This window comes from Periplaneta americana, chromosome 5, assembly GCF_040183065.1.
Source record: "Periplaneta americana isolate PAMFEO1 chromosome 5, P.americana_PAMFEO1_priV1, whole genome shotgun sequence".
Taxonomy (NCBI): Eukaryota; Metazoa; Arthropoda; class Insecta; order Blattodea; family Blattidae; genus Periplaneta; species Periplaneta americana.
In genome coordinates, this window is record NC_091121.1 from 45,643,900 (window position 1) to 45,699,760 (window position 55,861).

General features: G+C 35.4%; 1 protein-coding gene and 1 long non-coding RNA gene across 2 annotated transcripts; one reads left to right on the forward strand and one right to left on the reverse strand.

The window, feature by feature from the left end:
- Window positions 1–946: 946 nt before the first annotated feature.
- Window positions 947–8,625, reverse strand: LOC138699571 (uncharacterized). Its single transcript, XR_011332030.1, has 3 exons — window positions 8,219–8,625; window positions 5,677–5,761; window positions 947–1,765 (listed from the first exon to the last, which is right to left on the reverse strand). It is a non-coding gene; the product is annotated as an uncharacterized lncRNA (long non-coding RNA).
- A 26,839-nt stretch (window positions 8,626–35,464) lies between these two features.
- Window positions 35,465–54,505, forward strand: LOC138699572 (uncharacterized). The gene is made up of 6 exons (XM_069825570.1): window positions 35,465–35,624; window positions 35,691–35,823; window positions 35,904–36,023; window positions 51,455–51,632; window positions 51,710–51,783; window positions 53,865–54,505. Exons 2-6 carry the CDS (start codon window positions 35,698–35,700, stop codon window positions 54,297–54,299), a joined length of 933 nt encoding a protein of 310 aa, XP_069681671.1. The 5' UTR covers window positions 35,465–35,624; window positions 35,691–35,697; the 3' UTR covers window positions 54,300–54,505.
- The last annotated feature ends 1,356 nt before the right edge of the window (window positions 54,506–55,861 follow it).

Sequence of the window (55,861 nt, forward strand, 5' to 3'; positions counted from 1 at the left end):
AATTATTTATATTCAAGTGTTAAAAGTAGTGTACGAAAGATTCAACATGGATTAACAAGGCAATATAAAATTTAAAATGTGAAAGACAAATAATACGTTTTCCGAATTAATTTTGTTTGATTTTCCAAAAGTCCTATAAAACGTTATCTTGAATATATTTAGCGGACATAATTTCTACATGAATTGCTATTCTAAGCCATAACCTTCTTTTTCACTACATATCTTATTCTTTCAATAAATAACCTCTTATTAAGGTATGTTTAACTTAATTATAATTCACATGCATTATATTCCTCACGAATTTTCTTTCGCCTTCATAGACCATGTTTTGGAAGATCATTACGAAATGTTTTCTGTAACAGTACTACTCAGATTTTCCAGAATTCTTTACATTGCTTCAGTTATTGGACTACATTTTTCCCTAAGATCCGTTTTGTAAATGTGTTGTGTCAGAATAATTTAAATCGCCAAATAACCGTGTTTTCGGTAGGGACTGAATATTTTCATTTGACCTGACGTCATAATTTATCCAGTTTTCTTTAATTTCATTGTAATTCCAAGTCGTTGAAGCCAATTTATTTATTGCGAATTAATTCTATAAATGGGTATTACTGAGATGAAGTGTATCTTCAGTGAAATATAATTTCAATTTGGAAAAAAGAAGTCTGATTTTGTTTAGTTCACAACGACATGGGAATCGCGCATGAGCAACATTTAAATTTGCTTTTGTCAGCTACAAAGCACGCGGACTGAAGAGTGTAACACTGATGCTATCTGATATCGTTCCCGTGCAGGGTGAAGGAAGATACTAGCTGTTTGTAATGTTTGATTGTTGATTTTTAATTTACAGTAATTATGTCTATCTGTTGACGTGAAATTGGAACACGAACATTCAACCAATGTTACACTGTTATTCACTTTTCTTTTGTTTGCAGTCTCATGTTTTGTTTTGTTTTGTTTTTGCAACGTAATTGAAACTGGAGTTATTTAACCGACATTGTAATATTATTCAAGTTACCGATTATATCAAATCTTTCAGCTCTCAGAACATAAAATAGGGAGTGTTCATCTAATAAACAATTATCTTCAAATTAAGATCATAAAATGCTTTTTTTCAATCGGTTTTACTATAAATAGAAAAACGTTAATGCTATAATTTCAAATCTCATAATTGGTATAACACCTCTTCAGACAGAAGATACAGATTCAAACCGAGCGTGTCTAAGTGAAATGTATGGTGAATAATGGTTAAGTTTGAAACCATTTTCGGTTTATTGTGCCATTATTTCTTCCTGAACCTAACACAATAACAAAGTGTTAAAAACATTCAAAGTACTTACACATTTCTCATGCGATCTTCAGATGAATGGAATATACACACAAACTCCAACGTGTCTGCTATATTCACAACTAGGTATTCATATTTATAACTATTTCAAACCTCTCCAATCATTCAGTTTATAATTTATGAATTCAGTTTTTCGTTTCAATTTTTCACAGAGGTATCGAGCGATCCACCACCAATTGCATCCTCTTGTGATATCTTCCACGAGCCATGTTTTTTTTTAGTTATTTTACGACGCTTTATCAACTGCTACGGTTATTCAACATGCGAGATGAAGGTTGATAGTGCTGGCAACATGAGTCCAGGGTCCAGCGCCGAAAGTTACCCAGCATTTGCTCAAATGGGTCGAGGGAAAACCCCAGAAAAAACCTCAACCAGGTAACTTGTTCCAAGAAGAATTTGAAACGATCCATGGTTTATCTGTAACCAAAATTAAATTATAAATGAGAAAACGGAACCAGTAGTATAGTTCTATTAAATCTCTAAGAATAGTTTCTTGCAGAAATAAAACATCACTGAAGCGTTCAGATACCGAGAACAATTAACAGAAGTTGCTGGACAAGCAGTGGTACAAAATTTTAAGTACGTAGGAATTACTTCGAAACAAATGTACAGTACATAGAAATACAACAGAAATGATTCAGTTCCATTCCGATCATGGCAATAAAAGGGCTCATTGGTCTAACAGTTCTGGTATTAGGGAAAACAAATTAATAGGCCTATATGTAAGATATGGGTAAGATTTATAGTACGATGTATCACGAAAAAAATATTCAAACAGAAATGAATGTGGTATTTCACTGAGAAAATTTCATCACTCTTCGTCAGCGAGTAAAATCCTATGATAAAAGTGAAACTTTTATTAGGAATAATTTTACATTAAGCTGTGCACTCTCCTGAAAAAATAACATATTGAGTTAATTATATACTCAAAGTAACACAAAAATAAGTACGTATATACAAAATAATCCAGACGTACACAATCTAGTACCTGCAATAAATTAATCGTACATGCAGAAATTCAATTAATAATGTTAATAAAAATCAGTATTAATGTACACAAATACAATATTAAGCCTGAAATAAATACACAGCCACTGAGAAAATTGTTTAAAACATTTTAAGTGTTATATTAACGGCATATCCTTAAATTTTTAGGACAAGAAAGAATTTGCCAGAAATAACATTTAATAGAGAATACTACAACTGAATCCAAGTAGAATAACAACAACTGTATTTAAAGTATTCGAAGAATCGCAATGAAACGCCAGGAAACTTCCAGCTCAAACTTTTCTCTTCTGCATGCAATAAATAATCTGTAAAAAAAAATTAGTAGGGAAAATATTTGACACTCCATTTTGTCTATAATTTTAAATTTAAACGTTTGTTATATGCTAGTGTTTTAATTAGGAACATAATTCTCAATACTTTCTACAAAACTGTTTTGTCCGAGATGTCAATAGAGGTCCAGCATTTAAATTTTATTTATGTGGAGAAATCTGGCTGTTTCATAAATAACCTCCATGACTATTTTAATTCAAATTTTGTTTGTGTAAAGGAACTTTAAGCTTAGTTGAGTTCCATATTGTGAATGTGTCTTCCCAAACAACTGTCCACACAAATTTTCGCGATTGCTTCTATTTGAAAAGAATCCTTGTACCCCTCTTCACACGTCATATTATGTTTCTTCATTAGCTTGATTTTATTTTCTTCAATCTTCTTCTATTTTGTTTTCTACTCTTCATGTATTATTTCTATTCTTCAGTTTTCTGTATTTCTTTCTTCAGTTTTCTTTATCCCTTCCATTTTCTTCATTCTTCCCTTTATTTCGTTTCGCATATTCTCACCGATTCACATCACTGCACACTTCACATTTCACTTCGCATTTCTACGATTTTTAAGAAGGGTACAAGTTTCACAGAATAGTTACGTAAGATTATCTTCACACTCAAAATTGGTATCGAGCAATTGTTGGGAAATCACAATCTAATTTGGAGTCAAAATTTGGTACAAGACTACTACAAAAATTTTGACATGTAAGTTATTTTCGATTTCAAATATTAATTCAATTCCTTTTTAATTTCAGAGGCAAATTAATAATTCTTTTCTTAACAATTTAAAATAATATTAATATTAAGAAATGATATTTCACTTGTATCCATATGTTATCAGTTCACATACACAGTTTAGCAATCATTTCGTGAGAGAACAGTGGACAAGACAAGACAAGTGCTATCTGGCAATTAGTTGTACTCTTATGAGCTATGTGATGAATTTTGTCGATGGCAGATTTACGGCAATGTTTAATTGTGTAGAACTACTTCTCAAAATACATTTACATGCACTAAATTATGTCTACTTTTCCGCGAACATGAGATTTATGTTCCCAAACCTAACGAAGACTAATAGAAGCATTCAACATTGAAATGAAATTTCAAAAATCAGTCATTCATAAGGGGCACCTGTTAAAGTAGATCGTTAATCACAAAATCGTATGAGAATCTGTACCTTTTACGAACTGAATCAATTTAAAATAATATAAAATCTCTCTTACATCAATATATTAAAAGATAGAATCTACAACTAGAAAAAAATACATATAAACATAATATATTGAAATTTATGTAATAAAATTAATATCAGCATATTATCAAGTTACACTTTATATATTATATGGGAATTTTATAACACTGCCAGAGAAAAAACAAAATGAGCAAGAAAAATATGAAATTCATTAATTCTCAAAATATAATTATGTATGTATAAGTCTCAGAGCATGGAATTATCACTAATTAGTTTAACAGCATAGACAATAATGGCTATTCGCATGGAATTTTTTTTTTTAAGATTGAGTACTACTGAAATTACAAAATGAAAAATAAGCGGTACCAAATAAGGACGTTACAAAAGATTTAATACACTTATAGCACGTTCCCCATTTCACACAAAATTGTTACGAACAGCAATAAATCTAGAATCTCTCTAAAACACATAAATTCCATATTAAACGTTTTACTTTATATAACTGTTAGAAGATATTTGTGTGTCGTACAGTGGCGAAATTTGGCACAAATTAATGAATTTTAGTTCAAATAAAGAATAATTAAATCTTAATTTAAAGATAAATTCAGAAAAATTAAAAAATACTAAAGCAAATAATGCAGTCCAACTTAATACATTATTACACATTATCGTTCATTTGTACATGTTGAGATGTAAATTTACAGATTTCAGTGAAACCTTTAAGACTACCATTGCTATTACATTATTCCGCAACACGAAGATTCCGGTTGGTTTGTTATGTGATTGCCTAGAAATAAAACTAAATAGTAATTGCTGAATTATTACTGATGTCGATAACACAAACTGTGGAGTTTCTGGTCTTCAGACGAACTTCCGAATCTTACGCTGTTAGGGAGAAGGCACTGTTACATACGAGTAAAATGACAATGACGAATTAGACGTGATGAAACTCTCTCATTTCGTTTATTACGTTGTTAATAAGAGAATCACTCAAGTGTGAGTTATTTATTACAATTAAATAAAGGTTAAAAATGTAACTATAATTTGGAAAATTTAGTACAACTATTCAACATGAAAAATATTTTCCGCTCCAACATCAGAAAATGTATAGTTCACATTTTATTACAGTAGGAATCAAAACCCGCGAAATGATACATAACTCTGAAAATTAAATAACGGGGCCTAACAATTACGATTACCTAATATGCAAGTATGTACAATAATTATTGAAGTACTTTATATTAAGTTGAATTAAGGCCAGAATATTTAGCGTACTATAAATTAATTTAGGCCTAACTAAACGAAATTTAGAATAATGTTGACACGCCTAACCCAAAATTAACTTAATGAGCCAAGTTTCATTGCCTTATTACATTAATGAAATATCTAATACTTATGCAGCCTGAAATGCTCAACGAAAGTCAACAAAATTATTACCGAGATTTCATACAAATATTAATTTGTACTCAGGAAACTTCTAAATGATTTTGCTCATTTCCAATAATTCTAATTTAAGAATTAATCTTATTGTTACAAAAATTTGCTTTCAAACAATGATAGAATTAATATTATATTCTAAAATCTCCCAAAATTTGCAGAGTTACCTGCCCTGTTTGATCAAATTATTTCGACTAACTAGACATACCGGACAGAACCAAATTGGAGACCATTTCTAAAGCAGTGTGACTTTTATAATGGAACTTGATGGTCCGAAACTTGCAACGTATTATATCTCAACGTGATGGAAAGTGAAAATTCGTCTATACAACCGCAATGAAAAGTGTAACATCTCTCATCTCATACTTAACTTCATTTCGGTGCAGCTCCAGATACAACTTTCAGGAAGTTCCTCTTGTTAAAGCACCACATTGTCTGCTCAAGCATGCACCTCACCTAGATCTGAGTTAACAAGGAATGTATTTTAGAATTCATTACATGAACAAAACATAAAACTAACTGAAGGAACTATTGAAGGTAATGCTATACGATTTATACACGATATCTGCAGGTGTCCATCCATGCTGTGTGTATTATTTAAGTATAAGGTTCAAACATGTAACAAAATTCTGTTTTTCAGACATCTGAACTAACGCCAAAGAAGTTAAGTTTATGTTTACAGTGGCTGAGTCTTAGAAGTTTTGTAGTGAAAGTAAACGTAAGTCAGAATTAATTCATAGTAAACGAATTTATTGTCTCAATACGATCTCTGTTGATTCGAAACCTTACACGCCTGCTGTTCGTTGCTATTCACACTGTTCTCATGTTGTTTAACAGTTTTGTAGACTAACATATCACGCTATCAGTTAAGCTGGGAACTTACTGTAGTTCAAAGTATTCTAATGCATTTAAGACGTATCATTTCTTTTGCGGTGTAATTTTTAATTTAACCTTTTTTTATAATTCTAATTTTAGAATATCTTAATGACTGCCGCCAAAGGACACTTAAAAGAATACAAGTCCCATGTCTTATACAATATTGCAAGTGTATGTGAAAGTGAAAGCGTGGGGGGGAAATAAAAGAGGAATAGAAGAAGAAATAAATAGAAAGAAAGACAAAGACAGAAAAAAGGCAGAGACAAACAGTAAAGAAAGGTCAAAACCTGCGACAGTTGAGAATATAGCAGAGATATTTGATGTGTGTAAAGAAAGTCGTCAGCAGTACGAGATCAAGATACCCGGTCCCGGAACAATTTTTCCTTCGAAATTATTAAAATCAACTTTACAGGGAGTTATATCTCAAAGCTCGATTTGCAAGATAAATGCAAGCAAGATTGAGACTATGGTTATTGGGAAAAAAAAATAAAATAAAAAATATGAATGTGAGAATTCTAAATGATGCAGTAGATCAAATTTACAGCTTCAAATACTTGGGATGTACTATAAGTAGTAACATGAAGTGCTCTAAAGAAGTCATGAGGAGAATAGTAAAATTAAAGGATGCCTTTAATAAAATTCGTTCATATAATTGCATGCAACTTAAAACTATTCCAAAAAATTGAAAATATCACAACTCTTCCTTTCAATAAGTAAAGATTTGTGCACATTGAAATAATGGTGCAGGCCTGCCTTATATGTGAGGATTAACTTTAAATTTAGGTTATCAAAAGAATGAATATCATTATTTAAATTCAAGTTAAAAACATGCAACATAAATGGATATCCTCTGAGAAACATCTAGCCTTCCTGATGCCTATTTTAATCCGTTGACCTAACTCCATTACTGATTTCAAACTCGAGAATTTCTCAGAGTAATTCGGAACATGAAGTGCTCCCACAAATAATGCTGTGATATCTGGAGATAACACAATTGAAAATGATTTATTTGAATTCTTATATCTTTAATCCTTTTTTCTTATAGGTTTTATCTCAATTTATATAAGAATGTTACTGGAGAATCTTTCAAGTGTATTGTAAATATTCATATTCTAAATATGTATGTAATTATTGTATTGATTGTTGAGTGGAAGAAAAGGGCTTATGGCCTTAACTCTGCCAGCGAAAATAAAACATTCTATCTTAAATTAATTGATCTAGTGCGAATTTGAAGCAGTAAATTCATTTTTATCTCTCGTCTCGACACTTTTTAAAAGTAGTTACATACAGTATTAAAAGTTAATTATAGCAGTAATTTGAAACTTACTATTATCAATGTAACCATTTGTTCATAAAAGTAACTCGATTTTCCATACGAAACAAATTAAGTTCTTAGCATTAGAAAGAATAGATTTATTTATTTTTATTTATTTATTTATTTAACTAGCTAACTAGTGAGTACAAATTAAATTTATAAAACAAAATAATAATAATGTAGTTTGAAATTTGAAATTTTTCTGATTTCTAGCCCAAATGTGAAGGGGCCATAAATCTCAGTTTCAGAGAATTAGAAAAATATTACTCTTTCTATTAATTACAATCTGCAACACTCAAAACAAATACTTTTTTCTAACATCACTCAAATCTGATTTCACGCATCTAAAGCGGTCGTAGAAATTTGAAATTCGATATATTTACAAGAATACTTTAAATGCTCACAAGCTAAGATCACCAATACAAACATCAACAGTACACTTCCTTCTCTTCCGTAATAATTTTTGTATGAACTATAGCATAAATATAGGAGAAGAAAATCTTGAAAAATTACATATCTCAGTTACATAAATTATTTGAATTATGATATGTTATTTGAAATTGTAGTTATTGTGTTCCCAATACACAGCAAATGTATGCACAGGTAAGTTAGGCCATTGTTTTAAAACTATGTATACTCGTATTTACATTATTTAGGTAGTTTTTTCCTATAAAATGTTGGTAATCGAATAAGAAATTATGTGACTCATCAGCTGAACTTACCAGATTGCCAGTCCAAAAAGGAACAGATTCTCTTCATCTGGTTGGAAATCTTCCAGGAACAACCCTCAGCAAAAAAACAATGCATCAAATACATGACAGCAACATACTAACATTTAATTGAGACTATATAAACATATGTATATTGTATATGTAGCAAATATAAACACAAACATATACATAAAATTTTCGTCAAATTATATTTTCGCTAGTCCTTGCATTTGAAATTCTTATTTTTGTTGCCTTCCATAGCATATTTGTTAAATATTTTCGAAAGAAACCAAGTTTATTAAAATTTAGCAACAGAACTTAGTACACAGAAGCAAATGATCTCCTTTGCAAGCTAAATATATCTACGATGTAAGAGTAATGGAACGGAGAAAAATTCTCTCCGGCGCCGGGATTTGAACCCGGGTTTTCAGCTCTACGTGCTGATGCTTTATCCACTAAGCACACCGGATACCACCCCGGCGTCGGACAGAATCGTCTCAGATTAAGCTCCAACTCTTGGGTTCCCTCTAGTGGCCGCCCTCTGCACTACGTCATAGATATGTATGAACGTAGGACCGAGGTCCACACATGTGCTGAGGTGCACTTGTTATGAGTGACTAGTTGGCCGGGATCCGACGGAATAAGCGCCGTCTTAAATCACGAAGTGATTTACGCATATCATATATATTCTGTCCGACGCCGGGGTGGTATCCGGTATGGCTTAGTGGATAAAGCATCAGCACGTAGAGCTGAAAACCCGGGTTCAAATACCGGCGCCGGAGAGAATTTTTCTCCGTTCCATTACTCTTACATCGTATGATGACGCAGAATATATGCATGGAAATATATGTACTTCGATACATTAAAATAATATATATAAATATATCTAGTTCCGAATTGAAAAATTCTCATCACATTCATAAATTCCCTATACAAATCTGCAACTCCTTCCAATTTAACCTTTGAGCAGTAGCAGTGTTTACTGCTAATGAAGTAACAGCTGTAACAATTAACTTGGAGATCAACAAATTTGGAACATTTACCGAAACATACCAAAACTTTGTAATTAAAATTTTCATCCATCTCGTTCACAAAACTATAAATTAATACGCTTCTTTTGCGTTCATATTTCTTTTTTGCATTTTTAAGTAACGTAATACTATTAAAGGAAAGTTTCAATCGGAATGGGAAATCTAGTTAGTTCATTTTAGTTTAAAAAATCTTAGCTCGCATTTCCTTAACATTTCAGAAAATACTCGACATCGTAATTTATTTTGAATCCTTTTCTGTAGAATTCAAGTGTAATCACAAGTGTCCTTAAACTAGAAATTAATAGATGCATGTATATATTTAACATACTGAGGTCACATTTCATAATGGTGAAAGTGCAGTATGTTATCTATCTTTCACCATCAATACCACCACCAACTCTAGCAATTCTACTAAGCATTTAATTACTACCAATTTATGACACACATCACATCCTGAAACCTTAATTACTACAGTTATATCACACAGACATTAAGACTAATATTCTGATCTTTTCACCAAATTAGTCTACATGCCACAAAACTTTTCTGGCCAGTCTACTGCACTTTTACCATTGACAAATGTGAAATGGTAACACATTTAACATATAGTATCCCCCCAAAAAAAAGTAAAAGATTGGTGATCAAATTTCTTCAACACTCACGTTAATACAGGTAAACGTTTTCTACTTTCATTGCATCACACATACAAGTATGAAAATCGAATTTCAAGCATTTGTTTAAAAATACGAATAATTAATGATTAATTAAGATTTAAAGTTATATTTAGTTTTCTTTGAATGATATTGCTTCATGGATGATGTATTAAAATTATAGCCACAAATGACAGCTATTCAAAATAGAATTTATTATGAAAAATATTCCACAGCAATACAACAGAAGTCTCTACAAAATAATGTAATTTAGATAGCCTCCAGCAACACTGATCTTTCTAATTATATTCATCGTCCATATCAATCCTTTTCACAGATGTACATATTTTTTCCTAGACTTTAGTGTGAGCATAGATAGCTACTATTAAATGGTTTCATAAATTTCGTTGCAAATTTACATTTTGCATTTTATGTTACATCATTTCATTCGTATGATTTCGTAAACGTCAAAAGTTATGTTCGAAAATTCGCCATGAGTGTAAGGCCAGTCCACCACACCTTAACACTCATGTACATTGCACTAATGAAAGAGAAACATTAATCGAATGGTAACTTCAGCTACATCATTATGAATTACTACCGACTTTTCATCATCGAGGTGATAAGCATCCCGTTAGACTCTTTCCTAACAGGCATAAAAGTAGCAGCAATATAAAAAAGACGAACGGGAAATCAAAGACCATTACATAATAGGGAATAGAAATATTTAAGCATAATCAATCATAGTAATACGCCAAGATATGTGACAAGGCTAGAGGGAGTTTGATGACAACCGGTCAGGGCAGCTCCGACTTCAGGGGCGGTCAGCGGCGCACGACTTCTATGTACGATGAGACGAATCTATCAGAGGTCAGATATACTTGTACAAGAGGTCAGAGTAGTATGGACCAGAGGTCAGAGGCGCACGACATCTATATACGATGAGACGAATTTTTCAGAGGTCTTTGTAGAAGAGGTCAGAGTAGTGTGGACCAGAGGTCAGAGGCGCACGACATCTATATATGATGAGACTAATCTATCAGAGGTCAGGCTTACTTGTACAAGAGGTCAGAGTAGTGTGGACCAGGGGACAGAGGCGCACGACATATATATATGATGAGACTAATCTATCAGAGGTCAGGCTTACTTGTACAAGAGGTCAGAGTAGTGTGGACCAGGGGACAGAGGCGCACGACATCTATATATGATGAGACTAATCTATCAGAAGTCAGCCTTACTTGTACAAGAGGTCAGAGTAGTGTGGACCAGGGGTCAGAGGCGCACGACATCTATATATGATGATACTAATCTATCAGAGGTCAGCCTTACTTGTACAAGAGGTCAGAGTAGTGTGGACCAGGGGTCAGAGGCGCACGACATCTATATATGATGAAACTAATCTATCAGAGGTCAGGCATACTTGTACAAGAGGTCAGAGTAGTGTGGACCAGAGGTCAGAGGCGCACGACATCTATATATGAGACTAATCTATCAGAGGTCAGGCTTACTTGTACAAGAGGTCAGAGTAGTGTGGTCCAGGGGTCAGAGGCGCATGCCCTAGAACTCCAGAGGCACATGCACCAGGGGAAAGAGGTGCATGAACCAGGGGTAGAGGTGTATGACCCAGAGCCAGTGGGGCTTGTCCCTGATGATAGAGGCGCTTGTTCGGACACCATTAAACGCATGTCCCGAAGACCAGAGGCGCTACGTAGCTCCGTGTAAACATGCGCCATGGCCCGTAAATCCAGAGGCACATAACAACAAGGTCAGAGGCTCGTAGCTTCCAAGACATAAGCACGTATCCCCGTCGTCAGAGACACGTAACCCCGTCGGCAGCGGTGCTTGGACCCGTTGTCAGTGGCGCGTGGCCCCTTCGTCAGAGGCACGTGGCCCCTTCGTAGCCGTCGTCAGAGGCGCGTAGGCCCGTCGTCAGAGGCGCGTAGCCCTGGTCAGTGGAACGTAATCCCAAGTCAGAAAAACGTAAATCTAAGACAGCGAAACGTAGACCCAAGTCAGTGGAACGCAGCCCAATGTCAACCCGTGTAGCATCATATCTGCCGCACGTAGTCCTAGGTTCAACGGCGAGCGACTTCTACGTATGCGGAAGTGTAGCGAACGTACCAAAGGTCAGAAGCATGTCCCTAAGTGCAGTGACGCGTAACTTCTATACAAGTTGAACTGTTTTGCAATAGACCCACGTATTCACGTACTGACCGTTTTAACGCCGAATATTGACTACATAATAATGGCGTAGAAACCGATCTATAATTCGATGTTGTCCTGTATAAGAAAGGACGCAGCTTGTGAATAGGAGCTGGGACTGTAGCTCGCGCATCCTGTTTCTAGTAATCCTTTGATTTTCCCAGTAGAATATCCCATTGATTTTAACTTTGCTCCGAAGTAGTGTAGGCTAGCTTATCATTCACCGAACAACCGTTAGATCCTAACTTTTAAATCTAATTTCTTATATCTTTACGTCTATATAAATTATAACTTCACATTTTATTCTGAGAACAGCAATCTTCTTCAAAGATATATAATTTTGAAGTTTTGAAGAAATTTCAGGTCACTTACCTTAGGCTACTGAATGTAGGACCATTAGGCTCTGTTCCACTGGGATGTTGGATTAATACATTTCAGCAACGTGCGCTAATGGCAAGCCGCATAGTTCAGCCAGCGCCTTGTAGACAGAAATTACGTGGTACGTCCATGCCTACATGCTATGAACAAAAAAAAGTTACTTTATGTAGTACACAGTAATAATTATTTCAAGTTAGTAAATTCTTTATCAAAAATTGAATAGCTGCCCAGAATAAGGTAGTAACCTTCATTTCTCGTAAGTTGACTTTTTCGTGAATAATGGCTGTTAGTGATGCACTATGTGAAATAATTTTACACGTATTAAAATCATGAGATTTTCAACATTGCTCTAAAAAGTGAACAGTATGTACAGTGCACGGTGGTTTTGCCCCCCCCTTTTTTTTTAAGAATTTCGTATTTGCTGGTTACAACCTCGTTCTGGGCGGCTATTCGTGTTAATGCATCTCATTCCTCTGTTAGCCTGTAGTTTTTAATTCCATTGGAAATATTCCTAAAATGTGAAAGCGGAATTTGACCTTAAACAACCCAAGTTTCATTATATGATTAACCGCCTAGTGAGAACCTATTTTCCAATTCACAACTGGATATCTACTTTTGGCCATTCTGTTCATGATCACAGAAGTACGGGATTGCGGATAGATTCAAACCCTTCACGTGAACGCTTTCAGGGACGCAGAAATGTTTATCTCTAACAAGCAGTAGAATTAAGGATCTCAAAGTTAAATTTAATAAAATAGCGTATGCAATATTACCAGACTATAATGCAGACCCAACCCCACTTGCATTAAAAAAACACCCTACTGAACGATATTACTTAGAAATAAGCATACGAGGTCTACAAACCATCCATTTTGGAAAAAAGAATGGTGCAGACCAATTCTAAACTTCTAGAATGTTCTCGGCCTCATGAGACGAAGGAAGTCTAAGAACAATATTCTAAGAAGAGTTCAATGTAAGAGAAATTGAAATCGCTCCCTTGTGAACCCTTCTGTCCAAGAAGCGCCAACGATACTATAGAAGGTGAGATGAAGTTGATGGTTCATACTGTGTTTTAATGCAAGAGTAGCCAATGCATGCTGGAAGATACTACTGTACGTCAGGAATCTAACAAATATTTAATGAATTCTTAATTCAAGTTTATGTCTCTTACGTTTCGTTATTCTACAACACATTGACGCGTCATATCAGACTTGTATTCCAATGACTGTCATAACGTTCTAATCCATTTTAATCGTAATATGTGAGTCTATGATTTACGATATATGAAGAGAAAGCATCTTCATGAAATACTAAGGACTTCGCTGCAGCTACCTATCGAGGACGAGAGGAATTTTGAGAAGTCAAATACTGCATCCAGGAAATATACCGAAAGTAGTCAAATGCGTCCTTGCAACAAATTTTGCGGCGATTGACATTTTCTGCAGCATATCAACGTAGCAAGTCTTAGGACTAATAAACTTCAATATTTCTTCATTTTTTGTACTTCAAATGTGACTGTGCCTTTCAACCTAATTCTGGTAACGACAAAGTGAAACATTCCTATTTTAAGTTTTATTTCAAATGCACAGGTTCGAGTGCATATATTTAAAAAATATCCTTAAACTCTCGAAAAGGATATTAATTCGTTACCATTTAATTTTATGTGCACTATTACAAAATAAACTTAGACCTATCTATAACTCAAAAGATGTAAGCGAAATTTTCGTAATGGCAGAAGTTCAGTACGCTATAATCTCTCCGTCACCAGTTCTCTTGCAACTTACCAAACCTTCAAATATTAGGCCTATACTTAATTTTATCTAACACACGAACACAAAATAGCCAACATTCAGAATACTATCACCAAATTAGTTTCTACATGCTACATACATTTTTCGGACTATTTTACTGTACTTCTGCCATTGATACAAAATGGTGGCCATTTTAACCATTTGAGAACCAAGATAAAAATTTTCAACTGCGTTGAAACACTTAAGACCGTTCTGATGAATCACGTTAATTTAACTGCTTCCTCTTTCCTTGTGTCATATTAACGAACGAAAGTGACTAAAATATTTACCGAAATCCCAGCCGAACAGTACCGGTATGAAATACAGACCAATCACGTACGGACAATCTTTTTTACTTTAAAGTGTATTTAACTTGTGTCGGTTTGCTATCAGCTCAAATGCAGGAAAACGTACATAGCTGCAGAAAAGTCGCTTAACCAAAATTGAGTCTACGATTAGAATATTAGATTAGACACAACACGATTTTTCAGAATAGTCCGAGTCCAATGGTTTTCTAAAATAAAAGAACATAAATTCTGTAGTGAGAAATTTTAGTGAAGGCAGACATTTTACTTCAAATAGATAGCTTATTCACATCGCATACATCTCTAATATCTTAATTCTGCTGAACTATGTTCAATACTTCATTAGTAAGACTTTAAAGAATTCAATGAACGTACGTACTGCAATAGAAAATCGCTTATCAGATTCGAAGTTACATCGAAATACTATTTCCTATTTCATTGTAAATTAGCTTCTACTTCGAAATGAAATTTGGAAGCTCAACAGTTACCTTACCGAACCCAGGACCTACCACTCTGCTCTACGGTGTACGTCGGACTAAAGGGAGTCCAGCGTTCGGCGTCACGTACTAACGGCAATCTTTTCGGTACAGCCAATAGCATTGCAGACGGAAGTGACGTAGATATCGCTGTTGAGGAAACTAGCATACCTTTCATACAATGTGGATTGATGACCTACTTTAAATGTGTGTATATGCTGTTAAAATGATTCCAAATGCAACTATTTAACATTTATATGTCTGCCGTCTAAATCTGAAACACGTACAAATAAATAATCATAATAAAATATTTAGTCGGAAGTCGAGCCTATTCAAATATCCACGCTTCTCAACGCGTTAGAAGAGAGATTAATCTCTTTCTAACTCGTTGACTCTTCTACAATCGACCCCGTCAAAATACAGAAATTAACCAGCCTCATCGCCTGAACGTACTCAGGAGTGTACAAACTTATTCATCTTGAAAGTTTTGTTTTTAGAAATAAATAGGATTACTATTACTTGGATTACTAGATTACTATTAAGTTAATATGAAATTGAGTATTGTACGGACTACCTCCGAGATAATGGTGTCAGCGCAACATGAACTTTGTTTTATTAAGCCTCGTTCTGTCTTTAAGCCACAGGTGAGATATGTCTGTGGGTAACAAGTGGAGCTCATAGCTCATGCTTCAAAACTGACCTCTGGCGTGGGGTTAAATCGCGGTTGGGCTAATTGTATTGTTGGAATTTTAAGAGAGTTCCGCCAACTGTCACACGAATGTCGACTAATCCCTTGGAGAACGCTTGGGCTTATCTGGCCAGAATACCATCTTCATATTATTACCTTCGTTGACCTAGTGGCGTCCATACTCTGTTGGATCAGGAATGAATTTTAAAGGCTGGTAAACTTTTTTTTATTACATGATAGCTGCACTTCGCACAGTAAATATAGAGGGCAGGAGTTTGATCCCCGGCATGTAAATGGAATTTCTCTCTACCTCAAGAATTGAACAAGGATTTAGCTGTGTTAACCACATGAGCAATGAATTCCAATACCAGTTAACAGATACTGTTGGCTCATAATCCACATGAAACAAGGAATGAATGATCGGAATGACTCACCCTGTCTTTGAAAGTTAGTTATGAGGAGAAAGGAGAGGAAAGAAAACAGTAGGCCTTAGGGTAAGTACACGTTGGAGCGACGATAAACGATAAAAGAAGCAGCGATGCTATATCAGAGAGAATTGAAGCATGCATTGTCATTGAGGTGTGCATATTGGAGTAACGATAAAAGCGAAGATACACGATAAAAGCGACGAAAAAGAAAAGCACCATTTTCTTCGCTCTTGTCGTTTATATGATCTCTGATTAAGATAATATTAACCTGTATAAATACCGGTGGTTATCAATATATGCCAATATTAATCGATTTATTATTATTTCGGCTTATTAAATTAATTATTGTAGATATTTACAAATTGATCAGTTGTGTATTTATTCGTCATATGTTATGTGATCACCAGAACCAATCACAACACAACGAATTTATACTATCTTTGGGATGAGAAACGGGTTTAATTTTGTACGTATTTAAGTTATATTAACCTTGAACTTAACAGCTGATATTTCCTATATATCTTCTTTCATTAAGTGGATGCATAGAATATCTTCTACTGATAAATCAAAATGTTCGCTTCCCGCGACCTCGTTGCTCCGATATGAACACTTGATTCTTTGATAATACCAAAGCGTCGCTAGATCATTTCTCTTATCGTTTATCGTTGCTCCAACGTGTACGTACCCTAATAAGAATAGCAAAAGAACGAGAAAGAAGAATGGAAAAAAATATGGTAAAGAAATAAGAAAAAGAGGACAGAATAGAGAGAGAAATGAAAAATAAATGGAGTAAATGAGAAGAGGAAGAGGGAAGAGAAAGAGGAGAGAGGAAATTAGAGTGGAAGAAAGACGAAAAGAGAAAAAAGGGAGGAACATAATTGAGTTTTTTAAAAAAAACATAGTCCAAAAATGAAAATTTGAGATATTAAGCATGTGGTGCTCTGAGGTGGCTGAATTGTCAGGCCTTCAGACTGTCACGTAGGCGACCCGGGTTCGATTCCCGGTCAGAAATCCATAGTGACACTTGTGATGGACAAGGTAGCAGTTGAGTTTTTTTCCCGGGGTTCTCCCGTTTTTCCCAAAATTAGGCATTTACATAATTCCTTCACCATTTCTCCATTTCATTATCATTCCGTAGTGTTCTCCGAACGCCGGCCGGCGACGCATGGAGGGGATAAGGACGAGTGGGGTTGCCTGCTCGAAACCTGGACCAGAGAACCTTAGTGTGGTCGGCCGGTGTGGGTTTGGGAATGCCTCACCAGAGGGCTAGCGCAATAGATCTAAACAAGATGCTGGATCATGGTGCCCCCATCCGTTAAATTCAATTCAATTCAAGCAAATGGTGAACGTGTTGTAGCGGCCATCTACTGAATTAGTTGTTAAGGGAAAAACGCCATAGATCTATGTTATAGCAGTGGAAATTTTTAGTGGTTTTCATAAAACAACCATAGTTCAAAGACTTTTTTTTTTTTTTTGTAAAACAGTCATTGTCCACCCAGGACGATGGTAGCATTTACATATATTCCATTCATATCATATTCAAACATTTATATTCATATAATTTTAAATTGTAGTAGATTGGCAATACTGCTTCTTACGTACGCGGCAAAAGTAATCTCAGTGAAAAATATTTTCGCACTTGAATTCTTGTACAGTATTACACTTGTTTTTTTTTAAGATGGGACATGACAGTTAAGTGGCCGAGCTTGGAACTACAGTGCCATGTTGCCAATATGGACTACCATGCTGCCAGCTGATGGAAGGTAGCAATTGTCGTTAAGATGGCTGACATTAAAACATTCATTGACAATTGACGCGAAGGTAAGAAAACAATACAGAAATCGACAGAGAATCAAAGACGAAACGTTTCAATGCTGACATGGTAAGCACAATAAATGTCGCCAAGAGAACTATTAAGCACTCGCTACGTGCGAACTGGAAATTTGGCAACTCAACCGTTGTTACCATAGCAACAGACCTACCACGCTATGTGACATTCAGTTGTTTTTCCGATCGCAACGCTCCTGTCATGTCCCATCTTTCAAAAAAACAAGTATAGTTGTGGTGTCATCTTTAGGTACAGAAGTAACCCCATGGAAGCAACATAAGCAACGAAGGGATAAGAATCAGGATATAATAAAGAAAAAGAAGATTAAAGAAGAGGCCACAACAGAGTATTTTTCTTAAAATAACCACTGTCCACAGTTGACTGCATTTTGCATTTACATTTACTCTATGTAGCCTATTTCTATGAGGCAATTTAAGTTATAAATGTATTCAGTTTCCCAAATTTTCTACAGCGTATGGATAATTATACAGTATGGAAACTTCGCGTATGTACCTTTGATGCAGCAGGACTGATTTCAATGACCTTCAAACCAGTTTGAGCTTGAGATTCTGCTTTCTCCCAGGAGTTTGCACTGACATCACACCAGCTAGCAGTCGATACAGCAGAAATATAACGCATACAATTAATACACCTAGGTATATCACGTACTCAAATAAAATAAATTGGACCGATGAAATAATAAATCCGTCATTAACTGTAATGTTTAGACTCTAGACTTACTTTATAATGAGAATTGAGACGTTGACCCCAACAACAATTAAAATATGTAATGATTTGATAGCGCTGAAAATGGAAAAACAAAACTCCTATGAGAAGTAAAACCATATACCTATATTATATTATATACAAATATTAACTGAATTTGATACATAATTTTATAATCTATTATATTACTTTATAATATTTATTGATTTGTCTAATGGCTAGTGCATGATATTTACTATCATTGACTGAGGGAAAAACAAGAAAGTGGTGAACGAAACTATGGATTAAGTAATTAAAAACATTCGGGCTCTGGCTTCCCAGTAACGGTCGACTTCCTTGGAGGATTTCAGAGCAGGACATTTTGCAAGATGTTGTCTATCAATGTCTTCCTGTTGATGGCACAAAATGCAGATGCTGATGGAAGGATGCCAAGACGATTGAGGTATTTACCCAGGATGTCATGTTCAGTGTTAAGACGAAAGCTTGCAACTGCTAGGAGGTATATTCTTCAGTAATTTCCTACGTTGTTGCGAAATGTTTATTACTTTATAATATAATTTATTATATATAAAATATAAAAAAAATTATTACAACTAGTTTGTCACTGAGAAATAAGGAAAAGCTGTTAACTTTAATTTATTTGAAGCAAAGCATTACTGGATTATGCAATAAGGTAGACGATGTTTGGATCCTTTGTCTCAACTCTATACTCAACTATATCTTAGCGTGTGCTCGATTACACTAACCTCTACCGCTTGAAAGTGGAACTAAACGCCGACGCACAGAGAAACAAAACAGGAAAATTAGCTGAGTGCCCATTCTATATAATCCCTATTCGCTGGTTTCTACAATACCTTAAGAAATGGCATAATTCAATTTAAATCCTGTCCAAATTCAACGTCGCAAATCTCTAGCGCAATAATTAACAATAGATCCCTATTAGAAACAACAACAACCAAATTTCTTGGCTTAAAAATCGATAATGTGTTAAATTGGAAAAATCATATTAAAGAAATTACCCCCAAACTAAATTCAGCTTGTTTTGCTATTAGATCTATGCAAAAGATAGTAAATATCAATACCTTAAAAACAATATAGTTTGCATACTTCCACTCGGTAACGAGATTTGGAATAATATTCTAGGGAAATTCTACAGATAGTAACAATATATTTCTATTACAAAAAAGAGTAATTAGAATAATACATAGTAGGTGCCAAATCTAGGGAATCGTGTAGGACTATTTTCAAAAAACTACAAATAATGCCCATGGCTTGTCAGTATATCTTTTCATTAATAGTCTTCCTCGTATGTAATCGTGAAAACTTTGTAACTAATTCAACAGTTCATAGCATAAATATACGTCAAAAAATGACTTTCATACTCCATCGGCAAGTCTATCGTGCTATCAAAAAGGAGTGCGTTATATGGCAGTAAAAATTTTTAATAGCCTCCCTATCGATATAAAAAATGAAACTCAAAACATAAAATTATTTAGGGCCAAATTAAAGCAGTACCTAATTTCTCACGCCTTCTATTCTGTAGGTGAATTCATGACATTCAATAACACTTCATGAAATTGATACTAAAACTATATGTTGTACTAGTAGAGTATATTGTAAATCTCGTCTGTATATAATTCATCTAGACTGTGACTATAAATTAAGATTTTATAATAGTATTAAGTTTTTTGACTTGTTCCATATTCTAGCTGTAAGCATGTATGAATACTATGGAATGTTAATAAATACAATACAATACAATACAAATAATGAATTTCATACTTGAATTGTCAACAACATCCATGCCAGATAGTTTTTTGTTTCCCCTGAAAATTTATGTTTTTGAACTAAGGTTGTTTTTTTCAATAAATCCTTCAATTACTTCGTAAAATCAGTGTAACACATGCCATTACAAAAAGAAGAAGTTAAAGAAATGATCACATTTTTCTGTAAATATTCGACTTTTCTACAAAGCAGCAAATGTACTCTCAGAGATCCTTTCTTACCACAAATTATTGATAAGCCAGACAATAGCCTATCACAGGACCATCCTCGGTCGTTCATTGTGAAGGGGTTATCTGCTTTACTCAGGCCGGCAATCAATACACTTTGCCTCACGAGCGAATACCCATAGTGGAAATTTGTTCCGATTGAACGGTTTGCTTTCACAATTCTGTTAGTTGCTCTGGCAAGCAAGTTATATAGTTAGATTCTAATTATAAACTACCGATATGTTCTAATATTGGTATACCGATTTTAGCATACTGTGAAGACAATAGAAGCGATCACAATGAACGTATGGCTATATCAGGAAGTATATATTATATCGCCGATGATCTTCCTGTTATCGACCAGATCGTGCGACGAACAAGTTTTGAAATTGGATTTCAATGACTTTTAGTCTATAGGCTATTAATCAAATAAAGCCTAATCTGTCAGATGATGTAGGTATACGAAATAAGGTTTCCAAAAATTCGAAATTAGGTAGAAATCTTAAGACTTTTTTCAAATATATTTTAACGAAACAAATGACTTGCAAGATACGAACCATTCAGAGCAGAAGTGGTGTAAGTCAAAATTGGGTAATGAGGTTTAAAGTAAAAATTCTGTAAAATAGAGCGCAAAGTAGCAATTAATATGTTCTTCGTGCTATCCATTGACTACTAATAAGTTAATTTAAACAAATTCAATATTAATTGCTACTTTGCGCTGTATATTATTTATTTATTATACTCAAATTTTACAGAGAACCCTATTTTACCTGAGATAGGTATGTTAGGGTTATAAATACATAATAACAATAATAATAATAATAATAATAATAATAATATGATATTGATTAATGAAGTCTCCTATTTAATTAATCTTACGTTTCAATTATAAAATTAATACAATTTTACAAATCTATAAATTCAGCAAATCTCTACAAAGTTTTATAATTTATACACATGAATGAATGAAATGCAATGAGATGAAATTAAATACTAAAATACAATCTTATATTTCAATTAACAAGTTTCATTAAATGTATACTATATTATAACCTAAGCAAATAACTAATCCTAATATACACTAGAATGTAGTTTAAATTTCTGTGGGTTGATATCTCTGAAGACGTTACACAGTTTTCCGTTAAACAATGTTGTTACAAGCAGTTTCTAAATTTTATACAACACATTTATCGTGAATCTATTTTAAATTATTATCCTAATTTATTTCTATCAACTGTTAATTTAAATATTTATAGCAAAATATATAAAAACTATAGAAAGAAAGTAATAATAATTCAGTGGATATATACAAATTTTATCATGTGTTTAGATTACAACTTTTGTGAACGTAATTTACATATCTCATAAAATCTTGATAACAGCATTTATTTCGGAACACTTGTATTGGTGGGGAGTACTTGGTGTCGCACCTGTCTAATCGACAAACTAGTTCAAGACGTTGCAGTGCGCTGTATATTACGGAATGTTTACATTAACCCTCATTATCCATTTTTGACTTACACCACTTCTACTCTCAACGGCTCATATTTTAACTCCCTCACAGATGGATAATACTTTTCAAGAAGTAAAAGCGATCGGTTTGGAAGTAAATCCCGAAAAGACAAAGTATATGATTCTGTCTCGTGACCAGAATATTGTACGAAATGGAAATATAAAAATTGGAGATTTATCCTTCGAAGGGGTGGAAAAATTAAAATATCTTGGAGCAACAGTAACAAATATAAATGACACTCGGGAGGAAATTAAACGCAGAATAAATATGGGAAATGCGTGTTATTATTCGGTTGAGAAGCTTTTATCATCTAGTCTGCTGTCAAAAAATCTGAAAGCTAGAATTTATAAAACAGTTATATTACCGGTTGTTCTGTATGGTTGTGAAACTTGGACTCTTACTCTGAGAGAGGAACAGAGATTAAGGGTGTTTGAGAATAAGGTACTTAGGAAAATATTTGGGGCTAAGCGGGATGAAGTTACAGGAGAATGGAGAAAGTTACACAACGCAGAACTGCACGCATTGCATTCTTCACCTGACATAATTAGGAACATTAAATCCAGATGTTTGAGATGGGCAGGGCATGTAGCACTTATGGGCGAATCCAGAAATGCATATAGAGTGTTAGTTGGGAGGCCGAAGTGAAAAAGACCTTTGGGGAGGCCGAGACGTAAATGGGAGGATAATATTAAAATGGATTTGAGGGAGATGGGATATGATGATAGAGACTGGATTAACCTTGCACAGGATAGGGACCGATGGCGGGCTTATGTGAGGGCGGCAATGAACCTTCGGGTTCCTTAAAAGCCATTTGTAAGTAAGTAAGTAAAAGGAATATCACCAGAGATAAACCAAGATAACTTACAATAATTTAAAACATACTATGATATTGAGAGATCAAAAGAACTTAAAAGTAATTCAATGATATTACAAAATGTGCGTATAATTTTCTAAATTGCAACAAAGTTGAAACGTGCGTTACGCGAATATTTTTCATCAATGTATACAGTAGAACCCCGATTTTCCGTCACCCTATTAACCGATTGATGGATTATCCGACCGTCTTTCTCTCTATCGCTCTTTTTTATTTTTGCTGCAAAAAGATACGAAGTCCTGTACATCATGTTAGTACTAATTTTTTATGGACTGTTTTTTATAAACCTTTACCCTTGCACAGTGGTCTACTCTCTACGAGTAACTTCTTTGCAAAATGTCTTCCACAGGTGTCAAAAGTAAACGTGTTGTGCTACGAAAAGAAGTGCAAGTAATTGAGTGATTTGGGAAAAGAGAAACTATGGTTCATCTCGCATCAGAATACGAGATAAGAATTACAACTGTGCGCAATTTAATGAAAATAAATGTAAAGTGTATAAAGTATGTAAATCTACAACATGAGACCTCTACTATTCCTATCTATTCACAGACAGGCATCATAAGGAGCTTCCTTGACCATTAAAAACCCGTAATTGAAAATCAGACTTAAATTAGTTAACTTCTGATCCACTATCTAACTCGTTAAAACAAAAAACCACGGAGGAAATTACGAAACTCTATTGTGCACTTAATTTATGAAAACCTTTTATGATATGGATTATGCGATTTTTTCGATTAACCGTTTACTCTACCTCCTTCATTACCACGGATAATAGAGGTTCTACTGCAGTCGTGGCGAAAAGGCCACGGTGCGCCGAGCCACTGTGTAAGCTGCAACGCGCATAGCACCTATGGAGGGAGGCAAACAACCCAAGGGGAAGTTAATGTTTAGGACGTGTAACGAAGAAAGAAATGAACAAGAAAACATAGGACACATTATCACAACCTAAAATTAACTGTCTTCAGAATGTCTCTGCGACAAAGTTTCAAAATCAGGAATTATGTCACTTACTGCCAATCGTAGTTGATCACGAAGGTATTTGTCTGTCAGTCGTGATCTATATTTGATTTTTACTATTTTCATTGTTGAAAATAATTTTTCACAAACGTAAGTTACAGCGAACATGGCTTCAACAGAGCAAGCGAAAGAACGAAGCTTCAAATATTTATTTTTTTCCAAAGATTTGAAAAGTTCAATATCTGTCAAGTCCTTACATCTAGCTTTCATTTAACGTCACATTGTAAATCTGTGAGTTTAAATTGAAAATCTAACCGCATTATTCGTACATCTGCTGTAAAAGAATCGACGTACAGAGATAATAATAATAATAATAATAATAATAATAATAATAATAATAATAATAATAATAATAATAATAATAATAATAATAGTAATAATAATAATAATAATAATAATAGTAATAATAATAATAATAATAATAATAATAATAATAATAATAATAATAACACTTAATCTTTTAATGTTTCACCAGTAACATGTAGTAACTTATAATGCCGTTTTATGTTATACAACCGTTTTCCTAGTAATATTTGCGAACAAATCATACATTTAATATTTTCATCATATTGTAAGCAAAAGAATGCATCCTCCCATCCTACTTGAAAATTTCGTTTTTTATAGAGGTTTCGAGAGAGATATTGCGACGATACGCCACTCGCAGGTCCGAGACAAATACAAATGGAACGGAGTTTGACTCCAGTGAGTGATAGGGTGGGGGTTGTAGGTAGGAAGCGAGAGAAAAGCACTGCGAGCCACAATGTGCTCGTGAGTCGCATTTTCGCCGCGGCTGTTCTACTGTATGTGTGAATGCATCGTATCTCACATAAGTTATGCAACAAAATTGTTACAGAAATAGACTGTCAGTCTATCGTCGTGCATTACAGGCGCTATGTTCGGTTCAAGTTTGTCGACTATGGCGAAGTTCGATATTCGTCGATGATCGCTCAGCAGAACGAGGCCTGTAGTGTTTGTTCCACCTTGTTATACAAATATTAAGATTTTAACACATGTCTTGCGATTAGTTTTTGATATGAAATAAAACGAAGTTTGTGAAGTCTTGGCTACCTCTGTCATGTTCGAATACTGCAGGACACTTACAGTTTCCTTCAAGATGTGAGATTATCAGCCATCCATTACACCTCGAACCAGTAGCAGCCGGTGATCGAAATCCTCGGTGAGGCCAGATGCCAGATTATTACTATTAATAAATAGTACATTATGCAACGAGTCTATAATGAAGGTAATTAAGAAGCGAGTATGGATATTTATGAAACGAGAGCAAGCGAGTTTCATAATTTTCATACGAGCTTCTTAATTACCATTATAGGCGAGTTTCATACGACTTTTTATGCTCGACCATATTTCTAACTTGATATTATTAATTTTCTTTGTATCTGACCTTGACGAATGTCCCGTATGTTGTGAGATGTGCGCAGACGCGAAAGTATTGATTTTTTCCGAGGAACAGATGTTCACATTGACCTTGCTAGGCCATAAGAACCTACAGAGATAACATTGAAATTAAATTAGACATTGAAAAACGAGATGACGAATTTATTTGAATATTATTTACAATTAACGCTAATTATTATAGTAACAGAACATAACCTTCTGCGATAGTATTGGATTTCCAGCCTCCGTGACTTTTCGCTAGTTCTCTTTCGATTACATATCCGAGAATAATCGATACTTGCGGTTTTATAACGATAGAAAGCTGACCTGTCATTGGCTGAACAGTTGTAACCTGAGTCGTCATTGGCTGAAAGACCTGACCTTTAATGAGTAGGTGTACTTTAATGACATGCATTAAAGGTCTGCTACCAGGTGTATAATTACTACATTTTGGCATGGTCGAGCATAAAAATAATAATTTCACTCACCAAATAAGCTGTTATGCTGTGAGTTTCAGTGTGATGAAGCAACCCATATCATGTGTTGAAATTCCCCTTTCTTTCTTTTCTTTTAATTTTTTTCCCTTGACAGCAACAATGAAGGCCAACAGAGAAGTTTATTTTGCACCACATTACCACATAACCATTTATGTTGCCCATACTAAGATGCAATAGAAACTCGCGTTTTAAGATTATGTCAGAAAAATTGTCAGCGATGTCGTAGGTATCTCGGTAGGCTTTCTCTTTATTTAAAACTTCCTTTCTTTCAATATTATTTCTTCTTGGCAAAGGACACTCTAACAATGAATTAACAATACCAGCATTATTTCTTGCATTTCTTTCTGTTTATATTTTCCCGAAATACATAACAACATTGGCCCAGATTCACTACTATACTACAAAGTACAATAGTACAACACCCTCGCTTAAGTTATAAACTAAGACATATGGGGAGAGAACAGTGTGGGTCTCTGCCAGGCAAAGAGCTGGAATTTTTGTTATTTATGGCCTATTTAGAAAGACAAGTCACCATTGCTATTCCCACCCCACTCTAGCCTTGAGGCCGGCCCATGGATGGGAGGAATGAAACCTGACCACGCCACGAGGTCAGGCGAATTGTGCCTCAGCTACAACGTTTTAAGCGCAACCTCAAAGCCCGCGAATACACACAAAATGCAGAAGCCAGACCCGGCACGAGCGATCCTGGTCTCAGGAACAAATTTTACTGCAAAACAGGTATATATACATCACAAAGTTTTCAAATTCTTCTACAGCGATATATGCTTCATTCAAATAACTAATACATTATATCAAAGCACAAAATTTGATTTCAGTTAAGCCAAGTGACTGAGGCCCGGTCTTACTTGTCTCAGTCAATCAGTCGCCACTGGCTCGAACTTATATCAAGGAACAATTCCTGAATATTGCTTTATAATTTTTTTTAAATGTATAAGTTTTTTTCAAACATTTGGTTTCACAAAAATATTTTGTAACAAAACCACATTTGAGACTGCGGTGATTCATACAAATTTTAAGACACAATTTGCATTCAGAAATTTAGTCTATATAAACTACATACTGTATGAATAAATAAAAATATAAATAAATAAATAAATAAATAAATAAATAAATAAATAAATAAATAAATAAATAAATAAATAAATAAATAAATAAATAAATAAATAAATAAATAAATAAATAAATAAATAAATAAATAAGTATATAGATAGACAGACAAACAAACAAACAAACAAATGAATGAATGAATAAATGAACGAATGAATAAATAAATAAATAAATAAATTATTGAATAAATAAGTAGTACAGTAAATAATTAAATAATAAATATATAAATAAATAAAATTGTATTTTATTTGGTATTCTATTTTCTTTCTAGCACCCAACAATTTTGAGGTTTAAGTAAAACCTTATAGCAAATTTTCTTAAATACATATTTAAGATCTACAAAAATATCATGCATATATTACAAAACTTGAAGGAGTGGCATTTTAGTAAAGCAAAATATAAGAAAAAGGCAAATGAAAAAGATTGAGTTTAATAGTTTAAAGGCTACCCAGAGAGTGTAATCTTTTAATTAAATGTAGGCCGAAACAGCTGATTGAAGGAGGAAATTTGTGAAGAGATTATCTGAACCATATACTGAATAATTTTTATGTTAAAGAACGAAAAATAGTTATTTCAACAACATTTACAAAATTTACCTCAAAGTGTCATTAAGGAACGCGGTATAGTTTCATGGTTCACTGACTTTAAAGATTCGTTACCTAGCAATAGGAAAACTTATTTATTTGTTTGTCTGCTTGCAATCCAGCATTAGCCTGGAAACGTTAGTCATATTTTCGCCGAAATGTCTATTGACGCATTCATTTGTTTATTCTTACCGTTGCTTCTCGTACTGGAAGTAGTTTCACTTGTTCATGCTGTCGGCATATTCAGTGAAATCGTATTTCGAGAAACATTATCTCCAGACTGGCAATGTGCCAGCACACGAAATTCACCTTTTAGGTAAAGAAGGGTATTTCCATCCCTCCCGGGGATCAATATTCCGCATGATCACAACGCTTTGTGTATATTTCGCCTGAAAAAAATGAAGCACGCGTCACAAATTGCGTGCATGTCCTCGATGTCCAGATTCTGTCCAACTAACTCATGGAAACGACGTTGAAAAAATTGTTGCCATGGAGATGATACTCTTTCTCAATATAGTTCAAAAGTTTCATAATATTTCACTTCTTGTATCAAGTTACTGTTGATATTTCTGCCTACAATTTATTTTTCTAAACTGTAATTTAAATGAAATCACTCACTTACACCCAAGTAAGGAGATAAATTTTATTCTTCTGTAAAACATACAAAATCCAACAAATCACAGAAACCTACAGAATAGGCCTAGTAATATACGTTACAAGACCGGTATTTTGACGTTTTCATGATCGAGGAAAAGATTGAAAAAGCGAAACGTAGTTGAGCTTTTTTAATTTCCGAGAACATGAAAACAAACATACCGCTCGTGTATCGTACATTATTTTGTGCGAAGATCGTTTATTACGTACCTGAAAGACGAATTTCTAATTAGTTGCAATGAAATCTCCATGTTGGTATCTTTCTTCAATATTGTTGCTATAAAATGTTTTCTGTGTTTACTATACTCCAGCAGGCCGTGATATACGTCTGTCTTTTTCCCCCCAGTCTATAAATGCGAACTTAAAACAAACGGTAAGGTTATGTAATGATTTATTTTTCATTTTAATATTTTAACAATATTATTTATATAACATATTGCAGTAATAACATCGGCATCTGGAATCTCGTTGATTTTTTCACGGCTTCCTTAATGTTACTTGTATCAGGAACGCAATAAGTTTCGTGGAGTAGTAGACTTTGCTTAATTTTTGCAAATATTTAAAAACAATAATTAACATTACAATTTAGGTGAAATTGCAGTGGTAAGTTTCCAATTTATAATTATTACTATGTTAAACGTCTCTAAAAATAATATGTTAAAAGCCTAAAGCAATAAAATGAATGTCGCGCTTAAGCGGTAAAAAGAGGGAAATTGTTATGTGTGTTACGTTGGGAATACTGAATGTGGTATTTCACACTTACCGCATATTGGTTCTGTGCGGAAAACAAGCAAATACGCACGATCTCGCACAAAAGTAGGCCTATATTCTATTATCCATGTGCTAAAAAGGATAAATGTTCATCTCCCCTCTTGCTTAAAAAAGTCCCTTGTGCAGACACTTGTATTTCCTTATTTTGACTATGCTGACATTTTACTGACTGACCTCTCCAGCGACAACAAAACGAAACTTTAACGTGCTCATAATTTGTGTGTACGTTTTGTAAGCAATGTTCGTAAATATGATCATATTACCCCATCCCTGGATAGGTTGGCTTAAACTAGATAAGAAAAGAAATTTACATTCACTCCTCTTTCTCTTCGAAATCTTGAACTCTTCTATTCCTTCGTACCTGTCGTCTCGCTTCACTTACCTTTCTTCCCACCATAATCTGAACACACGCTCTCGTCATGAAACAATAGGGCCTACTAACAATACCATCCCATCGCACCTCCTCATACTCATCCTCTTTCACAATAGCCCTGCCAAGACTCTGGAATTCGCTACCTGCTAGCATCAGGGACTGTCGAAATAAAATTGAATTCAAACGCAAACTTACTAAGTACTTGGTCAGTAATCGATTTCTTGTAAATAGTTTCCTTAATCTATCAAAAAATATTTCAATATCCAGTAATTTCATCACTATACAATTTTGTTATTCTAGGTTTAATTTGTAATTCAGTAAATATAAAATATTCTTTGTTTTTCTATGATAAATTATCTAGCTTTAATTAGTCAGGTAATCATTTCGTAGGCTTCTTTGATTTTTATTGTAATTGTAATTGTAAATTTAATACTAATTGTAATTTTATTTGTAATTGTAATTGTAAATTTAATACTAATTGTAATTTTATTCTTCATATTATAATTGGAATCTCCTGGTAGAGGGGCAGAGAAGGCTTGACGGCCTTATCGCTACCAGGTTAAATAAAAAAATACTACTACTACTACTACTACTACTACTACTACTACTACTACTACTATTACTACTACTACTACTACTACTACTACTACGAAATATTTCCTCTTAACGTTGACTAATGTTACTATTCGAGGGTCCCTATTCAAAATGAAACGGACAGATTTCCGCTAACATGATGTAACTACGTAATACCTATGATGTATTTATAGGGAGATGTATGTGAATGAAAGAATAAAGACTGATCTATCAAAAAATGATGTTTATTTTATTCCAAAATTAAAATTGGACATTATTTGAACGACAGCACAAAAATATGTAGTCTACTAGGTTTCCTAATTTCACAGACTTCTAACCGCTTGCTACAGATGAACCAGTACTGGGCAAATGAACGCAATTCTTGCTCACGAAACACTACTGCACAACTCTCCAATGCAAAACAGCTGTGCAAATTTATAATCTAAATATTTTAGAATAATTAACTAAAAGTATTCGCAAAAAATATCTCATTTTCTAGTTGGGCAAGATATTAACCATTATTAACACATCAATTTTAAAGAATAATTTCTTAAAATGGTAAATGCTTATATAAATTCATTAAACAACTGAGTGTGCACAAAACTTAAAGATTTTATTTATTTGAACAAGTCTGATCTATTCTAATAATATGAGACAAATATACATCTAAATTATCTGCTACATCCTAAATATATACAATATAATCTACATACTTGTAAATATCTAAATAACTACAATACAATCACTAAAGGAATTGTCAATTTCTGTTCTCTAATCAAATATTTTAAATCAATCAAGTATCGTAATTAACCCTTAAATTCACAAAATATTCTATAGGATTGAACAGATTAAAGGGCTATATGCTATAATTTTAATAGAATAGAAAAAAAAATTGGTAGAAAAATTAAATTTAACCAAAATTTCACAGTACTATAATATTGTACAACATATAAAATATGGACATTGCGATAGTGTGTTTTCTTTACAGTCCGACACGGTTTAATAAACTAGTGTGAGAAATGGAGTTTTGCCAATTTAAGGGTTAAGAAAATTAATGAATTCAGTTGCTTTACGAAATTTTTTTAGCCTTTTCATTTCAACATTTTTTTTTTCAATATTTGGAACAATGGATCTCGCCATGTTCAATCTCAAGGTACTATCATACTGCAGTCAAATGTATGAATACACCTCTGACCACGTGACAGAGCCAAAACTGAGTTCTCAGCTGTCTCTAATTCTGCAGTGCTTGGGAAAAGTGACATAAGTCAGTTTCCACAAACCTTTTTTGATAATTTATTGACAACTTACACTGGTTTATATCGATTTGATTTTTTTCTGTATGAACTATTGTAATGGCAGAAATACTTATGCAATTTTTTCCAAGCGAGCAGATGTTCCGTAAGTTGTCAATAAATGATTTATTTATCAAAAAAGGTTTGTGGAAACTGACTTATGTCACTTTAACCGAGCACTGCAGAATTAGTGTCTATACCACACACTGCTTTTATTTGCTTCAGATACTGGCCCTGTAGTAAACAGTAAAAGATGTATCGGACATATTGCGAGTAAAATACGTTAATAAATTCGATCCGTTTTGAACATAGACTCTGTGGCATTTAAGAACTCTCTACCATCATCTCGTCTCATAGCGAGCAGCTTCTAATTGCGCTCCCTGGAAAAAGATTCTGTCGGTAAAGATATGCGCAAAACTAGAGAAACGGCGAGTTATTTGATAGTTAAAGAAACAAGGAAGTACAAACAAAGACGTGTGAAGTGTAATAAGTGAACTAGAGGAGAAATCTGACTGAGTCTATTTTTTTTTATTTAAATTCAAATATACAGAATAAAGAAATATAATTACAAAACAAACAAAGAGAAATACAAATAAAATAATGCAAGCAATATAAAAAGAAGATACAGTAGTATTAACAAAATTTGAGACCGAATGAGCAGCGCTCGTGCTCGGTCGCAGTTCAGATATAATATTAAAATAAATAATAATAATAATAATAATAATAATAATAATAATAATAATAATAATATAAATAAATAAGTAAAATAAAATAGGAACTAAAATATAATTACAGCGGCAATGGAATTATATAATATAATATTAACTCTAGAGAAGAATAATATCGCACGTGAAAAGTAGGACTAATATATATTTCAAAATTATAGAATACAAATATAATATAGGTTGATTAATTCATACACATAGGCTATAAATTTATTTAATCAAATTGAAGATATTAACACGTTTCTAATTTTCTAGTTATATGTTAGTGGGTTACATATTAGAAGTTCTGGGTGTAATTTAGTTAAAGCATTGTACAACCGAGGGCCAAAATTTATGCTATGCTTTAGACCAGCAAATGTGAGACATTTAGGTTCTACTAATTTTGAATTAATATTTCGTCTTGTGTCATAATTGTGTGTCTGTAATACAAACTTATTACGATTTTTATGATAAAATTTTAACAGCGTATACTTATAAATTTGTTCAATATTAAATACATTAAATTCAGAATAAATTAATTTAGTTGGATAATCGAAATGTTTTTTCAAACAAATTTTAATTATTCGTTTTTGTAGTAAATTTAACGGACTAAGATTAATTTTTGTACTTCCACCCCACTGAGGTATTAGATTCGGTAAAAATGTGAGGATTAGATCAATTAGTGTAACTGAAGTGGAACGGAGAATAAGATAGAGGAATAAGAAGTGAAGTGTTAATGAGAATATGAATAGAATAAAACAGTGAGATGAAAAGCAATAAAGGTAGTGAGGCTAATAAGAGTTAAAATAGTAAGTAAATAATATTTAGGGTTTCATGTAATTGAGAGAGGAAGAATATGGGAAGTTGAAGAGGTAGAAAGTGAGTGCAAGTAGTGAGAGTGAATCGTAAAAGTTATCCAATAAAGTGAAAAAGTTATAAGTGAATTGAAAAAGTAATAGCAAGGAAGTATTGCAAACATTAGAACATTGAACAATAAATTAGACAAATAATATAATACGGTAATGTAGATGAGAAAGTAGAAAAATTAGTCAGAGATAAAAAGGTTTTACATAAACAGAAAATTATGAATAACAGTAATGAAAGATGACAATGATAGTAGTACAGATGTATGAGTAGATTGTAGCGAGGATGTTTATAAACAAGAGTAAGGTGGACAGTATTGCATAGCATTCGGGAATGGGATTGAGGGAAGATGAAGAAGGTAAAGAGTTGAAAATGCTGTACATCAGAAAGGATAAAGGAAGAAAATAGACTGAAATACGGTTTAACTTTATGTAATTGGAAGATATGGGGAGATATAGATGATAGGAGAAATATAATAGGACATGTGATTAAATGTAATCAAGTGTAGTGGTGGACCGTTTGTAGAAATGTGAGGGAAACCACTGCCTGAAAGCCGTATGATGACAATAAATACAGAATGTCCCAAATTGATGTATACACTTTTTGAAATACTATTTCACAGCAAAGAAATTATATAGAAATACGATTTTTGCAGTTTATGATTCAGAAGGCAATGGAAAGCATTGAAACATGTTCGTCTGTTTATAAACAAACATGGCGATGCGATTATCGTTTGATGAAAGTAAATGGATACTGAAATGTTGGTTTATTATATATAATAGATCACAGACACATTACATACAACAATTTTACACAAAGATATATTATTATTTAAATACAATTTCTACGTTTTACCTATTAACATATTTGTTTTGTCTTGCACTAGCTTTCAGTTATTGTGCAAGACTCAACTCATTCTAGAATATTGGTACCATCAGTATTGGTTTACCTTCCTAAGACGTACTTCCCTCTTCACTCTGCAATGTGCAGCTAGCGTATCTAAATCATCTCTAATTCTAGTTTCTTCCATACCTCTTTCCTTACAAAAGTATTTATACAGTTCATACAAGCTCTCTCTCGTAGGTAAGCCTTCATTCCTTAATTTTATTTCATAATATTCTTTTGACGTACCTTCAAAACTATTAAATTTAGAAATAAAAAAGCTAGCCAAATAATTTCTAACTAAGTCAAATATGTTATTATCTGTGAGTCTAGACAAAGCGTACCTTCCAAACTTGAATTTATTAGTCAGCTCAGTAACTGTACTTTCCCTTAATGCTTCCTTCCTTCTATTTTTTAATTTTGCAATCTTCCCCGGTATTTTATTTTCCGTGTATTTGTTTATTATTAAGGGATGTTGACTTTCCTCGTATTTCTCCATACATCTACACTTGTTACTTTCTTCCATGCATAATTTTACATCTATAACAAGAAAAAGAAAGAACCATATATACACATACACATACACATACACTACAATTGTTTCACTATTTATTTATATATTTCTTAATTACTTTCGTTCACATCTATTTCCTTTATTCTATCCATTCTAATTTTTTTAACCAAAAAAAGATATAAACCTAATTGCTTTTGCAATTTTATGTTATTAATGTTCATGAGCTTTTTTATAGCTATTTCTTTATTTATTTGAAGGAATTTTTCTTTTATAAATTTCTTACGTATATCTTCAGTATTTTGACACTCAAGAACAATGTGAATGTCATCTTCTCTCCTTCCACACAATGGGCATGTGCCTTACTGAAATGTTATTGAAAAGTGGAGAATGTTGTTAAGGGTTGAATTTGGAACACAACCACCAACAAGGTTAACTATCATAAGAATCTGAGATAAGTTTGAAGTCTACATAACGGTGCAAGATGTGTTGAAAGGGCGGTGCGGAAGAAAGAGAAGTTCCACCGATAACGAGAGTGTTGATGCAGTCGTGCAGGCTTTTGTACAATCCCCAAAGAAGTCAGTGAGGCAATGTTCTCGTGACATTGGTATCAGCAAATTCAGTGTTCATCGAATTTTGCGAGCTCAAAAATGGAAGCTTTACATCCCGAGACTTGACTACCAAAGACGGATAGGACGAAGAGGAAGTGCTGCGGAGTTCCCGCTTCGATCTCCGGATTTAACCCCTCGAGACTTGTACATATGGGGAGCTCTAAAGGACACAGTGTACGCCACAAAACTACAAAAACTGGAGGAACTGAGAGTTCAGATTGAACAGGTCTGTAATTATATTCCATTAGCAACAATCCAGTTGGTATGTCGCTCTGTTGTACGTCGTTGTTGGGAGTGTACTGTGGCGGAAGGGGCTTTTTTGAACATGTAGGGGCTTAAGGAATACAAAACCGCAAAAATCGTATTTCTGTCTCATCTCGTTACTGAGAAATAGTGTTTCAAAATGTGTAGGCCTATACAGTACATCAATTTGTGACACTCTGAATATCTAGATGCGGTGGGTATCGTCATGTTCCGGCAGTTTTTCGGGAGATCGCGCTAGGAGGCTGCGGTGCGCAGCGCGCCTGTAGCGTATCGACCAGCGCAGCGCAGCGGCAGTGGGGCAGTCTAGTCTTACGCCGTGACCGGCACGGTGTAGGCGCATTGCTGCACGTGCCCCGTGGTCCGGGACGGACGCCCCGGCGGCCGAGGCGATGGCGTCCCCGGAGGAGGAGTGAGCCAGGTACGTCACACAGATCTGACAGCAACATTCCCAACTTGTCTTCCTGCCGCGTGTTGTTGTGTGCAGTGCCGCCATGGAACGCAACTCGGGGGACGCGAGGCGGAGGGACCGCGAGAGGGTGATGGTGCAGGAGGGCATCGAGCTGTGGAAGCAGAAGAAGAGCGAGCAGTGGACGCACAAGTTGCAGGAGCAGCGAGAGGTAAGCCGGGAGAACTCGCACGCGGTTGGGAATGTCGCCGGGAGACGCGATGCTAAAGCGACGCTGCGTATTGATTCCAGCTGCGGGAGATGCTCGCCAAGTACTCGCCCTGGGGCCGGCCGGGGTGCGGCGCCCCCAACCCCGACGCCATCCGCAAGCGCAAGCTGCACCTGCAAGGACTCTTCGCTGAGGAGGACAAGGTAAACACGTGGCGGCGACGGCACACGACAGTGAAAGAGAAAGAAGAAACTTAACATCAAAGAAAGTGGACCGAAAATGCGTAGTGCAATGTAAAATATGCAAATATAAAAAAAATTGGAGTGAGACAAATGGCCAACGGGCTTGGAGCTCACATAAACACTTTTTCTCAGCATCAATTTTCCTTGCTAAAGACGCGTTTTCGATTACCTTTGAATGTTTCACCTCACGTTTCCCATTAACACTGACAGTTGACAAAAGGAAATATTGTACAGAAAAAAAACACGTATCGTATATTTTTCATTACTTCAGAATATAGGCCTACCGTTCATGGAACTGCTGTGGAACGCAAATGCAGTACATCCTTATTTTAACAAGTGTCTAGGAATAGCACCATCGTAAAACGACCTGCCCACCTGCCCGATCAGAATCTGGGGAAGTACTGCTATCTTAAGGCTAACAATCAGAAAAAAAGAGGACCAACAAAATTAAAAATATTATAAGTAGACCAAACAAAAAGTCACGTAACAAGCTAATAGTAGTCTGAGAAAACTAAATAAACTTAAAGCAAAAACCGGTGGACCCTAAAATCACGTAGGTCAAAGGAAACTAAAGCACCCAGATCAAACTAAATATAACTTGAACAAAAATCGGTTGACTTTAAAATCAAGTAAAGGAACTGAAAGTAGTCTGTGAAGCCAAATCCGATTTAAAGCAAAAAAATGATTAATTTTAAAGTAACGTAAACAAACTAAAGTGATCAGAGAAAACCAAATATAACTTAAGGAACAATTTGGTGGACTCTAAAACCACGTAAACAAACTAACTAGACGAAACTAAATTAACTTGAAATAAAAACCAGTCGATCCTAAAACCACTAAGAGAATAAAGTAGACTAAGACAGAATACTAATTTTAATTTAAAGCAAAAGTTTGTAGATCGTAAAACCGCGTAAACAAATTAAGTAACCAGTCGAAACCAATTTTAACTTGAATAAAAAATCGGTGGATCCTAAAATCACGAAAAACTAAAACAATCAGATAAAACTAAATTTAACTTAAAGAAAATATCGGTGGACAAGTAAACAAACTAAATTAGTAAGAGGAAACCAAATCTAACTTAAATAAATAATCGGTGGACCCTAAAACCACGTAAAGAAACTAAAGTAGTAAGAGGAAACCAAATCTAAATTAAAGAAATAATCGGTGGACCCTAAAACCACGTAAAGAAACTAAAGCAGTAAGAGGAAACCAAATCTAACTTAAAGAAATAATCGGTGGACCCTAAAACCACGTAAAGAAACTAAAGTAGTAAGAGGAAACCAAATCTAACTTAAAGAAATAATCGGTGGACCCTAAAACCACGTAAAGAAACTGAAGTAGTAAGAGGACACCAAATCTAACTTAAAGAAATAATCGGTGGACCCTAAAACCACGTAAAGAAACTAAAGTAGTAAGAGGAAACCAAATCTAACTTAAAGAAATAATCGGTGGACCCTAAAACCACGTAAAGAAACTGAAGTAGTAAGAGGACACCAAATCTAACTTAAAGAAATAATCGGTGGACCCTAAAACCACGTAAAGAAACTAAAGTAGTAAGAGGAAACCAAATATAACTTAAAGAAATAATCGGTGGACCCTAAAACCACGTAAAGAAACTAAAGTAGTAAGAGGAAACCAAATCTAAGTTAAAGAAATAATCGGTGGACCCTAAAACCACGTAAAGAAACTAAAGTAGTAAGAGGAAACCAAATCCAACTTAAAGAAATAATCGGTGGACCTTAAAACCACGTAAAGAAACTAAAGTAGTAAGAGGAAACCAAATCTAACTTAAATAAATAATCGGTGGACCCTAAAACCACGTAAAGAAACTGAAGTAGTAAGAGGAAACCAAATCTAACTTAAAGAAATAATCGGTTGACCCTGAAACCACGTAAAGAAGTAGTAAGAGGAAACCAAATCTAACTTAAAGAAATAATCGGTGGACCCTAAAACCACGCAAAGAAACTGAAGTAGTAAGAGGAAACCAAATCTAACTTAAAGAAATAATCGGTTGACCCTGAAACCACGTAAAGAAGTAGTAAGAGGAGACCAACTCCAACTTAAAGAAATAATCGGTGGACCCTAAAACCACGTAAAGAAACTAAAGTAGTAAGAGGAAACCAAATCTAACTTAAATAAATAATCGGTGGACCCTAAAACCATGTAAAGAAACTGAAGTAGTAAGAGGAAACCAAATATAACTTAAAAAATAATCGGTGCACCCTAAAACCACGTAAAGAAACTAAAGTAGTAAGAGGAAACCAAATCTAACTTAAAGAAATAATCGGTGGACCCTAAAACCACGTAAAAAAACTAAAGAGGAAACCAAATCTAACTTAAAGAAATAATCGGTGGACCCTAAAACCACGTAAAGAAACTAAAGTTGTAAGAAGAAACCAAATCTAACTTAAAGAAATAATCGGTGGACCCTAAAACCACGTAAAGAAACTAAAGTAGTAAGAGGAAACCAAATATAACTTAAAGAAATAATCGGTGGACCCTAAAACCACGCAAAGAAACTAAAGTAGTAAGAGGAAACCAAATTTAACTTAAAGAAAAGATCGGTGGACCCTAAAACCACGTAAAGAAACTAAAGTAGTAGTAGGAGGAAAGCAAATCTAACTTAAAGAAAAGATCGGTGGACCCTAAAACCACGTAAAGAAACTAAAGTAGTAAGAGGAAACCAAATCTAACTTAAAGAAATAATCGGTGGACCCTAAAACCACGTAAAGAAACTAAAGTAGTAAGAGGAAACCAAATATAACTTAAAGAAATAATCGGTGGACCCTAAAACCACGTAAAAAAACTAAAGTAGTAAGAGGAAACCAAATCTAACTTAAAGAAATAATCGGTGGATCCTAAAACCACGTAAAAAAACTGAAGTATTAAGAGGAAACCAAATCTAACTTAAAGAAAAGATCGTGGACTCTAAAGCCACGTAAAGAAACTAAAGTAGTAAGAGGAAACCAAATCTAACTTAAAGAAATAATCGGTGGACCCTAAAACCACGTAAAGAAACTAAAGTAGTAAGAGGAAACCAAATCTAACTTAAATAAATAATCGGTGTACCCTAAAACCACGTACAAAAACTAAAGTAGTAAGAGGAAACCAAATCTAACTTAAAGAAAAGATCGGTGGACCCCTAAAACCACATAAAGAAACTGAAGTAGTAAGAGGAAACCAAATCTAATTTAAAGAAAGATCGGTGGACCCTAAAACCACGTAAAGAAACTAAAGTAGTCAGAGGAAACCAAATCTATCGTAAAGGAAAAATCGGTGGACCCTAAAACCATGTAAAGAAACTAAAGTTGTCAGAGGAAACCAAATATAACTTAAAGAAAAAGTCGGTGGACCCTAAAACCATGTAAAGAAATTAAAGTAGTAAGAGGAAACCAAATCTAACTTAAAGAAATAATCGGTGGACCCTAAAACCACGTAAAGAAACTAAAGTAGTAAGAGGAAACCAAATCTAACTTAAAGAAAAGATCGGTGGACCCTAAAACCACGTAAAGAAACTAAAGTAGTCAAAGGAAACCAAATCTAACTTAGAAAAAATCGGTGGACCCTAAAAGTACGTGAAAACTAAGTTATCAACAGAAAATATAATCTCAGCTGAAGCAAAAAATCACGTGGAAAAGAATTATCACGATCACATGTGGCTAGTTTTGCAGCACTGCAGTACAGAATGTTGTGTAGCTCGCATACTGCTACGTGTGAACAACAGTGCAACTTAGAAAGCAGCGGCTACCGAACCTACAGTTCGCAACTTTGTCATGGTGCGCTCAGCTTTAAACTTCGAAGTGTAACAGAGTTCCCAGCTTTATAGTTGCAGACTTTTTTTTGTGATCTAAAAAGAATACAACGATATCGCATGAAAAGAAATCACAGACTTCGAGGAAAGAAGATGTCTCGCGGTCTCACTCTTACTCCAGCGTGCTTCATTTATTGGTACAGATATTTATTTCGGAAACTATTATCTTGTGCCAACTACCCGCAGTTCTTTGTTTGCAAATGAACCGTGACTAAAGCAGAAAGATTTCTTCAGGCCAGAAAATCAATACTTGTTGCATTCAGTGTGTATAATTCTCACAAAATGTGTTAGTGAGGGACAACGAGCGTGAAATGTGACAATAGAATTATACGTATAAAATTTAAAGATCTAAATATGACAAAATTATACGCAATAATACATATGGAATTGTAATTATGTAGCATAGAGGTAATTATTTTAATAAGATTAAGGTAAGAAAAGCTACAATTTTATGAAGACAGTAAAAGTAAGGGAAATGGATATCATAAACATCCTTATGAGCTATTCCATCTCAAATCGACCGAAATATAGAGAAAATTGACCTTATAATTTCTAAAAACAATAAAACTATTATTGTACGTAGAGAACTGTGATACAATGCTATGTGCAAAGTTTGAGGCATCAGAACTTCATAGTGTTTGAATTAAAAATATTTAAATTTATCGTATTTTCATAAAATTTGCAATTTTAAACTATTGTAGCTCCGAAACCCTCTCACTCAATGATCAAAATCATGGTTTATTTTGATGCTGAGAAATTAAAGTTTATATTGACATATAAACAGATTTTCTTACTTTTTATGGAAATGGAAAAATTTAGATTTTTCCTCCTTTGCCAAGGAAAAAATATTTTAAAAATATATAGTTAGATTCCGCATTGAAAGTACAAATAAACACATATTTTTTACTGATGGCATGTTGATAAGAAAGTATTGAAAATATCAAATAAAGAAAATAAATAGTACGCGCGTGAACTAACCAGCTGACTGTGAGGCGGGAGCTAGCCGAGGTAAGCAAGGCCAGGAGACATAAACACGTGATGTGTCGTCTAGCAGTCATGGCTGTGCTAGCTTTATCACAGGTAAAATGACGCCCAACGCTCGCTTATCTTCAGCTCTCGGCCAGTGCGTGAAGAGGCGTGTGAAAATAATCGTTTTAATACCCTCGAAACTTTTTTCCGTACCACTAAGCAAACAATGCCGAATCCCTCTTAATAATGCAAGGTTTTTTCTCAATATTTTTTTACATTTTTACAAATGGACAAAAAGCCTAAAAGTAAGTAAAATCAGATTATCTGTCTCTCTGTTCAATAAAAATAAGGATTACTTCTTAACATAACCTACCAAATGTCAGCTTCAAAATGAGCTCTCGTTCAATGTTTTGCAGTAAATGGTTCCAGAGTTCTGAGCGCTGAAAGAGGCTTGTTTTTATAAAATACGCTAAATTTGTCCCTCAATAATACGAAAACCGTTTGACTTTCGATAATATATTTTTGAAAATGCACTCTCCTCAGCACCTTATATAAATAGGGAAAAAATTAGAGTATAAAAAATGCGAGGTTTTTTACTGATCGATTTCATATGGAATAGCCCGTATCCTATACAGCAGAAGAGATGGGCAGTCGTCAGAGTCTGTACTCTGTGCAATGCTCAGCGTTACTTCAATGTACAGTGTTCAGAAGATTGCCTAATCTCTAGGCGCTCTTCACGTTTTCTATCTCTGATTAGAATCAGAATTAGCCACGAAATCCCATGAAGGGCAAGGGCCTCCTGACAATGCGGGGTGGCTTGTCAAGCAGTTCCCGGTTAGCCACTCCGGGAATGATGGTCACTTTTGTAATGTCATAGTTGAGGGGTACACTGTTCACTAAACCCCATTTCAGTTTGGTTGATAGGCTTTCCCCTCTACTCACACTCTCTACCATCCGTAAAGGGGAAGCTGCTACTGTCCATCTTACTAACGTTCGACTAATTGACTTTAAACACAATGGCAAAATTTTATTATTGAAAATGTTTACCGGTAATCTAAGATATTTCAAAAGCCTATACTAAGCGTTAATATTTCATTTTATTGCTATTTATATCAACTGGCACATTAATAAGCTACTGAGAGCAGAAGATAAATGTTTTCTTCACCACTAGTTGCTATTCTATAGCATACACAACGGGACAGTCTGCAATGTGTCGCTCCCCCCTGACTTCATAATACAAACTAACATTTCTTAATTTAATTATTAGTTGAAAACATTGTAAGAACGACACTAAAATATACACAAACATGTAATTGTCAAACTTGTGTCACTGTATTTTATATTCACTTATGTACTTTATTTAATATTTTATTTTCTTGCGTGTACAACTTGGGGGGTGCAGGTATAAGAGGTAACAGCTAGCGTTCTTTTACTGACGGACTCTGGGCAAGTAGAAGGGGAAAGAAATGCCTTCGCTTCCTCTCAACTTGTATGAAATGTCGTTTAGTCACTGTTTGGGTTGCAAGTCACTTTGTGATGAGCTTCCATTGTTGTCGGTCTTTCGCTGTTCTTGACCATAGATGGCCGAATCTTGATCTAACTTCGTCCGTCCACCTTGTCTTCTGTCTTTCAACGTTGCGTTTGCCAATCCTTGTGTCCCTCGTCGTAAGTATGTGTGTGTGTCCACCGGCTCGCGTTGAGTCGCATCACGTGTCCTGCCCTGTATCTCTGATAGTGTCCTTCAACATGAGAGAGGTAACCAGACATTACAATTCGTCTTATTTCATATGAAAAACTAATCGCAAGACATGTGTTAAAATCCTTAACCTCTTCAGTCCCGAGACAAATTTAAAGTAAAAAAAAAAATGTTAAAATATTATTTATTGAATAATTGGCAATACAAAGACAAACACTAACTAATCAAAATTTTTATCATGACCTCACTTCATATGTGATATCTTCGGATTCTATGGGGACTTAATTTGGTATCCATCCAGTTTTATTTATTTTACAAAAATGCATACAATTACTTACAAATAATGAAATGAAAGTATCTGTATTCGTGTAGCAACACTACTCTTAGAAATCATGGCAAATATAATACCCTCGTTAAATACATAGCCCTACATTATGTAGAAAATATATTTCCTTCGTGGAAAAAATATGATCTGTAAAGATGCTCTGTACCAGGAACTACACTACCGGTAAAAAAAAACCTGAAGAATAATAACAACAGAATAACAGCAATAACACTATGTGATACACACACGCACGCAGGCACGCACACACACACACATATATGAAGAGTCCACTGCAAGAATGATGGATGTCACTTTCTTGTCGAAAATGAACCAAGACTGTCAATGCATAGCTTAAGACATATAGAATGTACATAGAGAGTTATATGGCATTAACACTGATAGTCATTGTCCAGTAATGATCGGAGTTAAGCTTTGAGCGCTAAGCATTTCAAATTTTCAATTGCTTCTCCTGCAAAATGTATTCCAAATGACATCCATCATTCTTGCAGTGGACTCTTCACATATATATATATATATATATATATATATATATATATAGGACGAACTCCGTCCTAAACCAAAGCCTATACCGTTTCAAGGTACCTAATCCATTTCGACCGTAGTACTCTCCAGGTGCGGGCACAGTGATCAAATCTGATTGGCAGTTTCACATAATTTCTATTCCAGCCATTGATGTATAGGAATTGTTTCTGCCCACAGTTTTTTACTAAACTGTCCATCTATTGGAGTATTATACAATACACGGGTACAGTGATCAAATCTGATTGGCAGTTTCACATAATTTCTATTCCAGCCATTGATGTATATGAATTGTTTCTGCCCACAGTTTTTTACCAAACTGTCCATCTATTGGAGTATTATACAATACACGGGTACAGTGATCAAATCTGATTGGCAGTTTCACATAATTTCTATTCCAGCCATTGATGTATACGAATTGTTTCTGCCCACAGTTTTTTACCAAACTGTCCATCTATTGGAGTATTATGCAATACACGGGCACAGTATCTTTTTTTACCAGTACTTAGAGTCTTCTACTAGTCCCACACCGAATTCAGTCGATGCCATAAAATGGACGGTTTGTCAAACTTCTTTAATAGAGCTAGTTTGTCGTCATTTCTCACCACTTGCTCGTAACTACCCCTACCTTCTTTCTTCATATCAGTGCCACTTTTTAGTGAAGCTTATTATGTTGTAAAGAATATTTTGATTATATGAAAATAATACGATCATGAAATAGAAGTTATCACGTTTATACAATATTATATATTCTACTTATTGCACAAAACTATAGTAATGTGATTTATGCTAGTGACCAAAAGTGTCGCCAATGATACCTCTTAAAAAGTAGTGTTGTACGTGTGTATGAGAACCCAAACAATGTTATTATTATTATTATTATTATTATTATTATTATTATTATTATTATTATTATTATTTGAATAGATAATGTGTAAGAATGTATCAGCAGTTAATATTATTTCATTTAACATATAACAAATCGGCAATTATATTTGCTTTTCTCAGCCATGCTGCTGACTAGAGGAATGATAAATTCAATCAACTGGAAGCATCTAGTGACAAGAAAATAGAAGAAACTCGAATGATAACCAGAAAGCAGATGGTGCAGAATAAGATATCTCAGGCCACGGACCTATTTAAGCGCATAATGAATGACATGAATAAGTTTCTAATCTATCATATATGATACCGAAGAACAGACGAGGTTAAGCGATTAAAACATGAAGGGGTGGGAGTGAAGGGCAGCTAATATGTTATAACAACTTGAAACAAACACGACAGGCCTTCTTCTGCAGAGCGAACATCTTTGAATATCGAACTTCGCCATACTCGACAAACTTGAACCAAACATGGCGTCTATAATGCATGACAATAATCTCTGAAGTAGGTGATCGATAAAAATAGATTACAAAGCTCTTAAAAGCGAACAATCAATGTTGTATATAAACAGAGGTTTTGTGAAACAGTTACAGTATGTTAGTACAATTGATATTAAACGACGCTCAGGGTCTCAGTTAGATCAAATAAATATTGTGTTGGTAAAATTATTATTTATTTTCGGAAGTAGAAAATAATAATAATAATAATAATAATAATAATAATAATAATAATAATAATAATAATAATAATAATAATAATAATAATAACTTTGGAGAAAGCCTTTGATAGAGTTGACAGGAAACTTCTTTGGAATGCTTTAGAGAATAAAGGATTACCGAAACAAATAATAGAAGTGTGAAGAGTGTATATCACAGCACATGCTTATGTATTGATTCGCCAGTGAAGAAGGAACACAAATATGTTTATATAAATCAAGGGGTTAGACAGGGGTGCACTCTTTCACCCGTCCTTTTTAATTTATATGTTGACCAAATCTTATTAGATTGGAAAGATCTCTTAACAGATGAAGGAATAGAAATTAGTAAAAATTATAGATTAAACAATATACTGTTTGCAGATGATATCGTCATGTTAGCAGAGAATGAAGACGACCTCCAGAAGTTGATATATAAATTTCAGAATGTCTCAGAAAAATATAATTGTAAAATATTATTTCAAAAAACAAAAGTGATGGCCTTCTGAGGGAAAAATCCAGTGAGATCAAAAATAATAATAGGGAAGACCCCAATAGAGCAAATATCACATTTTCAGTATCTGGGATGCTACATAAGTTATGAGAAATATAAAGATTTGTATATCAAACTGTCAAAATTCCAGGCTATAAACGGACTATCAAAAGGACTCTAGGAAGAAAAACAAGAAAAGAAACAAAATTAAAACTTTATAAAACATTATCAATACCAACACTCCTTTATGGAAGCGAGACATGGATAATGGGCGCAGAAAATAAAAGAAAAGTACAGACTGCCGAAATGAAATTCCTACGATATGTGAATGGAAGTAATATCATGGACAAAATATAGAATGTAGAAATAAGGAAAAACTTGCAGATACAAAGTATGGAAGAAAAAATCAATGATTATAAACATAAATGGACAGAACATCTATTCAGAATGGATGATAGCAGATTGCCTAAGTTAGCCTTAAATTATAATCCTAGAGGCAAACGTGAGGTGGGAAGACCCTGGAAGAGATGGACACCCTGCTGAGACATCGCAGGAACAGGCCGAAATGGCCTAATCCATGACGTTGATGATGATGATGATGATAATAATAATAATGTCTTTATTTAACCTATTTAAGGCCGTAAGGCCTTCTCTTACACTCAACCAGGATCAAAACTTGCTTACACAGTTGAACATAAAACAGGATCGGAATTAAGTAATTACATACTGATAAAATTTAGGTACATAATGAGATCAAAAGAGGTAGTTACATAAAATTTACCTTATAAAATAAAAATAAACATAGTGGAATACATATTAATGTTGTTAGAATCAAATAAGAATCACATAAAAACAGAAGCCGATAATTCAATTAAAAAAAAGTGTACACAGTAAAAATAAAGATAAACACATTAGTATACATATTAGTATTAGATTACAATTAAGTGGGATTTACATAATTAAACCAGAAACTGACAATTGAATAAAATGTACACAAAAAATAGATTAATAATAAAAAACAACACAGTAGGATACATATTGGCGTTAAGTGATAAATAAACACGATTTAGATAATAAAAATAAGAAACAAAAAAAATAAATAAATAAATACAGTGGAACACATTCCATTAAATATTTGCAATGTGTTAGGTCTGGCAACTCATCATAAGATATTTTCCTAATTTACATTTAAAGGAAATTAAAGTTCGGCAGCCCTTGACTTCAGGCGGCAGAGAATTCCAGTGACGAGAAGTAGCAACAGTGAAAGATGAAGAATAAAGAGATGATGTGTGCAGTGGTATTTCTAGCGTGCTATCATATTGTGACCGAAAATGGGGCAAAGCAGTGTTGTAGTTGGGCCGGTACGCCGTACCGTCTAAAATAAAAACTCACTGTTACCGTACCGGGAAAAAAATAGATTCGAAAATATATTAACTATGTTGAAATAGTCTTTAATATATTTTGAAATGGAGAATGTTAGGTATTTGAGAAACATTTAGATTTTGACATCTGGCATGAAAGCAGCGGCTGGCCTCTCATATCCTTTGCTTAAACGCTTGTCCATTCGTTGTTTTATCGAAAACCATGATCTGGAACTTCAGGAGTAGTTGTGATTTGTTAGTTTCAAGCTTGCATAACGCCTCAAGAAATCTGTTACACTGATTCGCTAATTTCAAAACTTGCGTAGATGCTTTCGCATAACACTGATTTTATGATGTGGTGCCTCAAGAATTCTGCTGCATTGATTCGCTAATTTTAAAACTCGTTCAGACGTAATGCTAGCAGTTTACTGGAGGAGAGAAATATTGTTACTTTTCGTGCGTTCATAAATCTTTAGTTCAGTTACATGTTATAGATTCTATTCCAATTTCAACTAAGGAATGTGAATGAGTATTACTGTAATGAACGATATCTGTACTAAACCTATAAAGTAAAGTAGTACCTTAATTTATGAGCTAATTTAATTCAATCAATTATAATTAATTTGAGATTTGAAATAGCTAGTAAAATGATGAAAATTAATTTAATATAAGCACACTAGAACTATGTTACAGGGAGAAAAAATATATAAATCTAAATTATATTTCTATAATGAGAATATTAATGTAATTGCCATTAGAGGTTTTGTAAATCTATTTAGAGAAATTAATGATAATAATAAGAATGGACAGATGTTAGTTTCATTATATGTAATAAATATTAATCGGCAATTAATTTGTTAAGTAAGTATTTATGTAATTTTGACCTAAATGAAGTTATTGTCCAACAACCCCTTACATCACTCGGTAGCGAGTTCCAGTTTCTAGCAACTGAAACTGTATAAGATGAAGAATATAAAGATGTCTTGTGGTAGGGTATAATGAGTAAATTGTTATGATGAGATCTTGTACTTAGCTGATGATATGCGGATAAATTCTTCCAGTAAAAGATTTTCTAGGCTTTTTTTTCTAAAAAGTGTTGGGTCACCACAGTCAACGTTTAATTTCTTGCCTTATATGCAATTGTGGCTGCGATCTGGAAGGAGATTTGCAGAGGCGGATGCATGAAGAAGAAGTAACCTTGGAAAAGTAGTGCAGTAAGAGTCCATACAGAGTCTAGTCTGACCAAGGGGATTTCAACAGTACCCCCTAAAATTGGAGCACAGTATTTAGTTGTGGAAAAGTCATTGCCACTGTCAGAAAATAAGAATTAGGTCGTCATTATGAAATACACCACATTAGTCAATATGGAGATGTCGTAGAAGTTTATTGCAAAGATCTTCTGAATAATCATCGTAATGATAAATAATTGCGTAATTAATTTCACTTTGTTTACACCATCGAAACTCGCTCATCATTAACCCATTCTTGCGTGTTATGTTACCGTTTCGGCTGAGAACCGGTTTCACATGCATGGAATATGGACGCCGTTCCAGATTTGAACAGTTCATGCAAGCAGTACAGTAATCTGTCATCACTGCTACAGAGCATACGTTATTAAGACTGTTTGAAGCTGTTACTAGATTTGTATGAATTGTATCCAAACAAAATGAGTAGGCTACAATTGGTAAGTTTTGTCAAGAGGAGTTCTCGCTTGTTTGGCGCATTAGAATAAAGCAAATACAGGAGAGTAAAAAAATATTTTCTACTAGTGCTTGTTTGTTTCTTGAGACGCATTCGTAAATGTGCGAGTGTTAAAAAGAATGTCGTTCTGTCCTCTCAACCACTTCCCAAAGCATACAGATAATATGCTGTTTCCTATCACACGCGTGGAAGTGAAATAACGCTGCAGATTTTCAGAGCGAATAGCGCCATAATAGTGGAAAGTTCATACTTACTTTTCTGAAAAAAAAAATATATATATATATATATTTAACATCCTCTTATTTTTTTAACTATTGCAAGTAGGATCGGAATTTTCTTCATATTCATAGAAAATGTAATAAAGAATCATTTATCTCTCTGACGTATTTCAATAGCGAGCCCGGTTTTCGTGTAAATTTAATTTAAACTTCACTAATTTCAAGCCACTGAACGATGTAGTCAAGAGAGAGAGGTGGGAGGTAATTCACTTAGGGAGACAAACTTGAGTTCGTTGACCTCTTACATCTGTATTACGAGAAGAAAGAGCAGTGTGTTAGCGCGGCGATATTGCCAGACTGATGAAACTTCTAACTCAATTTTCCAGTTAACCGTGTATTTAATCATAAAACATAATATAGGTTTCCTATCAATTTCTTTTCAATGTGCAGGATTATTGCACTTCCGCCCTGTATGTTTGTATATATCTGTTGACTACATAACGCTACTGTTGTTGTATGTGTGAGTGATTGCAACACTGCTCCCATAAGACCCAAAGCCTACTAGTAACTTCCAATTTTCCATAGGATGCAATCCATTCCATACTCCGCTATAGGCTATACCTATATTATATGGCGTCACGAATAAATTGGCCACCGACATGGCTCAGTCGGTTAAGGCGCTTGTCTGCCGGTCTGAAGTTGCGCTCGGGCGCGGGTTCGATCCCCGCTTGGGCTGATTACTTGGTTGAAAATTTTCCAAGGTTTTCCCCAACCGTAAGGTGAATGCCAGGTAATCTATGGCGAATCCTTGCCCTCATCTCGCCAAATACCATCTCGCTATCACCAACCTCATCGACGCTAAATAGCCTCGTAGTTGATAGAGCGCCGTTAAATAACTAAAAAGAAAAGAATAAATTTAGAACCACAAAGTATAAAAATATCTATTTACTCCTCCTCATCACACACAAGGTCATGTATCACAAGAAGTGAGAAAATGCAGTGAAATATTGTTGACGAGATAAAATTTGTACATTTGAGGGCAATGAGAGAACCTCACTGCAAATAAAAAGTCATTGCTGGGGATCGAACCTATCTATGTTGTTATAGCTCTCGCTTTAGCATTGAGCTACCGCAGGACTATGAAAGCCACTAGCGTAACTTTCTTAGAAAGTGAAGACAAGCCGCGGTCCCATACCACAGCTTTACAAGATAAAGAATCTGTACAAGGAATATGGTTAAGACAAATTTACCAGCCGCTCTTCGGCATGTCAGAGTTCAATTCCGACCCTACTGCTGACTACTTCTGTTACTATAAAAGGAACAGGTGCGCAGCTTTAGAAAGCTACATATATTTACGTAAAATTGTGTGTGAGCGCTATCAACTGTCAACGAGGAGATTAGGGGGAATGCAAGCAGAAGAAGTTGAACACAAGAAAAGAAGAGAATGACATAGAGAACAAGAGGGAGACAAGGAGAACAAGAGGAATGCAAGAATAACATGGTGAATACGAAGAAAACAAAGAAAAGACAAGGAGAAACAAGGGAAGACAACGAAAATAAGGGGAATACAAGAACAGGGGAACTGCAACGAGAAGAAGAGGAATACAAGGAAAAAAGAGGAATACAAGGAGAACAAAGGGACAAAAATACTAAGAGAACAAGGGGATGGCAAGAAGAAGAAGGGGACGAAAAAGAGAATAAAGGGAGTACAAGGAAACACAAAAAGATCAAGGGATGACAATACCAATAAAGAGAAGATAAGGCGAACAAGGGGAATACAATGAGATAAAGAGAACAAGGAGAAGGAAAAAACAAGGAGAACAAGGGGAAATACAAGAACAGAGGGACTGCAAGTAGAAGAAGAGGAACACAAGAAAAAGAAGAGGAACACAAGGAGAACAAAGGAACCAAAGAAATACTAAGAGAACAAGGGGATGGCAAGAAGAAGAAGAAAGGGACGACAAAGAGAATAAAGGGAATACAAGGAAAACACAAAGAGATCAGGAGGACGACAATGCGAATAAAGAAAAGATGAGGCGAACAAGGAGAATAAAATGAGATAAAGGGAAGAAGGAAAATACAAGGAGAATAAGGGGATGGAAAGGAAAACAGGGAGACTACAAGGTGAACAAGGTGAAATACAAAGAGAACCAGAGGAATAAAAGGAGATTAAGGGGAGGACAAGGAGAACAAAAGGACTATACAGACAATAGGGAGAATACAAAGGTATTAAGAGAATGACAAAAAGTATAAGAGGAATACAAAGTGAAGTAGGGAATTCGAGGAGATGAAGGGGACGACAATGAGAACAAGAAAAAGTAAAGAGATCAAGAGAAATACAAGAAGAACAAGGGGAAGAGATGGAGAACAAGAGAAAAGGAGAACAAGAGAAAGAAAAGAGGAACAAGTGCAATACAAGAAGAATAAGGGAACGACTTGGAGAACAAGGGGATTACAAGGAGGAAAAAGGGGCTTTAAGGGAAACATGGAAAAAATATAGAGAACATTGTAAATAAAAGAAAAAGGGGGAATACAAGGAGAACATGGGGGAATATAAGGGCGAATGTGGGTAGCATTTTATGTGACAATTCTCAACTTACTCACCCTACCTAGACGTGAAGACCCATAGCTAATTGTAAACGTTAGCGGGTAGTACCTCTCTTTGCATGACAGCAGTTAACGTGTATCAGTGTTGCCCGCAGAAGAACCTGGGGGTGGCTCTGGGCGACACGGGGCGCCGACCCGCGCCGAGCGGCACGACGCACCGGGTGGACCCGATGCTGCGCTTCCAGTTCAACGAGCCGGCGCGGCGCTGCGTCGACAACGTGCTGCGCTACCGCCGCGACGCGCAGGCGCAGCAGGCGTACCGCCAGGAGCTGGGTGAGTCACGACGCGTGCGCGTGAGTGTGTCGGTGGCTCTGCCGTGACTCGCTGTGACTCGCTGCTTGCTGTTGCAGACGCCCTGGTCTCCGAGAAGCGCCGCGAGAAGGCGGCGGCGTCGAGCCGCGAGGCGGCGCGGGACCAGCAGCTGGTGGGTATGGCCGCTCCGCGCAGGCGCGCGCGCTGCATGTCTGTGGCCGCTGTTGACTCTTGAACCTCATTTCCAGTTGGAAATGGCGTCCCCCTGGGGGCGCCCCGGACCTGGGGGGGTCTTGTGGAGGGACCCGCGAACAATTGGCTTAAATTTTCTTCACTCTTTGGTATGTCCATGCCTTGGCTCTTACGTAGTAGCCGGCACCCGCCTTTAAAGCGCCCCATAAAAAGCAACAACTAACACGAAGCACTGCACGGCATAAACGCGACCTAAATCCGACCTAAACCGCCACGCCGCTGGCGTGCACGTCCTTCCCGCCGCATGCGCACGGCTTGCTGAGCGCACGACCAAGAGGGCTGCAATACAGAGAGAGGTTCTCTTCCTTGTTAATCGCTGCTTAGCTCTTGTATTTGTCATTGAGAGCGCTAAAACCATTTCTTAGCAACATTACGTCACTGAATTAAGACTTCGGGAAATGAGGAATTAACCACCGGCATAGCTCAGGCGGTAGCGCGTTTGCCTGTTGATTTACAGTTGCGCTCAGGCGTGGGTTTGATTCCCGCTTGGTCTGATTACCTGGTTGGGGTTTTCCAAGATTTTCCGCAACCGTAAGATGAATGTCAGGTAATCTATGGTGAATCCTCGGCCTCATCTCGCCAAATGCCATCTCGCTATCACCAATTCCATCGATACTAAATAACCTAGTAGTTGATACGGCCTTGTTAAATAACCAAGTAAAAAAGGGGAAATTAGCATGCGTGCTCTTGGTTTAAGATGTCAGTCCTTATAAGGGAGGCAGCGGGATTGCTCAGTTGGGAGAGCAACTGGCTGCAGACTGAAAGGTCCAGGATTACGGCGGGTTTTTCTCGTGACAAAACTTCCAGAACAACCCCGAGTTTCACTCAGCCTCCATAAAATTGAGTACCGGGTCTTTCCCGGAGATAAAAAGGCGCTAGGAGCATGGTGCCGATCATATCATCTCAAGCCAGTGCCCAGGTAGAAAATGCAAGGAGCTCCACCTCCATTCACTCATGTGCCTCGTGGCATGTGTGGGCGTACTTTGTACCTTTACTATACAAGAAAAAAATATTGAAATCCAGTTTAAATTCTAATCGTTTCATTGTGGAATACATGCATTAAATACGATTATTTGAAGTGTGAAACAATAGCAGCCATCCAAATATAGTGAAAGATATGTGTAAACATTATTGTTACTAATTAAATAAAGAAGAGTACACGGGAAAAACAATCAGAATCACAGTTCTCTTAAGACATATATGAGGGGGTCAAAAGTAAAGGAATACAAGTGACATTTCTAAGAACGTGAGTTAAGTGCATCTAGCGCAAGTTAAACATTTAAAATTTTAGTGGCAGAGGGATACATCTTTTAACCACACCACACACTAAAATTGAAATAAAAAATTTCACGGAATTTACGAAATCTTAAGCACTTTCAACCACATTTTCTCAAAAATAACTTAAGTACACTTATATCCTTTTGCTTCTGACCCCCTCATATAATCTAATTCAGTATGTTACTGCAAAATTTATTGCTGTTCCTAATGAAAAAAGTAGGAAAGGAGACTATACGTGGTGATAATTCTCCATTACCAATTTTGATAAGAAAAACACTATAGTTTGCAGTAATGTATATTGAGTTAGATGATAACCCTTAAGATAATTGTGACTTTGATTGTTTTTCCCCTGTACTCTTCAAATCGAATCCATCCTAATCACAACAGATTTGGTTATGTTTAATTCATTTCAAATTTCTTAGCCACTTTCCTTTCTTTACTTTCTGGCATAAGCTATCATCACGTTTTGGAACGCTGATGGAGTTGACTCAAGATTTTTTATATTTATAGGAAAAATAAAAAATTCTGATAGGAATGATTACATTTGAAACAATGAAGTAAGTATTAGTACAATGAAGAGGTGCACAGAAGTCTTTTCGCAGTCCCTTTACGTTTGTGTATGTGAGAACATGAGAAGCTTCGGCTTATGAGGCCTCTCTCTCTATTGTGGCCCTCTTGCTCACGACCACGCCGCGGGACCGCTACTCACTGAGCGTTTTGCAGGGCTGGAGCGACGACACCACGCTGCGCTGTCTGCAGAAGCAGCAGGGAGAGCTGCGCTACCAGCAGCGCTTGAAGGGAGGCGCCGGCGGCGACAACCCGGGCGGAGTGGAGCTGGTGCCGCTGCTGGCGCGCAGGAGGGCCGCGGCGGAGCGGCATCCGCTGTCCACCACCGACGTCACGAGGGTGAAGAACGTGAACGGGCCGACGAACTGGCGGCGGGAGGCGGGCGCGAACGACTACGTGCGCGAACTGGCGCAGCAGGTGTTCAGCAAGGAGCAGCGCGTGCGGCAGGCGCGCCAGGAGGACGTGGAGAGCTGCAGGCGCCACTTCGAGACCTGGCAGCAGTTCTGGGGGCGTCCGGGACACGGCGCCCCGCGCGAAGTGAAGGTGAAGGGCAACATCGACGTGCTGCTGCACCGCCTGCCTGTGAAGTGAGGCCGCGCTGCGGTGCCTTAGCGCCCAGCTAAGACGTCTCCAGCCGCGGTAACTCGGGTGTTCCTTTAATATGGCTATTTAGAGTTGGCAACGATTGAGAAGTTTAGCGCAAACGTTTCCCTGTTTTTGTTGCTTGCGAGAGTTTATATAGAACTTGTCGTTTTTATAGCATTGCATGGCAAATACAGAAGTCAAGTAGAAGAGTCGCTGCCTTCTTATTTCTGCCAATCCTGCGCTCGCAACACTTCCACAAGACGCTAATTCCTTCATTTAACATTAAATTTACCTTTTTTTTTTTCTGAACTGGAGTTCTTAAGTGAACCTTTCTCTTCTGAGAGGTTGTTAATCATATTTAAACGTTGTTACTATCAAAACTTCCAGCCTCGGGCGTTGTTGTCTAGAGAAAGAAACGCAGCACTCCTGAAAGGTCTCTCTTTGAAACGCAATACACTGTGATTAGTGCTGTTTCTTGTTTGAGGTGATGTTGAAAGAGCTTCCATTTTTTTTACATAGAACTACGTCTTTCTCCTCACTAGATATAGTAAGTAACGTGGAAATTAACTATCACATGAAAACACAACTCTCTTTCGCGCCTATTTCTTCCAAATGAAAAGACAAGGATAACAGGGGAAGACAATGAGAATAAAGATAGAAAGATTAAAAAAAAAAAGAATAAGGAGAATACAAGGAGAATAATGGAAAGACAATGAGAACAAGGAAAATACAAGAAGAACAAAGGAAAGAGACAGAGATCAAAGGGAAGACAAGAGGAGCAAGGGTAAGACTAGGATAATAAGGGACATACAAGGAGAACAAAGGAAATACAAAGGAAGCAAGGGGAATATAAGGAGAACATGGGGAATGCAAAGAGAACGAGGAATACAAAGGGAACAAGAGAAATACACGGAGAACAAGGGGAACACAAAGAAAACAACGAGAACACAAGAAGAACAAGGGGAATACATTGAAAACAAGGGGATACAAAGGGAACAAAGGAATTAAAAAGAGAATAAAGGGAATATAACGAGTACAAGGGAATAATATATAAGAAAAAGAAGAGAAAGACAAGGGAAACAAGGGGAGTACAAGAAAAATATGTAGTTATTCGTAAAGATATACAGTATAGTAAAACTATGCACCTATCACTTTTCTATTTTTATCTCGGAAGGGCTCTTTAAACCTTCAGCCAGTGGCAGGCAACAATGAATTATGAACTGAAATAGTCAAATTCACAGCCAATATGACGGGTTTTCAGTAATGAATAGCAAATTAAAATATTTTACCGATATATGAAGTCCAACGGCAAAATAATACATCGTGGGCTTAAATTTTCAGAGATTCTCTCGTTGTTAAAAAAAGATTATCGTGAATTTCCTTCCTTATGTAATTTTAAATTGCACATAACCTACCTGTACTTTGTACGATGAAAGAGTAATGGAATGGGGAAAAATTCTCTCTAGATCTCTATGACGTAGTGCAGAGGGCGGCCACTAGAGGGAACCCAAGAGTTGGAACTTAAAACTGACGCCAGGGTGGAATCCGGTGTGGCTTAGTGGATAAAG

Bases quoted from the DNA above. Each gene is read 5' to 3' on its own strand.
- LOC138699572 (XM_069825570.1), top strand. From the start codon at position 35,698: ATGGAACGCAACTCGGGGGACGCGAGGCGGAGGGACCGCGAGAGGGTG. The intron at 51,633-51,709 runs GTGAGTCACGAC...TTGCTGTTGCAG, and splicing joins GGCGTACCGCCAGGAGCTGG to ACGCCCTGGTCTCCGAGAAG. The intron at 51,784-53,864 runs GTGGGTATGGCC...AGCGTTTTGCAG, and splicing joins CGGCGCGGGACCAGCAGCTG to GGCTGGAGCGACGACACCAC.